The sequence below is a fragment of the Arachis stenosperma genome, chromosome 6, assembly GCF_014773155.1.
Source record: "Arachis stenosperma cultivar V10309 chromosome 6, arast.V10309.gnm1.PFL2, whole genome shotgun sequence".
NCBI classification, from domain to species: Eukaryota; Viridiplantae; Streptophyta; class Magnoliopsida; order Fabales; family Fabaceae; genus Arachis; species Arachis stenosperma.
Genome location: NC_080382.1, coordinates 60891164 through 60963252, shown reverse-complemented (window position 1 = coordinate 60963252; position 72089 = coordinate 60891164). Strand labels below are relative to the sequence as shown.

The following is a 72089-nucleotide window of genomic DNA, read 5'->3' as shown; positions in this document are numbered from 1 at the left end:
ACCGGCACGGTGCGCGCACGCGTGGATTCAAAAATTATAACCCATCCACGCAGTGAACCCTAGCGCAGTAGTGCAAAACCCCCCCTCTTCAACATTCATGATGAGTGGATAATTTATATGCTTTTCGGCATTGTTTTTAGGTAGTTTTTAGTAAGTTCAAGCTACTTTTAGGGATGTTTTCATTAGTTTTTATGTTAAATTCACATTTCTGGACTTTACTATGAGTTTGTGTGTTTTTCTGTGATTTCAGGTAATTTCTGGCTGAAATTGAGGGACTTGAGCAAAACTCTGAAAAAAGGCTGACAAAAGGACTGCTGATGCTGTTGGAATCTGACCTCCCTGCACTCGAAATGGATTTTCTGGAGCTACAAAACTCCAAATGACGCTCTCTCAACGGCGTTGGAAAGTAGACATCTAGGGCTTTCCAGCAATATATAATAGTCCATACTTTATTCGGAAATTGACGACGTAACTTGGCGTTGAATGCCAAGTACATGCTGCTGTCTGGAGTTAAACGCCAGAAAAACGTCATGATCCGGAGTTGAACGCCCAAAACACGTCATAACTTGGAGTTCAACTCCAAGAGAAGCCTCAGCTCGTGGATAGATCAAGATCAGCCCAAACATACACCAAGTGGGCCCCGGAAGTGGATTTATGCATCAATTACTTACTCATGTAAACCCTAGGAGCTAGTTTATTATAAATAGGACTTTTTACTAGTGTATTAGACATCTTGGGACGTTTAGTTCTCAGATCATGGGGGCTGGCCATTCGGCCACGCCTGAACCTTTTACTTATGTATTTTCAACAGTGGAGTTTCTGCACACCATAGATTAAGGGTGTGGAGCTCTGCTGTACCTCAAGTTTCAATACAATTACTATTACTTTATATTCAATTCTCTTTTATTCTTATTCCAAGATATACGTTGCACAACACTTTGATGAATTTGATGATCCGTGACACTCATCATCATTCTCACTTATGAACGCGCGTGATTGACAACCACTTCCGTTCTACCTTAGGCCGGGCGCATATCTCTTAGATTCTCCAACAGAATCTTCGTGGTATAAGCTAGATAGATGGCGGCATTCATGGGGATCCCAAAAGTCTAACCTTGTCTGTGGTATTCCGAGTAGGATCCTGGGAATCCGGAAAGTCTAACCTTGTCTGTGGTATTCCGAGTAGGATTCCGGTATTGAATTACTGTGACGAGCTTCAAACTCCTGAAGGCTGGGCATTAGTGGCAGACGCAAAAGAATCAATGGATTCTACTCCAACCTGATTGAGAACCGACAGATGATTAGCCGTGCTGTGACAGAGCATTTGGACCATTTTCACTGAGAGGATGGGATGTAGCTATCAACCAAGGGTGATGCCTCCAGACGATTAGCCGTGCAATGACAGCGCATAGGACCATTTTCCCGAGAGGATTAAAAGTAGCCATTGATGATAGTGATGCCCTACATACAGCTTGCCATGGAAAGGAGTAAGAAGGATTGGAAGAGCGAATAGTGAAGCAGAGTTTCAAGAGGAGCACAGCATCTCCATACGCTTATCTGAAATTCCCACTCTTGATTTACATAAGTATTTCTATCCCTTTTATTTTCTTTTTACTATTAATTTTCGAAAACCAAAACTATTTAATCTGCCTAACTGAGATTTACAAGGTGACCATTGATTGCTTCATACCAACAATCTCTGTGGGATCGACCCTTACTCGCGTAAGGTTTATTACTTGGACGACCCAGTACACTTGCTGGTTAGTTGAACGGAGTTGTGATTTCAAATAGAGCCGATTATTAAATTTCATACAAGTACAAAGACAATAGATCACAATTTCGTCCACCAAGTTTTTGGCGCCGTTGCCGGGGATTGTTGAGTTTGGACAACTAACGGTTCGTCTTGTTGCTCAGATTAGGTAATTTTCTTTTCAAAAATCTTTTTCAAAATTTTTCTTTTATTTTTCGTTTTTCCAAAAATATTTTCGAAAAAAAAATTAATAAAAATCCAAAAAAAAAATTAGAAAATCATAAAAACCAAAAAATATTTTGTGTTTCTTGTTTGAGTCTTGAGTCAATTTTTAAGTTTGGTGTCAATTGCATGCTTTAAAAATCTTTTCTTGCATTTTTCGAAAAATCCATGCATTCATAGTGTTCTTCATGATCTTCAAGTTGTTCTTGATAAGTCCTCTTGTTTGATCTTGATGATTTCTTTTTTTGTGTCTTATGTTGTTTTTCATATGCATTTTTTGTTTGTTAGAGTCCATGCATTAAAGATTTCTAAGTTTGGTGTCTTGCATGTTTTCTTTGCATCAAAACTTTTTCAAAATTATGTTCTTGATGTTCATCATGATCTTCAAAGTGTTCTTGGTGTTCATCTTGACATTCATAGCATTCTTGCATGCATTCATTGTTTTGATCTAAAAATTTCATGCATTGAGTATTTTTGTTGTTTTTGTCTCTCATAATTAAAAATTCAAAAATCAAAAAAATATCTTTTCCTTATTTCCCTCCAAATTTTCGAAATTTTGGGTTGACTTGGTCAAAAATTTTAAAAAAAAAATTAAATTAGTTGTTTCTTACAAGTCAAGTCAAAATTTCAAATTTTAAAAATCTTATCTTTTTAAAATCTTTTTCAAAAATCATATCTTTTTCATTTTTTCTATTTTTCGAAAATTTCAAAAATCTTTTTCAAAATATTTTCAAAATCTTTTTCTTATCTTTATATCAAATTTTCGAAAATATGCTAACAATTAATGTGATTGGTTCAAAAATTTGAAGTTTGTTACTTTCTTGTTAAGAAAGGTTCAATCTTTAAGTTCTAGAATCTTATCTTGTAGTTTCTTGTTAGTAAAGTAAATAATTTCAAAATTTTTGAATTAAATCTTTTTATCTCTTATTTTATCTTGTTGAAATTGATCCAGAACCTGAAAGGACTCTGAAGAGAAAATTAAGAGAAACTAAATTACAACAATCCAGAAACAACCTTTCAGAAATTTTCGAACAAGAAAAGGAGATGGCAGCCGAAAATAATAATAATGCAAGGAGAATGCTTGGTGACTTCACAAAGCCAACGTCCAAGTTTGATGGAAGAAGCATCTCCATTTCTACCATTGGAGCCAACAACTTTGAGCTTAAGCCTCAGCTAGTTGCCTTAATGCAACAAAACTGTAAGTTTTATGGACTTCCATCTGAAGATCCTTATCTGTTTTTAACTGAGTTCTTGCAGATCTGTGAGACTGTAAAGACGAATGGAGTTGATCCTGAAGTCTACAGACTCATGCTTTTCCCTTTTGCTGTAAGAGACAGAGCTAGAATATGGTTGGATTCACAACCTAAAGATAGCCTGGACTCTTGGGATAAGCTGGTCACAGCCTTCTTGGATAAATTCTTTCCTCCTCAAAAGCTGAGCAAGCTGAGAGTGGATGTTCAAACCTTCAAACAAAAAGATGGTGAATCCCTCTATGAAGCTTGGGAAAGATACAAGCAGCTGACCAAAAGATGTCCATCTGACATGTTTTCAGAATGGACCATATTAGATATATTCTATTATGGTCTCTTTGAATTTTCGAAAATGTCATCGGACCATTCTGCAGGTGGATCTATTCACCTAAAGAAAACGCCTGAAGAGGCTCAAGAACTCATTGACATGGTTGCAAATAACCAGTTCATGTACACTTCTGAGAGGAATTCCGTGAATAATGGGATACCTCAGAAGAAAGGAGTTCTTGAAATTGATGCTCTGAATGCCATATTGGCTCAGAACAAAGTGTTGACTCAACAGGTCAACATGATCTCTCAAAATCTGAATGGATGGCAACATGCATCCAACAGTACTAGAGAGGCAGCTTCTGAAGAAGCTTATGATCCTGAGAACCCTGCCATGGCAGAGGTTAATTACATGGGTGAACCTTATGGAAACACCTATAACTCATCATGGAGAAATCATCCAAATTTCTCATGGAAGGATCAACAAAAACCTCAACAAGGCTTTAACAATGGTGGACGCAATAGGCTGGGCAATAGCAAGCCATATCCATCATCTTCTCAGCAACAGACAGAGAATTCTGAACAAAACACTTCTAATTTAGCCAATATAGTCTCTGATCTGTCAAAGGCCACTTTCAGTTTCATGAATGAAACAAGATCCTCCATTAGAAATTTGGAGGCACAAGTGGGCCAGCTGAGTAAGAAAGTCATTGAAACTCCTCCCAGTATTCTCCCAAGTAATACAGAAGAGAATCCAAAAGGAGAGTGCAAGGCCATTGATGTGATCAATGTGGCCGAATGCACAAGGGAGGAAGAGGACGAAAAGCCTAGTGAGGAAGACCTCCTGGGACGTCCCTCAAGCAAGAAGGAGTTTCCTATTAAGGATCCAAAGGAATCTGAGGCTCATATAGAGACCATAGAGATTCCATTAAATCTCCTTCTGCCATTCATGAGCTCTGAAGACTATTCTTCCTCTGAAGAGGACGAAGATGTGACTGGAGAGCAAGTTGCTCAATATTTAGGAGCTATCATGAAGCTGAATGCCAAGTTGTTTGGTAATGAGACTTGGGAAAGTGAACCTCCCTTGCTCATTAGTGAACTGGATACCTGGATTCAGAAAACTCTACCTCAAAAGAAACAAGATCCTGGCAAGTTCCTAATACCTTGTACCATAGGCACCATGACCTTTGAAAAAGCTCTATGTGATCTGGGGTCAGGGATAAATCTTATGCCACTCTCTGTAATGGAGAAGCTGGGGATCATTGAGGTACAGCCTGCCTTGTTCTCATTACAATTGGCAGACAAGTCATTGAGACAAGCTTATGGAATAGTAGAGGATGTGTTAGTAAAGGTTGAAGGCCTTTACATCCCTGCTGATTTCATAATCTTAGATACTAGGAAGGAAGAGGATGATTGCATCATCCTTGGAAGACCTTTCCTAGCCACAGCAGAAGCTGTGATAGATGTCAACAGAGGTGAATTAGTCATTCAATTGAATGGGGACTACCTTGTGTTTAAGGCACATGGCCATCCCTCTGTGACAAAAGAGAGTAAGCATGAAGAGCTTCTCTCAGTTCAGAGTCAAGAAGAGCCCCCACAGTCAAACTCTAAGTTTGGTGTTGTGAGGCCACAACCAAACTCTAAGTTTGGTGTTAAGATCCCATATCCAAACTCTAAGTTTGGTGTTAGGACTATACAACATTGACCTGATCACCTTGTGGCTCCATGAGAGCCACTGTCAAGCTATTGACATTAAAGAAGCGCTTGTTGGGAGGCAACCCAATTTTATTTATCTAATTTTTATTTTATTGTTATTTTGTGTTTTATTAGGTACATGATCATGAGGAGTCACGAAAAAATCATAAAAATTAAAAACAGAATCAAAAACAGCAGAAGAAAAAAAATCACACCCTGGAGGACGCACAGGCCGGCGTTCAACGCCAGTAAGATGCATCTGGCCGGCGTTCAACGCCAGAACAGAGCACCATTCTGGCGCTGAACGCCAGAAACAAGCAACATTCTGGCGCTGAACGCCAGGAATGTGCCTGGAGAAGAAAAGCTGGCGCTGAACGCCAGTAACAAGCATGAAACTGGCGTTCAACGCCAGAAACATGCTTTACATGGGCGTTGAACGCCCAGAATGTGCACCAATGGGCGTTTAAACGCCAAAATGGTGTGTAAAGGCATTTTACATGCCTATTTGGTGCAGGGATGGAATTCCTTGACACCTCAGGATCTGTGGACCTCACAGGATCCACCTACCTCGCCCTCTCTCTCTCAATTCATGGTCATCCCTTCTGTTTTTCATTCACCACTCACCTCTATCCACTCTTCCCCATAAACCCCACCCACCCTCAAAATTCAAAACTCTTTCCCACCCAAACCCACCCATATAGCCGACTACACACGTGCCTCCATCTCCTCCATATCTTCTTCTTCTTCTTCATCTCTTCTTTCTTCTCTTGCTCGAGGGCGAGCAATTTTCTAAGTTTGGTGTGGTAAAAGCATAGCTTTTTGCTTTTCCATAACCATTAATGGCACCTAAGGCCAGAGACATCCAAAAAAAAGGGAAGACAAAAGCTTCCACCTCTGAGTCATGGGAGATGGAAAGACTCATGTAAAGGGTTTATAGCTCAGTGGTAGAACATGTGGCTGCAAATCAAGAGATCCCTGAGATACCTCAGGGGATAAATTGTCCTCCATACAAATATTGGAAGCAACTAAGGGTAGGAACACCAAAATTACTGGGAATCATTCAACAGAAGCAAGGAAGAGACATAGAGGAGCTCAAAGAGCACCATTGGACCTTCAAGAAGGCGCCACCCTCACTCAGGTGGATTCATTCCTTGTTCTTATTTCTTTCTGCTTTTCGGTTTTTAATGTTGTGCTTATTTATGTTGTGTCTTTATTTCATGATCATTAGTATGTAGTAAACCATGTCTTAAAGCTATGAATAAATTCCATTAATCCTTCACCTCTCTTAAAAGAAAAATGTTTTAATTCAAAAGAACAAGAAGTACATGAATTTCGAATTTATCCTTGAATTTAGTTTAATTATATTGATGTGGTGACAATACTTTTATTTTCTGAATGAATGCTTGAACAGTGCATATTTTTTTATCTTGTTGTTTATGAATGTTAAAATTGTTGGCTCTTGAAAGAATGATGAACAAAGAGAAATGTTATTGATGATCTGAAAAATCATGAAATTGATTCTTGAAGCAAGAAAAAGCAGTGAACAAGAAGAAGCTTGCGAAAAAAAAATATATGGCGAAAAAAATAGAAAGAAAAAGAAAAAGCAAGCAGAAAAAGCCAATAGCCCTTAAAACCAAAAGGCAAGGGTAAAAAGGATCCAAGGCTTTGAGCATCAATGGATAGGAGGGCCCAAGGAAATAAAATCCAGGCCTAAGCGGCTAAATCAAGCTGTCCCTAACCATGTGCTTGTGTCATGAAGGTCCAAGTGAAAAGCTTGAGACTAAGTGGTTAAAGTCGTGATCCAAAGCAAAAAGAGTGTGCTTAAGAGCTCTGGACACCTCTAACTGGGGACTCTAGCAAAGCTAAGTCACAATCTGAAAAGGTTCACCCAGTTATGTGTCTGTGGCATTTATGTATCCGGTGGTAATACTGGAAAACAAAGTGCTTAGGGCCACGGCCAAGACTCATAAGTAGCTGTGTTCAAGAATCAACATACTTAATTAGGAAAGTCAATAACACTATCCGAAATTCTAGGTTCCTAGAGAAGCCAATCATTCTAAATTTCAAAGGAAAAAGTGAGATGCCAAAACTGTTCAGAAGCAAAAAGCTACAAGTCCCGCTCATCTAATTATAATTAATATTCATTGATATTCTGGAATTTATAGTATATTCTCTTCTTTTTGTCCTAATTGATTTTCAGTTGCTTGGGGACAAGCAACAATTTAAGTTTGGTGTTGTGATGAGCGGATAATTTATACGCTTTTTGGCATTGTTTTTAGGTGGTTTTTAGTAAGTTCAAGCTACTTTTAGGGATGTTTTCATTAGTTTTTATGTTAAATTCACATTTCTGGACTTTAATATGAGTTTGTGTGTTTTTTTGTTATTTCAGGTAATTTTTGGCTGAAATTGAGGGACTTGAGCAAAACTCTAAAAAAGGCTGACAAAAGGACTGCTGATGCTGTTGGAATCTGACCTCCCTGCACTCGAAATGGATTTTCTGGAGCTACAGAACTCCAAATGGCGCTCTCTCAACGGCGTTGGAAAGTAGACATCCAGGGCTTTCCAGCAATATATAATAGTCCATACTTTATTCGGAAATTGATGACGTAACTTGGCGTTGAACGCCAAGTACATGCTGCTGTCTGGAGTTGAACGCCAGAAAAATGTCATGATCCGGAGTTGAACGCCCAAAACACGTCATAACTTGGAGTTCAACTCCAAGAGAAGCCTCAGCTCGTGGATAGATCAAGCTCAGCCCAAACATACACCAAGTGGGCCCCGGAAGTGGATTTATGCATCAATTACTTACTCATGTAAACCCTAGGAGCTAGTTTATTATAAATAGGACTTTTTACTATAGTATTAGACATCTTGGGACGTTTAGTTCTCAGATCATGGGGCTGGCCATTCGGCCATGCCTGAACCTTTTACTTATGTATTTTCAACAGTGGAGTTTCTGCACAACATAGATTAAGGGTGTGGAGCTCTGCTGTACCTCAAGTTTCAATACAATTACTATTACTTTATATTCAATTCTCTTTTATTCTTATTCCAAGATATACGTTGCACAACACTTTGATGAATGTGATGATCCGTGACACTCATCATCATTCTCACTTATGAACGCGCGTGATTGACAACTGATGTGTGGAAAACGATCCAACACAAAACTCACCGGCAAGTGTACCGGGTCGCATCAAGTAATAATAACTCACATGAGTGAGGTCGATCCCACATGGATTGAAGGATTGAGCAATTTTAGTTTAGTGGGTGATTTAGTCAAGCAAATCAAGTTTTGGTTGAGTGATTTGTGTTTAACAAGAAGTAAATGACAATAAATGTAGAGGGAGAAGGGAGAAGTGCAGTAAATTAAAGAGCAGGAAAGTAAATTTGTAGAAACTTAAAGAACAAGGAATTAAATGACTGAAACTTAAAGTGCAAGAAACTTAAATTGCAGTAACTTAAATGGCAAGAAAGATAAATTGCTTGAATGTAAAAGGGGGTTGAGGAATGGGATTGCAGGATCTAGGCAAAGAAAAAGTAAATTGCAACAATTGATTGAACAGAAATTGAATTAGAAGCAATAAGCATTCAAACAGAAAGAATATAAAGTGCAGAAGAGGTTCACAGAGGAACCCAAAGTGAATTATGATCTCAGGACTCAAGAGCTTAGGTAGCAGAGCCTAAAACTCAATTTCCTTCCCAGATCTGAGTTATCAAAGCAATTGACAGAAAATTTAAAGAAGAAGCAATAGAAGAACAGAATTGAAATTGAATTATGCAGAAAACAATTTGAAAAGAGTTTGAATGGGAATTGGGACAGAATTTCCCCAATTTCACACACCCAAAACTCAGAAACACAAGAGTAGAATTGCCCAAGTAAGAATGAGGAAGGAGATCAGTCAATTCTCCCTTAATCCTCTTAGTGCTCGGCCAATTCTCTCAAGAACAATTGCAAGAGAGTCAAAGCTCCAAAGGAAGGTGAAAGTAAAATTCAAAAGCCAAGGTGAAAGTAAAAATTCAAAGTGAGCATAAAAGTCCTAATTACATCAAACTAACTCCTATTTATACACTTTCTATTCTCGGATTTTGGGATTTGGATGGGCTTTTGATTTTGTGAAGAAATGAATTAAAATGGGATTTTAGTTTGAATTTTCGGCCCATGAAAATTCACTCCCAGGAGGCTGCCCTGCCCTTGTGGAGGGCAGGGCAGAAAATTGAAGCTTGGAGCGTGGATTTGGTGCGGCCATGTGCGAGTTGGTGCGACCAAGGTTGCGCGCGATGCGCGTTGGTGCGTGGGACGCTGCCCTGCCCGCGCCAAGGGCAGGGCAGGAAAGGTTTGATGCGCCAGGGACGTTGGTGCGCGCGGTTGGTGCTGCCAGGAACAAAACTTGGTGCGCGCGTTTTGCTTCTTGGTGCGCCACTTCAAATGCTGCCCTGCCCGCGCCAAGGGCAGGGCAATGTTCCTTTGTTCACGTCTCGAGTTCGAACCTGGGCGGATACACACGCTTCATTAATTTTCTTGATTTCTTGGTACGGCAATGGGTCTTAGAGCTTGGCTTCCTCATGGTTCTTTGTTCGAACCTTGTGGCATGCATGGGTGATGTTTTTTTGTTGAATTTCTTCCTTGTAGAGCCCGATTCTGCCCTCCACAAGGGCAGGGCAAGGTTTTCTTTCTCTTGGTTCCAAGGCACATTTTGTGCTCTACCCTTGGAGTGGGCAGGGCAGAATTTCCTTCCTTTGCTTGGTCACCTAATGTTGCCCTCCTAGAGGGCAGTGTGCCCTTGTGGAGGGCAATGTTGCTTCCCCCATTTCAATGCGGCACGCTTCTCTCCTTTCTGGCCACGCTTTCCTTTTCTTGTGTTACACTTTTTAGGCCACGCTTTTCATTTTCTTTTCTTTTCTTCACCTACAATAAACCAAAACAACCACTCAAAGTATCACTAAATTCAAGAGGCTTATAAATCAATTAAAATGCAATTAAAATTAGCTTAAACCTAATGATTTAACATTAATTTCATGGTGGTTGCTTGATTTAGAGAAGTTATGCTTTTTCACTCCAAATCACTTACTTAGGATGCAAGAAAGTGCATAAATGCTAACAAAACAAGTGAAATTAGCTTGAAAAATGGGTATATGATGACTTGTCATCACAACACCAAACTTAAACCTTACTTGTCCCCAAGCAAGCATCAAAACTAAGAGTAAATGAAATGAATAAGAAAAGAATACACATCCTTATTATGCAGATAGCAGAACTTCAATCTATGGGGCATTTATGCAGACAATGACAACTCAATTATTGTTACTGTTACATAATGCATATCTTTCTTCAAAGGCTTGCTAAACTTGCTGTTAGATGACTCACTTTTTGATTCCACCTTTGCTAACTTTTCTTGGCTTACAATGCTTATCAAGCTTATTATTCTTTAAGAGGTTTGGTGTTAAATGTTGCAGCATAGCCTTTGGCTTTATTTTCTTTTCTTTTGCTCAACATCTTTCCACCACAGACACATGGCTCACTAATTCTTCCTAGGATCATTGATGCCCAGCATCTCTTTGGATAACTAAATGTTTTGTATCTAAGTTGCTCTTTATTGTGGATTTTCAATTGGCCATCCCAAATCAGTTGATCTAAGTGAGCGGGTTTTAAAATACCCCTTAGAATTTACTCATCCAAGCAGATCTTAGTACAAGAACACCACAGGCATATGTCCTAGGGTCCAAGCTATTGGTGTCCAACCTTTATTCTTTGTTTTTCTTGCCATTTTGGCTTTTTCTTTCTTTTTTTTTCTTTCTGTTTTTTGTTACCAAGGGTTGTTTCGTTATTGATAGGAGTTTTTATAACAGCAAGCTAACTCACAATTGAATGAGAATGATATTATGCAACAATTATTTCATGAGTTATGCATTTAATCAAACACATGTACCACCACCAACTTCCATTCATACTTATGCAACATTGGATATTTCACTTTTCAATTCAAACCAAAATCTTTTATTTAAGCATATGGGAAACAAAACAATTTTTAAGCTAAGTGATGGATACTAGCATTATGCAGACTTATCATTTTTCTAGCTATTTATTAACTAACTAAAATGAAAAGCAAAGAACAGATAATGCATAAAGTAAAAGAAATAAATGATGGAGGCATATCATGTTTCAGACATGCATCTCCTTATTAGAGACATGAAAGAAGAAGTATGAAGGAACTTTGCCACCTTCTAATGGTCATGGCTGCTGCTTGATTCTCCCTTCTTCTTCTTTCTCTTCCCTGTCTTGGAGTAATCTCGAATCTCTTCACCAGGACATCTTCTACCCCAAACAGAATCTAAGAGTCCTTTGAGCCCAAAATCTTCCAATCTTTGAAAGGTTGACTCAGTGTATTGATGAGATCTTGCTTGTTGCTTGGCTAAGAATTCAGGGCATTATTCAAATGGCTTGATCTCAGGATTGAGTTTTGGCAAATTGTGGGTCAAGTACTCCAACCTTGCTTGCATGTTTTCATCATACTCCATTCTTTGTGCGTGTCTAACTTCTCCCATGGTATGATGAACATTCTTCCATTGATATAGGTTGTGACTATATTCCTCTGCTTTAGCTTGACTAAAATACAACTTATCATATGATTCCTTGAATTCTTTGTATTGTTCTTTTTGTCCTTCAAGAATCTGTGCTTGAAATTCTTGCTGCTGAGTCATCATTTGTTGTTGCCATCTCTCTTGTTTCTCCTCCATTTGATGCTGCCAAGCTTCTCGTTCTTCTTTTTCTTTCAAGAATTGCTCCATAAATTCAGGGTGGGGCTCTAGATATTGCGCTAGGCCCCCTTGATTTTGGCCTTGTTGAGCCTGCATGAGTTGCTGAGATAGTTCTTCAATTGATCTTTGCAATTGGCTCATATCAATGGCATCATAAACTTGATTTCGTCCTTCCTCTCTTTGTGATCTCCTTTGTCTAGGAGCTACTACCCCTTCTTGGTCTTCTTCTTCATTAATTCCCTCCATGCTCTTCTTGGTAATTCCTTTTCCTACTTTCACTTTTGTTGTGTCCTCATCTTCAAAAACTACATTAGCTCTGTTACATAGCCTTTGGATGGTGCTTGGATGCCCAAGACCTTTTGATTTGCTTGTGCTATTGGCCATTTCTTGAATACTGTCAGCTATGAGTTGTGCAATGTTGATCTCACCTCCATGCAAGATGCAGTATGTCAAGAGTGCTCTTTTGATTGTGACCCAAGATGCATTTCCAGTAGGAAGGATAGATCTCCTTACTATTTCATACCATCCCTTAGCCACAGGAGTAAGATTTATCCTCCTTATGTGACTTGGAACTCCCTTTGAATCTCTTTCCCAATCAGTGTTCTCCATGCATAACCCCTGCAGAATTTCATCAGGATTATTTTTCCGTTGCAACCTAGCCTCATAACTAAGCTCTGGATAAGTTATGGTTCGCAACTTGAGAGCTCTTGTGATAGCAGCTAGGCTAAAACTCACTTCAACCCCTCTGACATAACTTGTGTAGGGAGCACTATTTTTGTTTTCTTTTGCAGCATTTGCATAGAACTCCCTAATCATTACTACACTGATGTCAGTCAGAGGAGCACACAAGAGTTCCCACCTTCTTTCTCTAGTAATTTGCCTCATAATGGGGTATTCTCCTTCCCTCAAATCAAGGCCTTTCTCATAGATGACATTCTTTGCCTCCATGAACCTATGATATCTCCCTTCATGGAATTGGGATCTAAACTTGGTTGCATTAAAGGCTGGAGGTTCGGTTACCATAGGTTCTTTTCCTGGCCTTCTTTTTGAACTTGAAGAAGCCATCAGATTTGAGGTAAGAAGAAAGAGAAAGTAAGAGTAGAAGAAATGTGTGTTGTGTTTGGGAAGAGTTTTGGTTCGGTTCTGTTGTGAGGTAAGGGAATTATGTTGGCTTTGAAAGTAGAAGAGAGTATGGTTTTCATATGAAAGTTGCTTGAATGAGAATGTGTATGCCGTGTTGGTGCCAACGGCTACTTATAGACCAAGTCTTCAAGCTTCTCAACAAAACCACAATGAATGAATGTATGAAGAATCCGTTTGTGCTCATGAAGGGCTGAGATTGACTTGGTCATCTCATGAACTCATGGAATGGACGGCCTGCATGCATGGTTGAGGCTTGACGAGGATCCTCCTCCCATTGGCTGCATGTATTTAAGTGTCCAAGGATGCATGCATGCAGATTTTGTTTCCCATGAACACGTTCTCCTAGGCACATGTGACCTTCCTCACATAACTCCTCCTAGCCGTGGCCCCTCCTTGAGTTTTGTCTTAATCTTTTTCTCCTGCAAGAATCAAGATAGCTAGCCTTAGATCATTAATATGGCCGTTGGCAATTAATTTGTATTAAATGAAAAAGAATTGTTTTGTTTTGTTTATTATTATGAAAAATATTTTCATGGTCAATTGTGTCCCTTAATTAAAGATGTTAAAGGTTGGTGAACACCAAACTTATCTTTTATTTAGGGGATGGCTTAGCAATGCAAACCATTCTTCACAATTGATGCATTTTAAAAGACTGGTGCATGATCCCTTTGTATATGGTTTTGAATCTATGATTGGGAAATGATCCTCTGAACGTTGTTACACATGCAGACACCAAACTTAGTGTTTGGTCATATGCTTCCTCAAGAAGAATTATGCATATGTTCTAAGAATAACTCCCTCTCTTTTTTTGAAAAGCAAAAATTAAGTGTGCCTTAAGGGACACCAAACTTAGAAGTTTGACATGTGCTTTAAAATGATGTATGCATTTACCAGGCATGAAAATTCACAATCATATTCAGAGGAATCCTAGCTTATTAAATGAAAGAGAAGACAGAAATCTTAAACCATGGGTTGCCTCCCATGAAGCGCTCTTTTATTGTCATTATCTTGACATTGACCTCCCTTTAAGGTGGTTGATGTTGGTGATGTCTCAACTTGTCACCTCTCACTGTCAGCTTTCTCTGTGTGCTTTGATGCTCAATTTCCATATGCTCAAGAGAAAGTATTTGGTTGACAGTGTAATAATCTTCTGCTCCTTGCTGTTGGTATACTAGTTGCACCTTATTACCTTTAGAAAATCCTTCAGTTGGGATTTTCTTGTTCTTCCACCCTTTGTGAGCCTTTTTCTTATTCTTCATCTTTTTCTTGCTTGTTGATCTTCCTTTCTTGACAGTTACTTGAGTTGTGATGCCTTCCTTCTTGCTAATCACCCCTGCTTCCTTGTGAATCCCTTTTTCTTCTTGCATCTGTTTGTTTTTCTTTTCCACTTCCTTGTCAGTTGATTGCTTTGGAAGGAGATCATCACTCATTTTGCTTGTTTCTTCATTCTTTTGTAATTCTGGGAAGACTTTCATGATGATGCTCTCCTCATGCATCCTGAGGGTTAGCTCTCCTTGCTCTATGTCCACAATGGCTCTAGCAGTGGCCAAAAATGGTCGACCAAGTATTATGGAGTCATTTCCATGTTCTGAAGAATCTAGGATTACAAAATCTGCTGGATAGATAAACCTGTCAACCTTAACCAAAAGGTTCTCAATCAGCCCCTTAGGATATACTATTGATTGGTCCACCAATTCCAAGGACATCTGTGTTGGTTTCACCTCCTCTATACCAAGCTTTTTCACTAGAGAATATGGGATTAGATTTATGCTTGCTCCTAGATCGCACATCCCTTTGTTAATGAACAGGTTTCCAATGGTGCATGGTAAGAAGAAACCTCCAGGGTCTTCAAGCTTGGGAGGGAGTCCTTTTTTAATGAGTGCACTACATTCTTCACTAAGCATCACCGTTTCCTTCTCATTCCACTGTCTCTTCTTGTTAATGAGCTCCTTTAGAAACTTGGCATACAAAGGCATTTGTTCCAATGCCTCAGCCAGAGGTATGTTGATTTCCAACTTCTTAAAGGTCTCAAGAAATTTGTGGAAATGCCGATCCTTTGTTTCCTTGTGAAATCTTTGTGGATAAGGCAATGGTGGTGTTGAGCTCTTCTCCACTTGATGTTGTTTTGGAACTGGTTCCTCCAAGATCTTCTTTCCTTTCTTCAAATCCTGTGGTTTGTTGTCTTCCTCTGTGAGTTTTTCTGGAGCATTCTTGCTTATCATGTCTTTGTTGATGGCTTCATCAGTCTTTGTTGGCTCAGTGTCATTCTCCATAAGCTTCTTTGTTGCTCCTTGGTTAACATCCACTAACACTTTTCCACTTCTTAGTTGCACGACCTTGCATTCTTCCTTTGGGTTGGGAATGGTGTCACTAGGTAGTGAACTTGATGGTTTTTCAACAGAAATCTTCTTGGAGATTTGTCCAATCTGCCTCTCTAGGTTCTTCATGGAGGCTTCTTGATTCTTGGTTGTCAATTCTTGGCTCTTCATTAGTTTCTCCATGAGCAGCTCTAGATTGGTGATTCTCTGTGAATCTTGTGAGATGGGTTGAGTTTGGGGTGTTGATGGATGAATATAAGTGTTTTGGTTGGTTGGGTGGTTATTGGGTGGGTATTGGTTAGAATTTGGGTAGTTGTTTTGTGGTTTTCTGTATGAGTTTTGGTTAGTGTTTGGCTGGGTGTTGTGGTTTGTGTTTTTCCAATTGTTCTGGCCTGTGTTTCTTTGCCATTGTTGTTGGTTTTGATTATGGTTGTCTCCCCATCTGAGGTTGGGATGGTTCTTCCAAGATGGATTGTAAGTATCACCATAAACTTCATTTGTTCCAGGATTTTGGTTGTGCATGTATTGGACCTGCTCTTGTTGTTGCTCTTCTTGAGTTTCTTCACTTTGCACCCAAGTGGTTGGAGGTTGGCTTGTGGTGCTCACTGCTGCCACTTGCAAGCCATCAATTCTCTTAGCCATTTGCTCAAATTGTTGTTGAATCTGCTGCTGCATCATCTTGTTCTGAGCTAGAATTGAATCAACTCCTTCCAACTCCATTACTCCTCTTCTTTGTGATGGTTGGCGTTGTCTTTGATGAGCAAAGAAATATTGGTTGTTGGCCACCATATCAATGAGGTTTCGAGCTTCCTCTGTGGTTTTCATGAGTTGCAAGGATCCTCCTGCAGAGTGATCAAGAGCTTCTTGGGCTTTAAGAGTGAGTCCCTCATAGAAGTTTTGCAACTTGTCCACTCAGTGAACATCTCTGGTGGACACTTCCTTAATAGAGCCTTATATCTTTCCCATGCTTCATATAAGTTCTCGGCCTCTAATTGAGTGAACGTTTGAACCTCAGTCTTCAACCTTAGGATTCTTTGAGGGGGATAAAATTTGGCAAGGAACTTGCTCACCAAGTCATCCCAGTTGTTGATGCTTTCTTTTGGAAAGGTCTCTAGCCATTGAGTGGCTTTATCTCTGAGAGAGAATGGGAAGAGCAGCAACTTATAGCTATCAGGAGGTACACCATTTGTTTTCACTGTGTCACAGATTCTCAAGAAGGTAGACAAATGTTGATTTGGATCCTCCAAAGGCCCTCCTCCAAAAGAACAATTGTTTTGAACCAGAGTGATGAGTTGTGGCTTGAGTTCAAAATTGTTTGCATTGACATTGGGAGGAAGAATGCTACTCCCACAATGCCTTGCATTTGCAAATGTGTATGAAGCCAAGACTCTTCTCTGTTGTTGATTATTGTTGGCTCCTTCTCCTGGTTGATTGGTATCTCCTTCCATGTCTTGGAATTCCTCCTCAGATTCTTCTTCTCCAACAATGTTCTTCCCTCTTTCAGCTCTTCTTATTCTCCGAAGAGTCCTTTGATCAATTTCTGAGATAATAGGGGAAGATCTTCCTATACCTGACATACAAACACACAACAATAAACACACAGACCCAGAGAATTAACAAAACTTCAATCTATTGCTAGAATGAGGTTTTAGTTAGTTTAAGCAAAAATTCAAACAGTTAGTGTGTTAGTAAGAATTAGAATAACAGAAAAGAAAAAGTGCTTAATCTAGACCTCCACTTCACTTAATCATTGTCAATCTATTTCAATCCCCGGCAACGGCGCCAAAAACTTGATGTGTGGAAAACGATCCAACACAAAACTCACCGGCAAGTGTACCGGGTCGCATCAAGTAATAATAACTCACATGAGTGAGGTCGATCCCACAGGGATTGAAGGATTGAGCAATTTTAGTTTAGTGGGTGATTTAGTCAAGCGAATCAAGTTTTGGTTGAGTGATTTGTGTTTAACAAGAAGTAAATGACAATAAATGTAGAGGGAGAAGGGAGAAGTGCAGTAAATTAAAGAGCAGGAAAGTAAATTTGCAGAAACTTAAAGAACAAGGAATTAAATGACTGAAACTTAAAGTGCAAGAAACTTAAATTGCAGTAACTTAAATGGCAAGAAAGATAAATTGCTTGAATGTAAAAGGGGGTTGAGGAATGGGATTGCAGGATCTAGGCAAAGAAAAAGTAAATTGCAACAATTGATTGAACAGAAATTGAATTAGAAGCAATAAGCATTCAAACAGAAAGAATATAAAGTGCAGAAGAGGTTCACAGAGGAACCCAAAGTGAATTATGATCTCAGGACTCAAGAGCTTAGGTAGCAGAGCCTAAAACTCAATTTCCTTCCCAGATCTGAGTTATCAAAGCAATTGACAAAAAATTTAAAGAAGAAGCAATAGAAGAACAGAATTGAAATTGAATTATGCAGAAAATAATTTGAAAAGAGTTTGAATGGGAATTGGGACAGAATTTCCCCAATTTCACACACCCAAAACTCAGAAACACAAGAGTAGAATTGCCCAAGTAAGAATGAGGAAGGAGATCAGTCAATTCTCCCTTAATCCTCTTAGTGCTCGGCCAATTCTCTCAAGAACAATTGCAAGAGAGTCAAAGCTCCAAAGGAAGGTGAAAGTAAAAATTCAAAAGCCAAGGTGAAAGTAAAAATTCAAAAGTGAGCATAAAAGTCCTAATTACATCAAACTAACTCCTATTTATACACTTTCTATTCTCGGATTTTGGGATTTGGATGGGCTTTTGATTTTGTGAAGAAATGAATTAAAATGGGATTTTAGTTTGAATTTTCGGCCCATGAAAATTCACTCCCAGGAGGCTGCCCTGCCCTTGTGGAGGGCAGGGCAGAAAATTGAAGCTTGGTGCGTGGATTTGGTGCGGCCATGTGCGAGTTGGTGCGGCCAAGGTTGCGCGCGATGCGCGTTGGTGCGTGGGACGCTGCCCTGCCCGCGCCAAGGGCAGGGCAGGAAAGGTTTGATGCGCCAGGGACGTTGGTGCGCGCGGTTGGTGCTGCCAGGAACAAAACTCGGTGCGCGCGTTTTGCTTCTTGGTGCGCCACTTCAAATGCTGCCCTGCCCGCGCCAAGGGCAGGGCAATGTTCCTTTGTTCACGTCTCGAGTTCGAACCTGGGCGGATACACACGCTTCATTAATTTTCTTGATTTCTTGGTACGGCAATGGGTCTTAGAGCTTGGCTTCCTCATGGTTCTTTGTTCGAACCTTGTGGCATGCATGGGTGATGTTTTTTTGTTGAATTTCTTCCTTGTAGAGCCCGATTCTGCCCTCCACAAGGGCAGGGCAAGGTTTTCTTTCTCTTGGTTCCAAGGCACATTTTGTGCTCTGCCCTTGGAGTGGGCAGGGCAGAATTTCCTTCCTTTGCTTGGTCACCTAATGTTGCCCTCCTAGAGGGCAGTATGCCCTTGTGGAGGGCAATGTTGCTTCCCCCATTTCAATGCGGCACGCTTCTCTCCTTTCTGGCCACGCTTTCCTTTTCTTGTGTTACACTTTTTAGGCCACGCTTTTCATTTTCTTTTCTTTTCTTCACCTACAATAAACCAAAACAACCACTCAAAGTATCACTAAATTCAAGAGGCTTATAAATCAATTAAAATGCAATTAAAATTAGCTTAAACCTAATGATTTAACATTAATTTCATGGTGGTTGCTTGATTTAGAGAAGTTATGCTTTTTCACTCCAAATCACTTACTTAGGATGCAAGAAAGTGCATAAATGCTAACAAAACAAGTGAAATTAGCTTGAAAAATGGGTATATGATGACTTGTCATCAACAATCACTTCCGTTCTACCTTAGGCCGGGCGCATATCTCTTAGATTTCCCAATAGAATCTTCATGGTATAACCTTGTCTGTGATATTCCGAGTAGGATCCTGGGAATCCGGAAAGTCTAACCTTGTCTGTGGTATTCCGAGTAGGATTCCGGTATTGAATGACTGTGAAGAGCTTCAAACTCCTGAAGGCTGGGCATTAGTGACAGACGCAAAAGAATCAATGGATTCTACTCCAACCTGATTGAGAACCGACAGATGATTAGCGGTGCTGTGACAGAGCATTTGGACCATTTTCACTGAGAGGATGGGATGTAGCTATCAACCAAGGGTGATGCCTCCAGACGATTAGCCGTGCAGTGACAGCGCATAGGACCATTTTCCTGAGAGGATTAAAAGTAGCCATTGATGATAGTGATGCCCTACATACAGCTTGCCATGGAAAGGAGTAAGAAGGATTGGAAGAGCGAATAGTGAAGCAGAGTTTCAATAGGAGCACAGCATCTCCATACGCTTATCTGAAATTCCCACTCTTGATTTACATAAGTATTTCTATCCCTTTTATTTTCTTTTTACTATTAATTTTCGAAAACCAAAACTATTTAATCTGCCTAACTGAGATTTACAAGGTGACCTTAACTTGCTTCATACCAACAATCTCTGTGGGATCGACCCTTACTCGCGTAAGGTTTATTACTTGGACGACCCAGTACACTTGCTGGTTAGTTGAACGGAGTTGTGAATTCAAATAGAGCCAATTATTAAATTTTATACAAGTACAAAGACTATAGATCACAATTTCGTCCACCAGTTCACTCTCCCCTCTCCTGCACCTCTTGCTCGCACTCTCTGCAACCACCCACCACTACGCCGGACACCAACCGCCGCCGACACCTCTCTTTCCCTCCTCTTATCTCTTCTCTTTCATTCTCCCCTCCTCTCATTCCTGTCCTCTTTCTGCCTCTACCAAGCTCCTCTGCGGCCGCCAATCACCGCCGGCGAGTACTAGTGCCAACCACAACCACCAACCCCTCTCAACTTCTCTTCTGTCTCAACCATTTCCTGCTTCACTCAAGTCGCACTTCTACTCCGTGCCTCTGCCCACTGCAAGCCACCGCGAGCACCACCAGCCGCCACCACTTCTGGGCGGCGCTGCTATCTGTTGCCTCTTCCATTTTTTTTCAATTCTCTCCCCTGTTCTGTCTCTAGTTTCCCCCATTGCTTTGTTTCCTTACTTCTCAATAATTTTTGGTTGTTAGTTCTAGTAGTTAATTGATTAATTCTGCATGATAGGTGGTGCACGAAATTGTGATCACACTTTTCACAACTCCACGCAACTAACCAGCAAGTGTACTAGGTCGTCCAAGTAATACCTTATGTGAATAAGGGTCGATCCCACGGAGATTGTCGGCATGAAGCAAGCTATGGTCATCTTGTAAATCTTAGTCAGGCGGATTCGAATGGTTATGAGGTGTTGATAATTAAAAGATAAATAAAACATAAAATAAGATAGAGATACTTATGTAATTCATTGCTGGGAATTTCAGATAAGCATTTGGAGAGGCTTTGTTGCTTCAGAACCTCTGTTTTCCTATTGTGTTCATCCAATCATGCATGCTCCCTTCCATGGCAAGCTGTAAGTTGGTGGATCACTGTTGTCAATGGCTGCCATCCGTCCTCTCAGTGAAAATGGTCCGGCTACAGTTCTCACCGCAGGGCTAATCTTTTGTCGGTTCTTACTTGTGTCGGAATAAGATATATTGATCCTTTTAAGCACTGTCCCTGCGCCCAACAGTCGCGAGTTTGAAGCTCGTCACAGTCATCCCCTTTCAGATCCTACTCAGAATTCCACAGACAAAGTTTAGACTTTTCAAATCTCAGGAATGCTGCCAATTGTTTTTAGCCTATAACACGAAGGTTCTAATCTCACTGATTTGAATGCTCTGTTGTCAGGAGACGCTAGTCAAACGCATGGATCAGAGACCCAAGAGAATATACTCCAGCTGGCATCCAATGACTATGTTGAACATCATGTAGACCGCTTGTGGTTGTCAGGCACGCGGATCTTGGCTAAGCGAGTACTGAAGATAGTGGGTGATTGTCACGGATCACCCCTTCAGTCTAACTTAACTAAATTAAGTACGAGAGTATATCTTGGAGAAGAAGTAGGCGTGAATTGAAAGAAAAATAATAGAACTTGCATTAATTTATGAGGAACAGCAGAGCTCTTCACCTTAATCTATGAGGTGTAGAAACTCCACCGTTGAAAATACATAAGAACAAAAGGTCTAGGCATGGCCGAATGGCCATCCTCCCAAATGGCATAAGAATTCAAAAATGGGGGAAGAAGACATGATCAAAGGATTGAAAAGTGGTCCAAAGATATCAATACAATAGTAAAAAGTGCTATTTATACTAAACTAGTGAACTAGGTTTACAGAAAATGAGTAGATAGTGTAGAAATCCACTTCTGGGGCCCACTTGGTGTGTGCTTAGGCTGAGCTTTGAAGCTTTCACGTGCATAGGCCATCCTTGGAGTTAAACGCCAGCTTGGGTGCCAGTTTGGACGTTTAACTCCATCTTTGGTGCCAGTTCCGGCGTTTTACGCCAGAAAAGGGTCTCTGGTGGCCGTTTGGACGCCAGTTTGGGCTATCAAATCTCGAGAAAAGTATGAACTATTACATATTGCTGGAAAGCTCAAGATGTCTAATTTCCAACATAATTGAGAGCACGCCAATTGAGCTTTTGTAGCTCCAGAAAATCCACTTTGAGTGCAGGGAGGTCAGAATCCAACAGTATCTGTAGTCCTTTCTCAGCCTCTGGATCAGATTTTTGCTCAGGTCCCTCAATTTCAGCCAGAAAATACCTTAAATCACAGAAAAACACACAAACTCATAGTAAAGTCCAGAAATGTTAATTTTGCATAAAAACTAATAAAAATATACTAAAAAGACTCTAAAACATACTAGAAACTACCTAAAAACAATGCCAAAAAGCGTATAAATTATCCGCTCATCACAACACCAAACTTAAATTGTTGCTTGTCCCCAAGTAACTAAAAACAAAATAGGATAAAAAGAAGAGAATATACAATAAATTCCAAAACATCAATGAAGCTTAGTTCCAATTAGATGAGCGGGACTAGTAGCTTTTTGCTTCTAAACAGTTTTGGCATCTCACTTTATCCTTTGAAGTTCAGAATGATTGGCTTCTATAGGAACTCAGAATTCAGATAGTGTTATTGATTCTCCTAGTTTAGTATGTTGATTCTTGAACACAGCTACTTATGAGTCTTGGCCGTGACCCTAAGCATTTTGTTTTCCAGTATTACCACCGGATACACAAATGCCACAGACACATAACTGGGTGAACCTTTTCAGGTTGTGACTCAGCTTTGCTAAAGTCCCCAATTGGAGGTGTCCAGGGTTCTTAAGCACACTCTTTTGCTTTGGATCACGACTTTAACCACTCAGTCCCATGCTTTTCACTTGGACCTTCATGACATAAGCACATGGTTAGGGACAGCTTGATTTAGCCGCTTAGGCCAGGATTTTATTCCTTTGGGCCCTCCTATCCACTGATGCTCAAAGCCTTGGATCCTTTTTACCCTTGCCTTTTGGTTTAAAGGGCTATTGCCTTTTTCTGCTTGCTTTTTCATTTTCTTTTTTTTCTTTATTTTTCGCCCTTTTTTTTCTCTTTTTTTCGCAAGCTTCGTGTTTTTCACTGCTTTTTCTTACTTCCAGAATCAATTTTATGAATTTTCAGATTATCAATAACATTTCTCTTTTTTCATCATTCTTTCAAGAGCCAACAATTTTAACATTCATAAACTTCACTATAAAAAATATGCATTGTTCAAGCATTCATTCAGAAATCAAAAAGTATTGCCACCACATCAAAATAATCAAACTAATTTCAGGATAGAATTCAAAATTCATGCACTTCTTGTTCTTTTGCAATTAGGAACATTTTTCATTTAAGAAAGGTGAAGGATTCATGGGACATTCATAGCTTCAAGGCATAGACACTAGACACTAATGATCATGTAATAAAGACAAAAACATAAACAAAACACAAAGCACAAGAAAAAAAATAGAAAAATAAATAACAAGGAAATTAAAGAACGGGTCCACCTTAGTGATGGCGGCTAGTTCTTCCTCTTGAAGATCCTATGGAGTGCTTTAGCGCCTCAATATCTCTTCCTTGCCTTTGTTGCTCCTCCCTCATGGCTCTTTGGTCCTCTCTAATTTCATGAAGGATAATAGAGTGCTCTTGGTGCTCCATCCTTAGTTGCTCCATGTTGGAACTCAAATCTCCTAAAGAGGTGTTGAGTTGCTCCTAATAGTTGTATGGAGGGAAATGCATCCGTTGAGGCATCTCAGGGATTTCTTGATGAGGGACTTCTTCATGCTCTTGTTGAGGTCCATGAGTGGGCTCTCTTGTTTGCTCTATCTTCTTTCTAGTGATGGACTTTTGAGATGAATCTCTCCATCTCCTATGACTCGGAGTTGGAAGCAACTGCCTTTCCTTTCCTCTTCCTAGAGGTTTTTCCAGCCTTAGGTGCCATTAATGGTTATGGAAAAACAAAAAGCAGAGCTTTTTCCCACACCAAACTTAAAAAGTTTGCTCGTCCTCGAGCAAAAGAAGAAAGAAAGGAGGAAAAGAAGAAGAATTGGAGGAGATGGAGGTGTATGAGTGGTTCGGCCAAGGGGGGTTAGGAGTGTTTGTGATGTGTGAAAATGAAAGGGTAAGGAGGGGTATTTATAGGGTATGGGGGAGAGAGAATCTGTGTGATAGGGGTTGGGTTTGGGAGGGAAATGATTTGAATATGAATGGCTGAGGGTAGGTGAGTTGTATGATGGGAAATAGTGGATGAATGTGAGTGGTGAAGAGATTATGGGGAGGTGTTAAGAGGAATGAGAATGAATTGGGGTAGGTAGGGATCCTGTGGGGTCCACAGATCCTGAGGTGTCAAGGATTTCTCGTCTCTGCACCTTTCTGGCGTTTAAACGCCCTCTGTGTGGCATTTCTGGCATTAAACGTCAGGCTGATGCCGCTTTCTGGCGCTAAACACCAGTCTGGCTGCCAGTTCTACCGTTTAACGCCTAGAATGCTACCAGACTGGGTGTTAAACGCCCATTCTGCTACCCTTACTGGCGTTTGACGCCAGCCAGACACCAGACACCCTTTTCTGGTGTTAAACGCTAGTCTGTGTGCCATTTCTGGCGTTTAACGCCCATAATGGTGCCAGACTGGGCGTTAAACACCTACTTTGCTAGCCTTACTGGCGTTTGAACGCCAGTAAGCTCGTCCTCCAGGGTGTGCTATTTTTGATGTTGTTTTTGATTCCTACTTTAATTCTGGAGCTATTTTTGTGACTTCACATGATCATCAACCTAAAGAAGACATAGACTAACACTAGAAAATAAAAATGAGAAAGTAATCAATATAGATAAATAAGATTGGGTTGCCTCCCAATAAGCGCTTCTTTAATGTCAATAGCTTGACAGTGAGCTCTTACAGAGCTTCACAGATGCTCAGAGCATGATTGCAGCCTCCCAACACCAAACTTAGAGTTTGAGTGTGGGGGCTCTGCTTGACTCTGTATTCAGATAAGCTTTTCATGCTTCCTCTCCATGGTTACAGAGGAAGATCATTGAGCCTTGAACATAAGGTAGTCCTCATTCAGTTGCAGGACTAACTCTCCTCTATCCATATCAATCATAGCTTTTTCTGTGGCTAGGAAGGGTCTTCTAAGGATGATGGATTCATCCTTATCCTTCCCAGTGTCTAGGATTATGAAGTCATCAGGGATGTAAAAGCCTTCAACTTTTACCAAGACATCCTCTACAAGTCCATAAGCCTGTTTCATTGATTTTTCTGCCATCTCTAATGAGATTCTTGCAGCTTATACCTCAAAGATCCCTAGTTTCTCCATTAAAAAAAGTGGCATGAGGTTGATACCTAACCCCAGGTCACACAAAGCCTTTTCAAAGGTCATGGTGCCTATGGTGCAAGGTATTAAGAACTTTTTGGGATCCGGTTTCTTTTGAGGCAATGTCTGCTGAATCCATGTATTCAATTCATTGATGAGCAATGGAGGTTCATCCTCCCAAGTCTCATTATCGAATAACTTGGCATTCAGCTTCATGATTGCTCCTAGATACTGAGTAACTTGCTCTTCAACAGTGTCCTCGTCCTCTTCAGAGGAAGAATATTCATCAGAGCTCATGAATGACAATAGTAAGTTCAGTGGAATCTCTATGGTCTTTGTATAAGCTTCAGATTCCTTTGGTTCCTCAATAGTGAACTCCTTATTGGTCAGTGGACGTCCCTTAAGGTCTTCCTCACTGGGAATCACTTTCTTTTCACTCTCTCCAGGTTCGGCCATTTTGGTTATAGTTATGGCCTTGCACTCTCTTTTGGGATTCTCTTCTGTATTGCTTGGGAGAGTACTAGGAGGAGTTTCAGTAACTCTTTTACTCAGCTGACCCACTTGTGCCTCAAAATTTCTGATGGAGGACCTTATTTCATTCATGAAACTGAGAGTAGCCTTAGATAGATCAGAGACTATAGTAGCTAAGCCAGAGAGGCTCTGCTCAAAATTCTCTGTCTGTTGCTAAAAAGATGATGGAAAAGGCTTGCTATTGCCAAACCTATTTCTCCTACCATTATTGTTGTTGAAGCCTTGTTGAGGCTTCTGTTGATCCTTTCATGAGAAATTTGGATGATTCCTCCATGAAGGATTATAGGTGTTTCCATAGGATTCTCCCATGTAATTCACTTCTTCCATTACAGGATTCTCAGGGTCATAAGCTTCTCCTTCAGATGAGGCTTCTTTAGCACTGTCGGATGCAGCTTACAATCCAGTCAGATTCTGAGAAATCATATTGACTTGCTGAGTCAATATCTCGTTCTGAGCCAATATGGCATTTAGAGTATCAATCTCAAGAACTCCTTTCTTTTGAGTCATCCCATTATTCACATGATTTCTTTCAAAAGTGTACATGAACTGGTTATTTGCAACCATCTCAATGAGTTCCTGGGCTTCTGCAGGGGTTTTCAGATGAAGAGATCCACCAGCAGAATGGTCCAATGACATCTTAGATAATTCAGACAGACCATCATATAATATGCATATGATGCTCCATTCTAGAAGCATGTCAGGAGGACACCTTTTGGTTAATTGCTTGTATCTTTTCCAAGCTTCATAGAGGGATTCGCCTTCCTTCTATTTGAAGGTTTAAACTTCCACTCTAAGCTTGCTCACATTCTGAGGTGAAAAGAATTTGGTCAAGAAAGCATTGACCAACTTGTCCCAAGAGTTCAGGCTTTCTCTAGGTTGTGAGTCCAACCATATTCTAGCTCTGTCTCTTACAGCAAAGGGAAAAAGCATAACTCTATAGACCTCGGGATCAATCCCATTGGTCTTGCCAAAAATCCTTCTTTACTGGGCATTTTTCTAAACGCCCAGAATGCTGCCTATTCTGGCGTTAAACGCCTAGAACGCTGCTCATTCTAGAGTTTAACACCCAGAATGATACCATTACTGGTGTTAAACGCCCAGAATGATACCCATTCTAGCATTTAACGCCCAAATTGCCTCTTTACTGGCGTTTCAACGCCAGTGAGCTCTTTTTCTATGTGATTCTTCTACTTTATGTTCTGAACCTTCATTTCTCTGTATTATTCACTTGAAAAGATATATATATATATATATATATATATATATTGAATTTTTAATGAAGAGAGAGAAAAACAACAAAATAAAATAAAACATAAAAATGCAAGATCAAAACAAGTAATGCATGCAAGGACACTTTGAATGTCAAGATGAACACCAAGAACACTTTGAAGATCATGATGAACATCAAGGACATATTTTTGAAAATTTTTAAGAAAAGAAAGACATGCAAGACTTTTTTCCCCAAACTTAGAAATTTTGAATGTTCAAACACTGTGATTTTGAAAATGCATATGAAAAACAACATAAAACACAAATCAAGAAAATCATGAGATTGAACAAAGGAAGTCATCAAGAACAACTTGAAGATCACAGAAGAACACAATGAACATTTTTTCTAAAACTTAGGAAAATTAAAAACATGCAATTGACACCAAACTTAGGATTTGACACTAGACTCAAACAAGAAACACAAAAAAAAATTTTATGATTTTATTAAATTTTTTTGGATCTTTTTCGAAATTATTTTTGAAAAACAAAAAACAGAAAAATTTTTTTTGAAAAAGAAAATAAAGGTTGAAACAAGAAGAAAATTACCTAATCTAAGTAACAAGATTAACCGTCAGTTGTCCAAACTCGAACAATCCTTGGCAACGGCGCCAAAAACTTGGTGCACGAAATTGTGATCACACTTTTCACAACTCTGCACAACTAACCAGCAAGTGCACTGGGTCGTCCAAGTAATACCTTACGTGAGTAAGGGTCGATCCCACGGAGATTGTCGGCTTGAAGCAAGCTATGGTTATCTTGTAAATCACAGTCAGGCGGATTCAATTAAAAGATAGATAAAACGTAAAATAAGATAGAGATACTTATGTAATTCATTGGTGGGAATTTCATATAAGCATTTGGAGATGCTTTGTTGCTTCAGAACATCTGCTTTCTGATGAGCGGATAATTTATACGCTTTTTGGCATTGTTTTTAGTATGTTTTTAGTATGTTTTAGTTAGTTTTATTATATTTTTATTAGTTTTTAGTTAAAATTCACTTTTTTGGACTTCACTATGAGTTTGTGTGTTTTTCTGTGATTTCAGATATTTTTTGGCTTAAATTGAGGGACCTGAGCAAAAATCTGATTCAGATGCTGAAAAGGACTTCAGATGCTGTTGAATTCTGACCTCCCTGCACTCGAAGTGGATTTTCTGGAGCTACCAAAACCCAATTGGCGCGCTCTCAACTGAGTTGGAAAGTAGATATACTGGGCTTTCCTGCAATGTATAATAGTCCATACTTTGTCCGAGATTTGATGGCCCAAACCGGCGTTCCAAATCAGCTCAAAACTGCCCGGCGTTAAACGCCGGAACTGGCACAAGAATGGGAGTTAAACGCCCAAACTGGCATAAAAGCTAGCGTTTAACTCCAAGAAAAGTCTCTACACATGAAAGCTTCAATGCTCAGCCCAAGCACACACCAAGTGGGCCTGGAAGTGGATTTTTATGTCATTTACTCATTTCTGTAAACCCTAGGCTACTAGTTCTCTACATATAGGACCTTTTGCTATTGTATTTTCATCGGGGTAGCTATGTTTAGTCTTATGCTATCTTAGATCATTTGGGGGCTGGCCTTACGGCCATGCCTAGACCTTGTTCTTATGTATTTTCAACGGTGGAGTTTCTACACACCATAGATTAAGGTGTGGAGATCTGCTGTACCTCGAGTATTAATGTAATTACTATTGTTCTTCTATTCAATTCAGCTTGTTCTTGTTCTAAGATATCACTTGTTCTTCAACTTGATGAATGTGATGATCCGTGACACTCATCATCATTCTCACCTATGAACGTGTGCCTGACAACCACCTCCGTTCTACCTTAGATTGAGTGGATATCTCTTGGATCCCTTAATTGGAATCTTCGTGGTATAAGCTAGAATTGATGGCGGCATTCAAGAGAATCCGGAAGGTCTAAACCTTGTCTGTGGTATTCTGAGTAGGATTCAATGATTGAATGAATGTGACAAGCTTCAAACTCTTGAAGGCTGGGCGTTAGTGACAGACGCAAAAGAATCAATGGATTCTATTCCAACCTGATTGAGAACCGACAGATGATTAGCCATGCTGTGACAGAGCATTTGGACCATTTTCACTGAGAGGATGGGACTGTAGCCACTGACAACGGTGATGCCCAACATACAGCTTGCCATGGAAAGGAGTAAGAAGGATTGGATGAAGATAGTAGGAAAGCAGAGAGACGGAAGGGACAAAGCATCTCCATACGCTTATCTGAAATTCTCACCAATGAATTACATAAGTATCTCTATCTTTATTCTATGTTTTATTCATATATAATCCATAACCATTTGAATCCGCCTGACTGAGATTTACAAGGTGACCATAGCTTGCTTCATACCAACAATCTCCGTGGGATCGACCCTTACTCGCGTAAGGTTTATTACTTGGACGACCCAGTGCACTTGCTGGTTAGTTGTGCGAAGTTGTGATAAAGAGTTGAGATTGCGATTGAGCGTACCATGTTGATGGCGCCATTGATGATCACAATTTCATGCACCAAGTTTTTGGCGCTGTTGCCGGGGATTGTTTGAGTTTGGACAACTGACGGTTCATCTTGTTGCTTAGATTAGGCATTTTTCTTCAGAGTTCTTAAGAATGAATTCTAGTGTTTCAAGGTGATGTTCCTATCATCACCAAAGCTGATTAATTCTCATCAATTTAGCTCCTGAATGTAATGTCCTGCTGAAGCTTGGCTAGCCATGTCTAATTTCTTTAGACTGAAGCTTTAGACTAACATTGCATGATTCCTGGAATTCTCATTAAGAATTTTGATATCTTTATTTTCTTTTCCACTTAATTTTTGAAAAATCCAAAAAAATTACAAAATCATAAAAACCAAAAATATTGTATGTTTCTCATTGAGTCTAGTGTCTCATGTTAAGTTTGGTGTCAATTGCATGTTTCTGTTCTTCTTACATTCATTCATGTGTCTTAAGTGATCTTCAAGATGTTCTTGATGATTTCCTTGCTCTGATCTTTAAATTATCTTGTCTTGAGTGTTTTGTTGTTTCTCATGTGCATTCTCAATTTGTTAGTGTCAATAGTATACAAACTTCTAAGTTTGGTGTCTTGCATGCATCGTTATTTGATTTTAGTTGCATCTTGATTATTCTTCATTATTGAAAATCCAAAAATATTTTAATTTGTGTCTTTTCAAGTCAATAATATAGAGAATTGAAGATTCAAAACATACAGTAGAGGAATTATACAGAAACAGCTGAACGTTCAAAACGCCCAGTGAAGAAGGAAAACTGGCGTTTAAACGCCAGGCAGGGTGCCTAGTTGGGCATTTAACGCCCAAAAGGGTAGTGCTTTTGGCGTTAAATGCCAGAATGGATACCATTCTGGGCGTTTAACGCCAGGATGGCACAAGAGGGAAGATTTTGTTTTTAATGCAAATTTTTTTTCAAGTTTTCAAAATTTTTCAAAATCAAATCTTTTTCAAATCATATCTTTTCAATCATATGTTTTCAAAATAAATTTCTTTCCATTTTCAAAAATACTTACTATCAATTAATGATTTGATTCAACATCTCAGAGTATGTTGCCTTTTCTGTTAAGAAAGGTTTAATGTCTGAATCATATCTTTCTTGTTAGCCAAGTCATTAGTTTTTAAAATCAAATCTTTTTAAATTGTTTTTCAATCATATATTCTCAATCATATCTTTTAAAACTATATCTTTTCAATCATATATTTTTAATCACATCTTTTTCAAAATAGTTTTCAATCATATCTTTTTGATTTATAATTTCAAAATCTTTTTCAAAAATCACTTGATTTCTCTTCCACTGCTAGTTTTCGAAAATCAATTAAGTTTTTTTTTTCAAAATGTTTTTAAAATCTTTTACTTAATTTTTGAAAATTTCTTCCCCTCTTCTCACATCCTTCTATTTATGGACTAACAGTCCTCCTTAATGCATAATTCGAACTCCATCTTTCTTGATAAGTTCGAATTCTTCTACCTCTTCCTTCTATTTTTCTATTCCTCTGACACCTCAAGGAATCTCTATACTGTGACATAGAGGATTCCGTATTTTCTTGTTCTCTTCTCTTTCATATGAGCAGGAGCAAAGACAAAAGCATTCTTGTTGAGGCTGACCCTGAACCTGAAAGGACCTTGAAGCGAAAGCTAAGAGAAGCTAAGGCACAATCTCTATAGAGGACCTAACAGAAATCTTCAAAGAAGAAGAACCCATGGCAGCCAAAAACAGCAACAATGCCAACAATGCAAGGAAGGTGCTGGGTGACTTTACTGTACCTACTCCCGACTTCTATGGGAGAAGCATCTCTATCCCTGCCATTGGAGCAAACAACTTTGAGCTTAAGCCTCAATTAGTTTCTCTAATGCAACAGAATTGCAAGTTCCATGGACTTCCATTGGAAGATCCTCATCAGTTTTTAGCTGAATTCTTGCAAATCTGTGACACTGTCAAGACTAATGGGGTTGACCCTAAGGTCTACAGACTAATGCTATTCCCTTTTGCTATAAGAGACAGAGCTAGGATATGGTTGGACTCACAACCTAAAGAAAGCCTGAACTCTTGGGAAAAGCTAGTCAATGCCTTCTTGGCAAAGTTCTTTCCACCTCAAAAATTGAGTAAGCTTAGAGTGGAAGTCCAAACCTTCAGACAAAAGGAAGGTGAATCCCTCTATGAAGCTTGGGAAAGATACAAACAATTAATCAAAAGGTGTCCTTCTGACATGCTTTCTGAATAGAGCATCATAGGTATCTTTTATGATGGTCTGTCTGAACTGTCCAAGATGTCATTGGATAGCTCTGCTGGAGGATCTCTTCATCTGAAGAAGACGCCTGCAGAAGCTCAAGAGCTCATTGAAATGGTTGCAAATAACCAATTCATGTACACTTCTGAAAGGAATCCTGTGAACAATGGGACGAATCAGAAGAAAGGAGTTCTAAGATTGATACTCTGAATGCCATATTGGCTCAGAACAAAATATTGACTCAGCAAGTAAATTTGATTTCTCAAAGTCTGTCTGGAATGCAAGCTGCACCAGGCAGTACTAAGGATGCTTCATCTGAAGAAGAAGCTTATGATCCTGAGAACCCTTCAATGGAAGAGGTGAATTACATGGAAGAACCCTATGGAAACACCTATAATTCTTCATGGAGAAATCATCTAAATCTCTCATGGAAGGATCAACAGAGACCTCAACAAGGTTTCAACAACAATAATGATGGAAGAAACAGGTTTAGCAATGGCAAGCCTTTTCCATCATCTTCTCAACAACAGACAGAGAATTCTAAGCAGAGCCATTATGACTTAGCAACCATGGTCTCTGATCTAATCAAAATCACTCAAAGTTTCATGACTGAAACAAGGTCCTCCATTAGAAACTTGGAGGCAAAAGTGGGACAGCTGAGCAAGAAAATTACTGAACTCCCTCCTAGTACTCTTCCAAGCAATACAGAAGAGAATCAAAAAGGAGAATGCAAGGCCATTAACGTGACCCACATGGCCGAATTTGGAGAGGAGGAAGAGGTAGTGAACGCCACTGAGGAAGACCTCAATGGACGTCCACTGGCCTCCAATGAGTTCCCTAATGAGGAACCATGGGAATCTGAGGCTCACACTGAGACCATAGAGTTTCCATTGGATTTACTTCTGCCATTCATGAGCTCTGATGAGTATTCTTCCTCTGAAGAGGATGAGTATGTCACTGAAGAGCAAGTTACTAAATACCTCGGAGCTATCATGAAGCTAAATAACAAGTTATTTGGTAATGAGACTTGGGAGGATGAACCCCCTTTGCTCACCCAAGAACTGGATGACTTGTCTAGGCAGAGATTACCTCAAAAGAGACAGGATCCTGGGAAGTTCTCAATACCTTGTACCATAGCCACCATGACCTTTAAGAAGGCTCTGTGTGACTTAGGGTCAAGTGTAAACGTCATGCCTCTCTCTGTAATGGAGAAGCTAGGGATCTTTGAGGTACAAGCTGCAAGAATCTCACTAGAGATGGCAGACAATTCAAGAAAAAAAGCTTATGGGCTTATAGAGGATGTTCTGGTAAAGATTGAAGACCATTATATCCCTGCTGATTTTATAGTCCTAGAGACTGGGAAGTGCATGGATGAGTCCATCATCCTTGGCAGACCCTTCCTAGCCACAGCAAAGGCTGTGATTGATGTGGATAGAGGAGAATTGATCATTCAAGTGAATGAAGAATCCTATGTGTTTAAGGCTCATGGATATCCCTCTATCACCAAGGAGAGGAAGCATGAAGAGCTTCTCTCAAAACAGAGTCAAACAGAGCCCCCACAGTCAAACTCTAAGTTTGGTGTTGGGAGGCCACAACCAACTTCTAAGTTTAGTGTTGAACCCCCACATTCAAACTCTAAGTTTGGTGTTGGGAGGTTCCAACATTGCTCTGAGTATCTGTGAGGCTCTATGAGAGCCCTCTGTCAAGCTACTGACATTAAAGAAGCGCTTGTTGGGAGGCAACCCAATGTTATATTTATCTATTTTCCTTTGTTATTTTATGTTTTCTGTAGGTTGATGATCATGGGAAGTCACAAAATCAATTGAAAAAGCAAAAATAGGATAAAAAATAAAAAAAAACAACACACCCTGGAGGAAGATCTTGCTGGCGTTTAAACGCCAGTAAGGGCAGCAAATGGGCGTTTAACGCCCAGTCTGGCACCATTCTGGGCGTTTAACGCCAGAAAGGGGCACCAGACTGGCGTTAAACGCCAGAAAAGGGCAAGAAGCTGGTGTTAAACACTAGAAATGGGCACCAGCCTGGCGTTTAACGCCAGAATTGGTATAAAGAGCATTTTTGCTCGCCACTTGGTGTAGGGATGAATTTTCCTTGACACCTCAGGATCTATGGACCCCACAGGATCCCCACCTACCCCACCACCCTCTCTCTTCTTCTTCTTCTACTCTCTTCTTTCTTCTTTTGCTCGAGGACGAGCAAACTTTTAAGTTTGGTGTGGTAAAAGCATTGCTTTTTGTTTTTCCATAACCATTTATGGCATCTAAGGCCGGAGAAACCTCTAGAAAGAGGAAAGGGAAGGCAAAAGCTTCCACCTCCGAGTCATGAGAGATGGAGAGATTCATCTCAAGGGTGCATCAAGACCACTTCTATGAAGTTGTGGCCATGAAGAAGGTGATCCCCGAGGTCCCTTTCAAACTCAAAAAGAGTGAATATTCGGAGATCCGACATGAGATTCGAAGAAGAGGTTGGAAAGTTATTACCAACCCCATTCAACAAGTTAGAATCTTAATGGTTCAAGAGTTCTATGCTAATGCATGGATCACCAAGAGCCATAATCAAAGTGTGAACCCAAACCCAAAGAATTGGCTTACAATGGTTCGGGGGAAATGCTTGGATTTTAGTCCGGAAAATGTAAGGTTGGCATTCAACTTGCCCATGATGCAAGGAGATGAACACCCCTACACTAGAAGGGTCAACTTTGATCAATGGTTGGACCAAGTCCTCATAGACATTTGTGAAGGGGGCGCTCAATGGAAAAGAGATTCAAGAGGGAAACCGGTTCAATTAAGAAGGCATGACCTCAAGCCCGTGGCTAGGGGGCGGTTGGAGTTTATCCAACGCTCAATCATTCCCACTAGCAACCGGTCTGAAGTTACTATAGACTGGGCCATCATGATTCATAGCATCATGATTGGAGATGAAGTAGAAGTTCATGAGGTTATAGACCAAGAACTTTATAAGGTGGCGGACAAGTCCTCTACCTTGGCAAGGTTAGTCTTTCCTCATCTCATTTGTCACCTCTGTTATTCAGTTGGAATTGACATAGAGGGAGACATCCTCATTGATGAGGACAAGCCCATCACTAAGAAAAGGATGGAGCAAACAAGAGATCCTACTCATCATGAAATCCCTGAAATGCCTCAAGGGATGCACTTTCCTCCACAAAATTATTGGGAGCAAATCAACACCTCCCTAGGAGAATTGAGTTCCAACATGGGACAACTAAGGGTGGAGCACCAAGAACAGTCCATCCTCCTCCATGAAATTAGAGAAGATCAAAGAATCATGAGAGAGGAGCAACAAAGGCAAGGAAGAGACATTGAGGAGCTCAAGCACTCTATAAGATCTTCAAGAGGAAGAACAAGCCGCCATCACTAAGGTGGACCCATTCTTTAATTTCCTTGTTCTTTATTTTCTTGTATCTCGAATTTTCATGCTTATGTTTATCTATGTTTGTGTCTTATGATCATTAGTGTCTTAGTGTCTATGCCTTAAAGTTATGAATGTCCTATGAATCCATCACCTTTCTTGAATGAAAAATGTTCTTAATTGAAAAAGAGAAGAATTGCATGAATTTTGAATTTTATAACAGATTAATTATTTTGATGTGGTGGCAATATTTTGGTTTCTGAATGTATGCCTGAACAGTGCATATGTCATTTGAATTTGTTGTTCCTGAATGTTGGCTCTTGAAAGAATGATGAAAAAGGAGACATGTTACTAAGGATCTGAAAAATCATAAAAATGATTCTTGAAGCAAGAAAAAGTAGTGAATACAAAAAAAATGAAAAAAAAAAGAAAAAGAAAAAAATTAATGAAGTTGTGATCCAAGGCAAAAAGAGTGTGCTTAAGAACCCTGGACACCTCTAATTGGGGACTCTAGCAAAGCTGAGTCACAATCTGAAAAGGTTCACCCAATTATGTGTCTGTGGCATGTATGTATCCGGTGGTAATACTTGAAGACAGAGTGCTTTGGGCCACGGCCAAGACTCATAAAGTAGTTGTGTTCAAGAATCAACATACTTAACTAGGAGAATCAATAACACTATCTGGATTCTGAGTTCCTATAGAAGCCAATCATTCTGAATTTCAAAGGATAGAGTGAGATGCCAAAACTGTTCAGAGGCAAAAAGCTAAAAGCCCCGCTTATCTAATTAATACTGATCTTCATAGATGTTTTTGGAATTCATTGCATATTCTCTTCTTTTTAATCTTATTTGATTTTCAGTTGCTTGGGGACAAGCAACAATTTAAGTTTGGTGTTGTGATGAGCGGATAATTTATACGCTTTTTGGCATTGTTTTTAGTATGTTTTTAGTATATTTTAGTTAGTTTTTATTATATTTTTATTAGTTTTTAGTTAAAATTCACTTTTCTGGATTTTACTATGAGTTTGTGTGTTTTTCTGTGATTTCAGGTATTTTCTGGCTGAAATTGAGGGACCTGAGCAAAAATCTGATTCAGAGGCTGAAAAGGACTGCAGATACTGTTGGATTCTGACCTCCCTAAACTCGAAGTGGCTTTGCCGGAGCTACAGAAGCCCAATTGGCGCGCTCTCAACTGCGTTGGAAAGTCGACATCCTGGGCTTTCCAGCAATGTATAATAGTCTATACTTTTCTCGAGATTTGATGGCCCAAACCCGCGTTTCAAATCAGCTCAAAACTGCCCGGCGTTGAACGCCGGAACTGGCACAAGAATGGGAGTTAAACGCCCAAACTGGCATAAAAGCTGGCGTTTAACTCCAAGAAAAGTCTCTACACATGAAAGCTTCAATGCTCAGCCCAAGCACACACCAAGTGGGCCCGGAAGTGGATTTTTATGTCATTTACTCATTTCTGTAAACCCTAGGCTACTAGTTCTCTACATATAGGACCTTTTGCTATTGTATTTTCATCGGGGTAGCTATCTTTAGTCTTATGCTATCTTAGATCATTTGGGGGCTGGCCTCACGGCCATGCCTAGACCTTGTTCTTATGTATTTTCAACGGTGGAGTTTCTACACACCATAGATTAAGGTGTGGAGCTCTGCTGTACCTCGAGTATTAATGCAATTACTATTGTTCTTCTATTCAATTCAGCTTGTTCTTGTTCTAAGATATCACTTGTTCTTCAACTTGATGAATGTGATGATCCGTGACACTCATCATCATTCTCACCTATGAACGTGTGCCTGACAACCACCTCCGTTCTACCTTAGATTGAGTGGATATCTCTTGGATCCCTTAATTGGAATCTTCGTGGTATAAGCTAGAATTGATGGCGGCATTCAAGAGAATCCGGAAGGTCTAAACCTTGTCTGTGGTATTCTGAGTAGGATTCAATGATTAAATGACTGTGACGAGCTTCAAACTCCTGAAGGTTGGGCGTTAGTAACAGACGCAAAAGAATCAATGGATTCTATTCCAACCTAATTGAGAACCGACAGATGATTAGTCATGCTATGACAGAGCATTTGGACCATTTTCACTGAGAGGATGGGACTGTAGCCACTGACAACGGTGATGCCCAACATACAGCTTGCCATGGAAAGGAGTAAGAAGGATTGGATTAATACAGTAGGAAAGCAGAGAGACGGAAGGGACAAAGCATCTCCATACGCTTATCTGAAATTCTCACCAATGAATTACATAAGTATCTCTATCTTTATTCTATGTTTTATTCATATATCATCCATAACCATTTGAATTCGCCTGACTGAGATTTACAAGGTGACCATAGCTTGCTTCATACCAACAATTTCCGTGGGATCGACCCTTACTCGCGTAAGGTTTATTACTTGGACGACCCAGTGCACTTGCTGGTTAGTTGTGCGAAGTTGTGATAAAGAGTTGAGATTGCAATTGAGCGTACCATGTTGATGGCGCCATTGATGATCACAATTTCGTGCACCACTTTCCTATTGTCTTCATCCAATCATGCATACTCCCTTCCATGGCAAGCTGTAAGTTGGTGGATCACCGTTGTCAATGGCTACCATCTGTCCTCTTAGTGAAAATGGTCCGGCTATGGTTCTCACCGCAGGGCTAATCTTCTATCAGTTCTCACTTGTGTCGGAATAAGATCCACTGATCCTTTTGCGCACTGTCACTGCACCCAACAGTCACGAGTTTAAAGCTCGTCATATTCATCCCCTCCCAGATCCTACTCGTCATATTCTAGCCTATACCACGAAGGTTTTAATCTCATTGATTTGAATGCTCTGTTGTTAGGAAATGCTAGTCAAACGCATGGATCAGAGACCCAAGAGAATATACTCCAGCTGGCATCCAATGACTACGTTGAACATCATGTAGACCACTTGTGGTTGTCAGGCACGTGGATCTTGGCTAAGCGAGTACTGAAGATAGTGGGTGATTGTCACGGATCACCCCTTTAGTCTGACTTAACTGAATTAAGTACGAGAGTATATCTTGGAGAAGAAGTAGGCGTGAATTTAAAGAAAAACAATAGTACTTGCATTAATTTATGAGGAACAGCAGAGCTCCTCACCTTAATCTATGAGGTGTAGAAACTCCACCGTTGAAAATACATAAGAACAAAAGGTCTAGGCATTGTCGAATGGCTAGCCTCCCAAATGGCATATGAATTCGAAAACAGGAGAAGAGGACCTGATCAAAGGATCAAAAAGTGGTCCAAAGATATCAATACAATAGTAAAAAGTGCTATTTATACTAAACTAGTGAACTAGGTTTATAGAAAATGAGTAGATAGTGCAGAAATCCACTTTTGGGGCCCACTTGGTGTGTGCTTGGGCTGAGCTTTGAAGCTTTCACATGCATAGGCTATCCTTGGAGTTAAACACCTGCTTGGATGCTAGTTTGGGCATTTAACTCCAGCTTTAGTGCCAGTTCCAGCGTTTTGCGCCAGAAAAGGGTCTCTAGTGGGCGTTTGGACGCCAGTTTGGGCCATCAAATCTCGGGCAAAGTATGGACTATTATGCTTTGCTGGAAAGCCCAAGATGTCTAATTTTCAACGCAATTAAGAGCACGCCAATTGGGTTTTTGTAGCTCCAGAAATCCATTGCAAGTGCAGAGAGGTCAGAATCCAACAGCATCTGTAGTCCTTTCTCAGCCTCTGAATCAGATTTTTGCTCAGGTCCCTCAATTTTAGCTAGAAAATACCTGAAATCACAAAAAAAAACACACAAACCCATAGTAAAGTCCAGAAATGTGAATTTTGCATAAAAACTAATAAAAATATACTAAAAAGACACTAAAACATACTAGAAACTACCTAAAAACAATGCCAAAAAGCATATAAATTATCCGCTCATCAATAGGCTAGATAGAAATAACTGCGATTAGGTAGTTAGGATGCGGTTAGATGATTCTAGGTCTGATAAGTGCTCCGTTTGTGTTTATTTGTCTGAATGTGCATGCTTGTTTGATGAGTGGTGTTAGTGTGTTCACTGCTGTGCTATTTTTAGTTCATATGCCTTGATTTCACCTGCTGTTCTGTGGCACTATATTTGTGAAATTAAGTTGTTGCTGCTTGTGTACATATGAAATCCTTGCCTTAACATGTTTGATGCAAATTCTGGATTCACCTACTTGTATTCTATTGTTTTTTTTTTTGCTATCCGGGAATATCTAATTTACTACCAGAATGCTGCCCAATTTTCTAGAAATTATTTTGGTTTTAAACATGTTACTTATAATCGAACTTGTTGCTTTTGGAATTGAGTATTCCTCTGATTACACCAAGTTCAATTCTTAGATAATTTTGGGTTTTTTTCCGTGTTTAATATGTTGCCCGTGATTTGCTTTGGACCCTCACATGCTTTCATATTTCAAGTTAATCAAATGCCCTTTTGACTTGTGCTACATTCACCATTTGATTTACCTTGACTATTTCCTTGAACATGGTTCATTCTTTTACAATAATTGGTGCATTTCAATTGTGTAACTCACTTTATTCAGATCAGTTTCCAACTTGGTTGTGGTTACACAAAGTGCATTTCAACCCTTGTAACACCAATTATTGCTATCTTTGTGACCATGACATTGTTGATGACTTGCTTTCAATTAATTGCTCTTTTCGCAATTTTATATTTCATCATCAATGACTGCATTTCCCTCATGAATGTGAGCATGCTTGTTTTCATTCCTTCGTGAACTTCTCTTGATTGAGACAATGACCATCGTACTCCTAACCTTTGAACTCGATTTTCTAACTTCTAACTTGCTTATCTTACTAACCTTTCTTTGATTTTAAGCTAACTCATTGACCATTCTTTTGGGTATGATGCTCATTGAGCTTAATAAACAAGCATGGTGTGATTATTGTTTGCATCCTTGTTTGCGACTTTGCCTTCTTTTCTACCTTGTGATTACTTGCATTCCAAGCATTGTCTTTTCTTAACTCACTTCATGAACATGCCTTACCTTGCTTGCTATTCGTCTACTTGGCTAATTTCTTATATCATATCATATATGCTTTTCAGGATGTCAGATAAAGGAAAAGCCAATGCTACTACCTCAAGAAAAAGGAAGAAACCTCAAGCTCCTACCCTTTCTCCTTATGCCAACTATGCCAAGAACCCACTAAATGAAGTGGATAAGGAGAATCAACAGCTTTCGGCCACTAACACAGATAGATTTCCCAATCTATACTGTGAAGAACGCTTCCCTACCTTTCGGAAGAAGAATTTGAATATTGAGAAGAAATTGGCCCTTCCCGATGACCTGAGGCAATCTATGGAGGCTCGCATTCAGAGATTGGGCCTAGGCTTTGTTGATAGGGATTTGGGATGGATAAACACCTCATGGGTACAGGAGTTTTACTGTAACTTCTTTCGGGCGACTCTTGATTCAGTCTACCTACAGGGCGAGCTGATCTTGATTACTGAAGTCGTTATTGAGGATGTATTGTATTGCCTACCTCGGATTGGTGACACATGTGCCTATCAGCAGGCCGAGATAGCGATCAATGCTATAACCTTTGATTATGAGGCCCTGAAGTGTGTTATTGCCACCCCGGATGCACCTTGGGTGATGGATTCCGAAAACAAGAGGCCCAAAGGGATGTTATTTGCTTATCTATCTCGAGAGGCTAGGACTTGGCAACAGATATTTTCCCACTATGTCATGCCTACAACCTATTTTTCTGAGATCCCTATGGACATGCTCCTCCTGATCAGCTGTGTCATGGAGGGGAAGGAGGTATACTTCCCCCGGTTGATCAGGAGGTACATGTCGCGGGCACACATTCGAGGCTTACTACCATTTCCTACCCTAGTCACTAGGATGATCGAGCTAGCCGGTGCCCCTTGGAGGGACGATGCCATGATGCCACCACCCCCAGACAACGACGACAAGGAGGTTACTATTCCGTGGGGTACGTGGGTACACGAGAAGCCTCATCCAGGCGCCGCTCTCGAGCTAGAGCAGCAATAGAGGCAGCTAGACCTCCTTCTTCAGCAGCAGCAGTACCTCTACTGCCACCAGCACCCGAGCCGACCTATCTTCTGGTTCAACGTCTATTTCGATTCATGGATCACAGTGAGCACCGTATTATGCAACGCTTGGACTGAGTGGATCAGGCATTCGTAGCATAGGGCATTGAGTTACCACCTCTCCCCGACTCTTCCGCATCCGATGAGGAGGAGCCAACTCAGCAGGAGGCACCCCCGAGGCTACCCAGGATACACAGCAGCCCCCCGAGGAGCCAGTGCCCCAGCCTGAGTCTCAGCCTGAGTCTCAGCCAGAGCTAGATGCGACTGTTGTCCCTCACCATGAGCCCGATCAGTACCATCGAGGATGATGCTTCATCTTAAGTGTGGGGAGGTCACCTTCGTCGCCATCGGTGAATTTGGTGAACATCTTCGGACACTATCTCCTAGTTTATGTTATTTTGCTTTATTTTGCACCTTTTGGATCAATGTATATATTAGTATTGTGGATTGTGGATACTTCTGTTTAGTTTGTCGATTTTACACTTTTGCTTTATATATGCATCTTTGCTTTATACAGTTATTTTAGCTTGCTTTAGCTTTTAGTTGTGATTAGAAAAATATTTTGGATTGATAAGACCTAGTTGACCCCTTTTTACATAAGAAACCGTTTGATTGAAAAAAAAAAGGGGGGATTGACTAAGGAATTTTTAGACTTCTCAATCACAACATTGCATTTAGGATAAGCTTAGTCAAAATGATGAAACTTTTCAAGAAATTTATATATAGGGAACTTGATGTGTGGAAAACGATCCAACACAAAACTCACCGGAAAGTGTACCGGGTCGCATCAAGTAATAAAACTCACGGGAGTGAGGTCGATCCCACAGGGATTGAAGGATTGAGCAATTTTAGTTTAGTGGTTGATTTAGTCAAGCGAATCAAGTATTGGTTGAGTAATTTTGTATCCAACAGTAAGTAAATAGCAGGAAATGTAAAGGGAGAGGGATGAATTGCAGAGATTCAAGAGAATTGAAAGTAAAGGTGCTGAATCTTAAAGAACAAGAAATTAAATGACAGAAACTTAAAGTGCAAGAAATGTAAATTGCAGTAACTTAAAGTGCAAGAAATATAAATTGCTTGAATGGAAAAGGGATTTGAGGACTGGGAATTCAGAATTTAAGCAAGGGAAATTAAATTGCAGCAATTAACAAAGCAAGAGATGATTTGAATTCAACTGGATCTCAAACAGAAAATGGAAATTAAGTTGCAACAGTGGTTCAGCAGAAGAACCAAAAGGAAAATTAGATCTCAGGACTCCAGAGACTAGATAGCAGAGTCTAGATCTCAATTACCTTCCTAGATCCAAGTTCACAAAGCAATTAAAGAGAAATTGAAGATTGAAGCAGTAAAGGAAATTAAATTAAACTTAATTATGCAGTAGGAAAATCAAAGAGATCTTAAATGGAGATTGAGACAGAAGTTCCTCAATTCTTCACACTCAAGACTCAAACAAAACCCAGTAAAGGAAACAAAAGATCAGAGGTAGAAGAAATGAATTCTCTCCTCCAATTGCAGAAAACAGAAAAATGGAAAGTGAGCTCTCCAGTTGACTAAAGATGGAAATTCAAAAATGAAAGTAAGCTCTCTCTCCCCAAAAGGAACTTGGTGGACGAAATTGTGATTCATTCTTTTCCAACTCGAAACAATCCCCGGTAATGGCTCCAAAAACTTGGTGCACAGAACCTGGTCCAAAATCAACTTCACAGTTTGTTTCACAACTCCATTCAACTAACCAGCAAGTGTACTGGGTCGTCCAAGTAATACCTTACGTGAGTAAGGGTCGATCCCACGGAGATTGTTGGTATGAAGCAAGCTATGGTCATCTTGTAGATCTCAGTTAGTGAGTGGAATCATAGGGTCAAATGGAATTAAATTGGATAAATAAAATAAATAAAACGGATAGGAGTACTTATGTAATTCAATGGTGGGAATTTCAGATAAGCGTGTGAAGATGCTGTGCTCCTCTTGAATCTCTACTTTCCTCATTGCTTTCATCCGATCCTTCTTACTCCTTTCTATGGCAAGCTGTTTGTAGGGCATCACCGTTGTCAATGGCTACATCCCATCCTCTCAGTGAAAATGGTCCTCTGCGGCTGTCACTCGCATGGCTAATCATCTGTCGGTTCTCAATCAGGTTGGAATAGAATCCATTGATTCTTTTGCGCTTGTCATCACGCCCAGCCTTCAGGAGTTTGAAGCTCGTCACAGTCATTCAATCCCAGAATCCTACTCGGAATACCATAGACAAGGTTTAGACTTTCCGGATCCTCATGAATGCCGCCATCTATCTAACTTATACCACGAAGATTCTGTTGGAGAATCTAAGAGATATGCGCCCGGCCTAAGGTAGAACGGAAGTGGTTGTCAATCACGCGCGTTCATAGGTGAGAATGATGATGAGTGTCACGGATCATCACATTCATCATGTTGAAGTGCAACGTATATCTTGAAATAGGAATAAATAGAATTGAATAGGATATCATCTTAATGGCATTGAAACTTGAGGTACAGCAGAGCTCCACACTCTTAATCTATGGTGTGTAGAAACTCCACCGTTGAAAATACATAAGTGAGAGAGGTTCAGGCATGGCCGAGAGGCCAGCCCCCAAGGTCTAAGGACTAGGCGTCCAGAGATGTGAATTACATTAGCTAAATGTTCTATTTATAATAAACTAGCTCCTAGGGTTTACATGAGTAAGTAATTGATGCATAAATCCACTTCCGGGGCCCACTTGGTGTATGTTTGGGCTGAGCTTGATCAATCCACGAGCTGAGGCTTCTCTTGGAGTTGAACTCTGAGTTATGACGTGTTTTGGGCGTTCAACTCCGGATCATGACGTTTTTCTGGCGTTTAACTCCAGACAGCAGCATGAACTTGGCGTTCAACGCCAAGTTACGTCGTCAATTTCCGAATAAAGTATGGACTATTATATATTGCTGGAAAGCCCTGGATGTCTACTTTCCAACGCCGTTGAGAGCGCGCCAATTGGAGTTTTGTAGCTCTAGAAAATCCATTTCGAGTGCAGGGAGGTCAGAATCCAACAGCATCAGCAGTCCTTTTGTCAGCCTTTTTCAGAGTTTTGCTCAAGTCCCTCAATTTCAGTCAAAATTTACCTGAAATCACAGAAAAACACACAAACTCATAGTAAAGTCCAGAAATGTGAATTTAACGTAAAAACTAATGAAAACATCCCTAAAAGTAGCTTGAACTTGCTAAAAACTACCTAAAAACAATGCCAAAAAGCGTATAAATTATCCGCTCATCACAACACCAAACTTAAATTGTTGCTTGTCCCCAAGCAACTGAAAATCAAACAGGATAAAAAGAAGAGAATATACTATAAATTCCAGAATATCAATGAATATTAATTATAATTAGATGAGCGGGACTTGTAGCTTTTTGCTTCTGAATAGTTTTGGCATCTCACTTTTTCCTTTGAAGTTCAGAATGATTGGCTTCTCTAGGAACTTAGAATTTCGGATAGTGTTATTGACTTTCCTAGTTAAGCATGTTGATTCTTGAACACAGCTACTTATGAGTCTTGGCTGTGGCCCTAAGCACTTTGTTTTCCAGTATTACCACCGGATACATAAATGCCACAGACACATAACTGGGTGAACCTTTTCAGATTGTGAGTTAGCTTTGCTAAAGTCCCCAGTTAGTGGTGTCCAGAGCTCTTAAGCACACTCTTTTGCCTTGGATCACGACTTTAACCACTTAGTCTCAAGCTTTTTGCTTGGACCTTCATGACACAAGCACATGGTTAGGGACAGCTTGATTTAGCCGCTTAGGCCTGGATTTTATTTCCTTGGGCCCTCCTATCCATTGATGCTCAAAGCCTTGGATCCTTTTTACCCTTGCCTTTTGGTTTTAAGGGCTATTGGCTTTTTCTACTGCTCCTTCTTTTTCTATATACTCTTTGTTTTTTTTTGAATGCTTATTCTTTTTCACTGCTTTTTCTTGCTTCAAGAATCAATTTCATGATTTTTCAGATCCTCAATAACATTTCTCTTTTTTCATCATTCTTTCAAGAGCCAACAATTTTAACATTCATAAACAACAAGATCAAAAGACATATGCACTGTTCAAGCATTCATTCAGAAAACAAAAAGTATTGTCACCACATCAATATAATTAAACTAAATTCAAGAGCTATTTTCGAAATTTATGTACTTCTTGTTCTTTTGAATTAAAACATTTTTCAGAGAAGTGAAGGATTAATGGAATTTATTCATAGCTTTAAGGCATGGTTACATACTAATGATCATGAAATAAAGACACAAAACATAGATAAACACAGCATTAAAAACCGAAAAGCAGAAAGAAATAAGAACAAGGAATGAATCCACCTGAGTGAGGGTGGCGCCTTCTTGAAGAACCAATGGTGCTCTTTGAGCTCCTCTATGTCTCTTCCTTGCTTCTTTTGAATGATTCCTAGTAATTTTGGTGTTCCTCCCCTTAGTTGTTTCCAATATTTGTGTGGAGGACAACTTATTCCCTGAGGTATCTCAGGAATCTCTTGATTTGCAGCCACATGTTCTACCACTGAGCTATGACGGCTTATATTAGTCTTTCCATCTCCCATGACTTGGAGGTGGAAGCTTTTTGTCTTTCCTTTTCTCTCTCTTTTTTTTTTTTTTTGAGGTTTCTCTGAATTGTTGATTTTTAGTTTCTCTTGACTTCCTCTTCAGAGTCCTTTCAGGTTCAGGATCTATTCCAATAAGAATGTTCTTGTCCTTGCTCCTGCTCATATAGGGAAGAAGAGAACAAGAAAAGAAAGAGGAATCCTCTATGTCACAGTAAAGAGGTTCCTTATTGTTAGTAGAAGAAGAAAGGAATAAAAGTGGAGAATCCAATCACAATGGTGAGGATAGAGGCAGTGATTGGAGATGAAGAGAGGTGAAGAGAAGTGTTAGTAAATAAATAAAATAAATAGAAAGAGATGAGGGGGAGAGAAATTCGAAAATAATTTTGAAAAATGGGTTAGTGATTTTCGAAAATTAAAGATAAGATATAATTAAAATTAAAATTTAAAATAATTAATTAATTAAAAAGAATTTTTGAAAAAGAGGGAGGTATTTTCGAAAATTAGAGAGGGAAAAGTAGTTAGGTGGTTTTGAAAAAGATAAGAAACAAACAAAAAATTAATTAGTTAGTTGAAAAAGATATTAAAATCAAATTTGAAAAGATAAGAGGATAAGAAGTTAGAAAAGATATTTTAAAATCAAATTTTTGAAAAAGATAAAATTTTGAAAAAAATATGATATAAAAGATATGATTTAAAAAGATATGGTTTTGAAAAGTTAAGATTGAAATTAGTTTTGAAAAAGATTTGAATTTTAAAATCACAATTAATGACTTGACTCACAAAAAATCACAAGATATGATTCTAGAACTTAAAATTTGAATCTTTCTTAACAAAAAAGTAACAAACTTGAAATTTTTGAATCAAAACATTAATTTTTGATGCAATTTTTGAAAATATGATGTAAAGATAAGAAAAAGATTTTGAAAATATTTTGAAAAAGATTTTTGAAATTTTCGAAAATGATGAAAAAATGGAAAAGATATGATTTTTGAAAAAGATTTTAAAAAGATAAGATTTAAAAAGATAAGATATTTTTTTGATTTTTGAAATTTTTTTTTTTGATGAGAGAGAAAAACACTAAAAATACTCAATGCATGAAAATTTTGGATCAAAACACATGTTGCATGCAAGAACACTATGAATGTCAAGATGAACACCAAGAACACTTTGAAGATCATGATGAACATCAAGAACATATTTTTGAAAAATTTTCAAGAAAAGAAAACATGCAAGACACCAAACTTAGAAATTTTTCATGTTTAGACTCTATGAATGCAAGAATGCATATGAAAAACACCATACAACACAAAACAAGAAAATATGAAGATCAAAACAAGAAAGTTCATCAAGAACAACTTGAAGATCATGATGAATGCTATGAATGCATGAATTTTTCGAAAATTTTATGCAAGAAAAAGATGAACATGCAATTGACACCAAACTTATGACTTGACACAAGACTCAAACAAGAAACACAAAATATTTTTGATTTTTATGATTTTTCTAATTTTTTTTTTGTATTTTATTTGATTTTTTCGAAAAACATATAAGAAAAGGAAAATAAGAAATTCAAAATTTTTTTTTTAAATATGAATTCCAGGAATCATACAATGTTAGTCTAAAGCTCCGGTCCAGGAATTAGACATGGCTTAATAGCCAGCCAAGCTTTCAATGAAAGCTCCAGTCCAAAACACTAGACATGGCCAATGGCCAGCCAAGCTTTAGCATACAGCTAATAATCAAATTAACTTGCCTCTATAAAGATGGTTTTGAAGCCTCAGTCCAAAAGAATTTAGACATGGCTTTACAGCCAGCCAGGCTTCAACATGCTTCATGAAACTCTAGAATGCATATTAAAAAATTTTTTGAATAATTTTCGAAAATAGGGAGAAGATTTTAAAAAGATTTTCGAAATTTTTTTTTTAATAAAATAAAAATTACCTAATCTGAGCAACAAGATGAACCGTCAGTTGTCCATACTCGAACAATCCCCGGCAACGGCGCCAAAAACTTGGTGGACGAAATTGTGATTCATTCTTTTCCAACTCGAAACAATCCCCGGTAATGGCTCCAAAAACTTGGTGCACAGAACCTGGTCCAAAATCAACTTCACAGTTTGTTTCACAACTCCGTTCAACTAACCAGCAAGTGTACTGGGTCGTCCAAGTAATACCTTACGTGAGTAAGGGTCGATCCCACGGAGATTGTTGGTATGAAGCAAGCTATGGTCATCTTGTAGATCTCAGTTAGTGAGTGGAATCATAGGGTCAAATGGAATTAAATTGGATAAATAAAATAAATAAAACGGATAGGAGTACTTATGTAATTCAATGGTGGGAATTTCAGATAAGCGTGTGAAGATGCTGTGCTCCTCTTGAATCTCTACTTTCCTCATTGCTTTCATCCGATCCTTCTTACTCCTTTCCATGGCAAGCTGTTTGTAGGGCATCACCGTTGTCAATGGCTACATCCCATCCTCTCAGTGAAAATGGTCCTCTGCGGCTGTCACTCGCATGGCTAATCATCTGTCGGTTCTCAATCAGGTTGGAATAGAATCCATTGATTCTTTTGCGCTTGTCATCACGCCCAGCCTTCAGGAGTTTGAAGCTCGTCACAGTCATTCAATCCCAGAATCCTACTCGGAATACCATAGACAAGGTTTAGACTTTCCGGATCCTCATGAATGCCGCCATCTATCTAACTTATACCACGAAGATTCTGTTGGAGAATCTAAGAGATATGCGCCCGGCCTAAGGTAGAACGGAAGTGGTTGTCAATCACGCGCGTTCATAGGTGAGAATGATGATGAGTGTCACGGATCATCACATTCATCAAGTTGAAGTGCAACGTATATCTTGAAATAGGAATAAATAGAATTAAATAGGATATCATCTTAATGGCATTGAAACTTGAGGTACAGCAGAGCTCCACACCCTTAATCTATGGTGTGTAGAAACTCCACCGTTGAAAATACATAAGTGAGAGAGGTTCAGGCATGGCCGAGAGGCCAGCCCCCAAGGTCTAAGGACTAGGCGTCCAGAGATGTGAATTACATTAGCTAAATGTTCTATTTATAATAAACTAGCTCCTAGGGTTTACATGAGTAAGTAATTGATGCATAAATCCACTTCCGGGGCCCACTTGGTGTATGTTTGGGCTGAGCTTGATCAATCCACGAGCTGAGGCTTCTCTTGGAGTTGAACTCTGAGTTATGACGTGTTTTGGGCGTTCAACTCCGGATCATGACGTTTTTCTGGCGTTTAACTCCAGACAGCAGCATGAACTTGGCGTTCAACGCCAAGTTACGTCGTCAATTTCCGAATAAAGTATGGACTATTATATATTGCTGGAAAGCCCTGGATGTCTACTTTCCAACGCCGTTGAGAGCGCGCCAATTGGAGTTTTGTAGCTCTAGAAAATCCATTTCGAGTGCAGGGAGGTCAGAATCCAACAGCATCAGCAGTCCTTTTGTCAGCCTTTTTCAGAGTTTTGCTCAAGTCCCTCAATTTCAGTCAAAATTTACCTGAAATCACAGAAAAACACACAAACTCATAGTAAAGTCCAGAAATGTGAATTTAACGTAAAAACTAATGAAAACATCCCTAAAAACAATGCCAAAAAGCGTATAAATTATCCGCTCATCAGAACTCCTCATTATAATCCTAACTAACACCTATTTATACACTTTCTATTTTGGATCTAAGAATTTTGAGTAGGCTTTTTGATTTGGTGAAGAAATGAGTTAAGTTGGATTTTTGAGTCAAATTTAGCCCATCTTGCTCCCAGGAGGCTGCCCTGCTCTTGTGGAGGGCAGAGCAGGGAAGTTGTGTGAGGAAGCATGTCGCGTGCCAAGTGTGGGAGAGACATTCAGGATGCTGCCCTGCCCTTGTGGAGGGCAGGGCAATGTTGCCTTGGTGCGCCTTGCCTCCCTGCCCGTGCGTCAATGTGCGCGCGCCCAAGCTCCTGGCCGTGCCAAAATGCTGCGCCATGCACCAAGAAATGCTGCCCTGCCCTCCACAAGGGCAGGGCAGCGCAGGCTTTCCTTGTTCTTGGGTGAGGTCCCAAGTTCAAAACTTGCTGGATGGCTTTTGTTGCATTTCTTCCTTAGGTTTCTTGGCACCAAAGTAGCGCCTAGTTCTTTGCTTCCTCAAGGTGCTATGTTCGATCCTTAGAGGTTGAAAACAAACCAATTTTTGCTTGTTTTCCTTGTATTTGAGCGCTACTTCTTTCCTTCTTTTCTTGGGTTCGAAACCCATGGGTGGCACTTGGAGACAATTTCCTTTGATTTATTTTGGTGAGAGCCCGATATTGCTCTTGAGGAGGGCAGGGCAGAATTTTTCCTTCCTTTGTTCCTTAGCATAGAGTTGTGCTCCGCTCTTATGGAGGGCAGGGCAGTGAGGCCTTGAGTGCTTGGTTCATTGTTGTGCTCCCTTGGAGGGCAGTGTGCTCTTGAGGAGGGCAATGTGGCTTCCTTCCTTCCATGTGCTACACTCTTTTCTTCCTTGGGACACGCTTTCTTAAGCCACGCTTCACTCTTTTCTTCTTTTCTTCACCTTCAAATAATCAAAACAACCAATCAAAGTATCACTAAATTCACAAGGTTTATAAATCAATTAAAATTCAATTAAATTTAGCTTAAACCTCATGATTTAGCATCAATTAAGTGGTGGTTGATTGATTCAAATAAAATATGAAATTTCACTCTAAATTGCTTACTTATGGTGCAAGAAAGTGCATAAAAACTAGTGAAACAAGTGAAATTAGCTTGAGAAATGGGTATATGATGACTTGTCATCAGGAACCACCCCAATTGATTGGAAAATTTTATGGGACTTGCTTGAATTCTATATTCTTGTAGATCATGCTTTGAGCTAAGAACACAAGCTTGTGAGAGTTGAGCCTATTGATGTGGTTACATCTTATAACCAATTATTTTTCTTCTTGTGTGTAATTGTTCTCTTCCTATGATTGTGATCCTTGATTTGTTTAATTCCATATGTCCATTAGTCCTTGCATTCATGCATTTATATGATTGAGGTCATTGTTTCATTAGCTCACTTGCCCAAATAGCTTACCTTTTACTCTCCATTGTTAACTAATTTTGAGCCTACGCTTAACCAAATTGTTCTTTATTTTAGCACATTACAAGCCGAAAGCGAAAAACAATAAAAGTCCCTTGTTTGGATCTTTGATTGGCTTAGGCTAGTGAGAGTGTTTATTATTTAAGTTTGGGGAGATTTGGGAACATTGGTTGGGATAAAGGGTGTTTTGTATTTTTATATTTACGAATTAGGTGCATACTCATGTATTGATTAAATGTATAGACCTTATGCGTTGATGTTCCTGTATATAGTTTGAAAGAAAAAAAATGAGAAAAACAAAAGAAAAAGAAAAAGAAAAAAATATATATGGAAAAAGAAAGAAAAAAAAAGAAAAACAATAAAAAGGAGACAAAATGCCCCAAAGTGAAGCTCAATAAAAGATCAATGCAATGGTGTTGTGAAATGAAAAGAGAATGCATGAGTATGTGAATAAGTGAAAATGGGTAGTTAGGTTAGCTTTGAATTTGTATAGGTCATTGTATAGGCTAGGTGGGAAAGTCTAGGTTAATCAAAGATTCAAATCTCTAGTCCACTTAACCATATATGATCCTACCTTGACCCTAGGCCCATTACAACTTTTGAGAAAGACCTCATGATATTTGTATGCATGCATTGAATTATTGTTGATTGTTAGATGAAGAACAAATTTTGGAAAGCATGATTAGGGGAGAATTGAGTGAATCAACCCCTAAACACCGAGCGACTAGAGTGTAAACACATCCGATGAGGGTTCGATTGCTCAATTACATGTATTCACCACTATCATCTATATTCATGCAAGTTTATAAATCCTTGTGATAATTCAATGCAATTGTGGGTTGGAACTAATTTCCATTGTTTTAGCTCTTATGCTTACATATATTCTCTTGGAAGTTGATTTGTTTTGACCAAGTGATTGCACTCATATAGATAGTTGCATTTAGATAGGTTGCATTTAGTTTAGTTCCATTGAATAAATGCCATACCCTTTACTTCTTTCTTGGTTTAGCATGAGGACATGCTAAGGTTTAGGTATGGGGAGGTTGATAAACCCCATTTATAAGGTTTATCTTGTGTTGAATTTAGAGTATTTTGTTAACTTTTCCTCACATTTATTCATTGAAATAGCATGGTTTTGTGATTGTCTCTGTATTTGTGCTTAAGTGTGAAAACATGCTTTTTAGGTCCTTAATTTGATAGTTTTAATCTCCCTTTGATTCCACTAGATGCCTTGATATGTTTGCTAGTGATTTCAGATTGAATAGGGCTAGGAATGGATCAAAGAAGTGAAGAGGAAAGCATGCAAAGTGGAGAAATCATGAAAAGTCAAAGATTTGGAAAATGCCCATGGATGCGCACGCATTGTGCGCTTCCGCATGGATTGCAAAAAGCTCCAGGGGTGTGTACGCGTGCTATGCGTGTACGCGCCGATGATGGCACGTGATTTTTGAGTGAAATCATGCCCAGCGATTTTTGAGGAGCTATAGGCCCAGTCTGGAACCAACTTTGGCACCAAAATGCTTAAAGGAACCAAGGATTGAAGGGGAAAAATCATCGTTCATTCATGGAGGAATTTAGTTAGTTTTAGTTTAGGTTTTAGAGAGAGAAGCTCTCACTTCTCTCTAGAATTAGTATTAGGTTTAGGTAGAATTTCTAGATCTAGGTTTTAATCTTTGCTTTCATCTACTTTCCCTATTCAATTCCTTGTTGTTACATCTTGCTCCTCCACTCTTTTGTTGTGATCTTTTCTATTTTGTTCTTATACTTTGTTGTGGATATACTTTTGTTCTTTTATTTTTATTTTAATGCAATTTGAGGTAATTCATGTTAATTGTGATTTCCTTTATTGTTGTTGTTAATTCCTTGCATTTAATTGTTGTTAGAATTCATTCTTGTTGTGATTTTACTATGCTTTCCTTTTGTGCCTTCCAAGTGTTTGATAGAATGCATGGTTGGATTTCAGAGTAGAATTTTATGTTCTTGGCTTGGGAATGTAACTTAGGAATTCTAGAGTTACTAATGTCCAAGTGATTGATAATTGATGGCCATTGACTCTAGCTCTCATTAATTCAATTAGTGGGAAGCTAGGACTTATGGACTTGGGTTGATATAGCTCACTTGACTCTCCTTTACTATTAGTTAGAGGATGACTTAGTGGGATTGATCCTTGCAATTATTATGTTGTGGTTAGCAATAAGGATAGAGATCCTTGATTGCCAATTCTTGCCAAGACCGCTTTTATTATTAGAATTTCATTGTCATTTACTTTTCTTGTTTCTTATCCAAAACCCCAAAATATACAATCCATAACCAATAACAAGAAGACTACTTGCAATTCCTTTGAGAGACGACCCGAGGTTTAAATACTTTGGTTATTAGGATTATTAGGGGTTTGTACTTGTGACAAACAAATTTTTGTATGAAAGGATTATTGTTGGTTTGGAAACTATACTTTGCAACCAGATTTCATTAGTGAAATTCTAAACCGTCAAAAATTCGCTCATCACGCCACTGTCACCTCCATTCTTTCGGTCAGTTTCTAACTGTAGTGGCAATGGCTCCTGACGGTTTCGGCGACTGCAACGGCAGTGAGGGAAACTACCACACTTTCCCCTTTTCTCCATCACGTCCCCTCTCTCTCTCTCTCTCTCTTCAGGTTCGCCGGCAACGGCAGTGGCTTCTGATGGCGATGGGAGCTTCCACGACAGTGTCGGTCTCAAAGAGCGGCAGCGACGACGGAGCACAAATGGCGACGGTGACGGGAGGCATGGTAGTGTCTTCTTCCTTCCGGTCTTGGCTCCCGCTCGTCTCTCTCTCTCCCTTGGCTACTTCCGCAAATGCTCTCTCACAAAGGTCTAATGACGTGACGGCGGCAGCGAGACATAGCTTCGCGGTCTCCCCCCTGCTCTTCTCCCTTGGCTCTCCCTTCCTCTACATGCTCCCTCTTCTCTCTTTCCCTTTCTTTCTTCTTTTCTTTTTCGTTAGGTGTGTGTTGCGAATGCGTGGGATGGTGATTAGTGTAAAACCCTAACTATCAAAATGTCACGCTTCCGGCTGCGCCACTCTGATAGCTCAAGTATTAAAATGATTCTTATAATATTTAATACTAAAATATGAACCTGTTCAAAACTTAAAAACCGCATAACCTTTCATAAACACTTTTTTCGAGAAAACATAAACATACATGTACATACAAACCAGATACAATATCATACATATCATAATTACCTATCCCTCTTACAAACTTAATAAAGATAAAGGCGAGGGAAAAATAATAGCTAAGATAATACAAAAATACCGAATAAACAGAAAGTAAACATAACTCTTCTGAAGCTCCGTCGTCCATATCCTGAAAGGGAATAATCTGTAGGGGAGTGAGAACATCGTCCTCGCTTGTTCTCACTATAAGATTACAAAAATTGCTATAACAAGATACGTAAAATAAAAATTATTCTTAGAGTACAGTGATCATCGCTTGTCTTATGAGTCTTTCCAAAAACGTTGAGTACACATTAGAAATCCAAAAAGTCCCTTTTTGAAGACTTGGTAAATTTCTCAAATAATTTAAAACAAAACTTTTTTCCTTTCTTGTAAAATCTGAAAAGTTTTTCCTAGACAGTATGAATGACTAACATATCCTAAACATGGGTTCAATTAAGTCTATGCTGTAAGAGTTTGATTTTTCATACTTTTCTAGACCACAACCATGAAATCAGTTACCTACGCGATAAAAATGACCATCCCGTTCCAAGCATAGGTTTATTAAGTCTATGCTGAACCGGTCAGATACTTTATACAAAACTAGAACTCAACATACCAATCACAGCCTCAAGCCCATCCAATTCAACACGGCCCCCGGCCCAAACAACTCAATCATCAACCAATTCATCACAAACTAATCAATCAAACACAATCATAAATAATGTAGTTCAAACACAATCAATAGCAATTACAACAATTATAGCAGTTAGAAATTAGCAGTTAGGATTAGGATTTCTATTAGGATTAGGATTGTTTCTTCACATTAGGTTCAATAATTTATGTTTCTCTTCTACTTTTATTTACTCTGGTATTTTTATCGTGTGTTTGATTGATGTTGCCCAATTGGCTGATAATATTGTCCATGTTAAAATTGACATTTTCATTTAATATAATTTGAGGTATTTCAGATTTATATGTTATGGATGCTTTGGCTCTATCCAAATTATTTTCATTCAAGTAGATTTTATTCCCTTTTGGCTTTGGTTGATTAATTGGTGACTCTTGAGTTATCAAACTCATTGTTGATTGAAAATTGGAATTCTTCAAGAATTGATTCGAGATTCAATAACTCTAACTTTTCCCAAGGAAAGACTGGGACTTGAGGATTCGAATTAATTCATCCACTTAACTTACCTTCATAGTTAGAGGTTAAGAAAGTGGGAGAAAAATCTAATTCTCATCACAATTGATAAGGATAACTAGGATAGGACTTCCAGTTCTTATACCTTGCCAAGAGATTTTATTATTGTTAATTTATTTTACTTGTTATTTAAATATACCTATGTCGATTGCCCAAACTTCAAAACCCCGATTTACAATCTTCATAACCAATAATAAGAACATACCTCCCTGCAATTCCTTGAGAAGACGACCCGAGGTTTAAATACTCGATTATCAATTTTAAAGGGGTTTGTTACTTGTGACAACCAAAACGTTTGTAAGAAAGGATTCTTGTTGGATTAGAAGCTATACTTGCAACGGGAATTTATTCTAAATTCTAGACCACGCAAAAATCCTCTGTTCAAAATGGCGCCGTTGCCGGGGAATTGCAAACGTGTGCCTTATTATTGGTTATTGTAAATATTTTTCAAAAAAAAACAATCATATCTTTTTCAAAATCCTATCTTATCTTTTCAAAATCTTATCTTTTTCAAAATATTTTCTTTTTGTTAGTTTTTGTTTCTATTTTTTTCTACTACTATGAATTCTCACCCCTCTGGCTTCAAGTTTGATTCCAATATTATTGTTAGGAATGGACACTATAATGAGAACAGGAATATGCATCAAGGTCAAAGCAATCAAAGATGGACGGAGCCAAGAGGATCTGATCAACCCTTTAGGCAACAACACCTTCCAAGATATCATGGACGAAGACCATTCTGCAATGCATACCAAAATGATAGATATCCTCAACATGACTTTGGACCACCATACTCACAAGCCTCTCTCCACCAAACACCTCCATATGACACTACTCCTTATCCACCACACCAACCACCCTACGAGCCATACTTAGAACTACCACCTCAATATTCACCATCTCCATATCCTTATCAAGAGGAACCACCTTCCTACCATGAATCCTTTCTCCCAACAAATGAACCCTCCTATCCATCCCAAACCTCCATGGAGAAAGCATTTACCGATCTAAACTCTACTATACAAGCTCTTGTTACCCAAATCGGACCACCGAATACCTTCAACAATCAACCCTCAAGCTCTGGTGCAGTTCCTTTTCAACCATATAATGATCCACCCATTCCATCACCACCTATCCCATCACCACCATCCATGGAAGAGCACCCACCTCCATCAATCCAAGAGCAAGATGATCCCAGTTATGCTATTGAAATGGAACAAGAGTCAAGGGATCGTCTCAAGGAAATAGTAGATCAATTTCATGCAACCCTTCATCAATTAGAGCAAGCAATAACTCAATTACCTTCTAGACGTTCGGACACTCAAGGAACCCCCATGGCTTCATGTGGAGAATCTAGTGAAGAACGTGGCATGAAGGAGACACTAGAAACTCCAGTGGATAGTAAGGAGCATGACTTTGTACTGGAACAAGTGGAGGAAGGCATAATTGTTGAAGAGGAAGAAGCGATTGAAGACTTAGGAGATGCAGAACCTCCATGGGAAATTCAAGTCATAAAGCCTCCTTCCAAGGTATGTGAAATTAATGTTGAGGAGGGAGTACAACCTCCAAGGCATGTCATAATAGAAGACTTGGAAGAGGTTAATCAAGAGATGGAGATTCAAGAAGAAGAGGCACAACCTCCCATGCCCTTGGTGTGCAATAAAGAAGAGATTAAATTGGAAGAAAGCTACCAAGAGGAAGATGTTGAAATTGAAGAAGCTTGCAAAGAGGTGGAAGTTGTCAGAGGAGAGCACAAGGGAGTAGAGCTTCCACGTTCATTCCAAACACCTCCCCCTAAGTTGCCATCATCCTTCACAACATTCAAGTGGGTAAAATTCATATCCCTTAGCTTTCTAATTCCACTTGAATATGGGCTACTGGAGACGGATGGTCAACCTAGAGCTCTCTGTGGCATCAAGAGTAAGAGGAAGATGGTTAGTGGTAAGTATTGTCCTACAAGATTCATTATGGTTGGAAGCTTTAAGTTTAAACGCAAAGGTTGGTGTAAAGCTCAACTGAATGGGTCTAGGAAGCTGTTTGGTTGCTGCAGTGAGAATTCAGATCACCTTTCACCCGGCTGGAAAAATGCAGATCGAGACAAAAACGGGTGTAAAAGTAAGGTTTGGGATCCTGGAATCTGTTCTGACATTTGTCACCCTGGGAGCCTAAGAATCTGTTTGAAACTTCTTAAGGGCTTTACATGCTTAGTTTGGGACCCCGGAGGCTAATGGAAGTATAAACATTGGTGGGGATTCCTGGATCAGTACAAGCATAAACCACCATAACAGGGATCTCACCAAAGGTCCAACTTAAGGACTTTAACTAAAAGTGCTAGGTGGGAGACAACCCACCATGGTATGATCGTTCTTTTTCAATTTTATTTTGTGTTGTTTATTTTTTTTATTTTATTTTCTTTTCATTGAACCTGGAAGTTTTCGTAGCATCTACATTAACACTGCATATTGCATACTGCATAATTGCATAAAAAAAAGAAAGGGAAAACACGCACGCGACGCGGCAGCGTCGCTGACGCGTCCGCGTCACTAGTGCGTTGGGAAGAAAAGAATTGAACAGAGAGTCACACGAGAGCGTGGCTGGAGGCGCGCCTTTAGCATAATTTGACCCCACGCGACCGCGTCATGTGAAACTTTGGCCTCCCACGCGACCGCGCCACCTACGCGGCCGCGTGCCATGAAAATCAACGTCAAAAAGGCGCATGGCCGAAAGTTGTGATGGAATTGGGCTAGACTTGTGCTAGAAGCCCAAGCCCTCCCACGCGAACACGTGCCACACGCGGCCGCGTCGTCTTTCAAAAATGGCCATCCACGCGATCGCGTCACCCACGTGACCGCGTCACCCAGATTTTTGGAAAATGCAATTCAAACAGAGAGTTATGCAAATGTGAGGCTGCACTCGCGCCACTAGCACAAATCAAGTGAAGCGATCGCGTGACCCACGCGTCCGCGTCGCCTGACATTATTGCGCACGACGCGGCTACGTCACCCATGCGACCGCGTCGCCAGCGTCGCACACCTTAACCTAATATGCCAAAATATTTTATCTTTTCTTCCCTAATCCTAATTTTTCCCTCCCTCCTTTCTTACTCACTTCTTTCCCTTCTCATTCTTCTTATCTTTCATTTTATTTATTTGCATATTTCATTCATTGCATTTTAATTTAGTGCATATTTTTCTTTTCTTTTCTAAATTTATTATTTTTCCTTTGGTGTTGATTTTCTTATTTAACTATTGCATCTTTTCTGGTATAAATTTTAGTGACTTGTTTTACAATGTTAGGTGATGCTATTTTTCTGTCAATGTCAATCTTTTATGATACCTGTATTCCTTTTGCATTGACATGAACTTACATTGTCTTTCATTACCCACTCTCTTCCCCATTGTTGTACATTTTGTACCACTGGCATGCCATGGCTTCTATTGTTTTCTCACGTACATGTTGAAGCTTCCATGTAAATGAGACCCTTATCATTTGGCATTAACCCATCCATACTTCATTTTTTTTCTTATCTTTATTTCTGGGTTACTTTTCTTCCTTTTTTTTCTTTCAGGATGGCCACCCGGAGGGGAACCGGAAGACATTTACATGGGGAGACAAGACAAGTCCATCTGCACAATCTTTGGAGATAAGCATCAGTTGGAACAACCCGTCTAGCTGTACATCTTAGCATGCACCGAGGACGGTGCAATCTTTAAGTGTGGGGAGGTCGATACCGATCTCCATGGATTAGTTACTCTTCTATCTCAACACCAATGGTTTATTTTTCTTGTTAGTTGTTGCATTTGCATATTTGATTGCATATTTATTTGATTTTGTGCATTTAGCCACTACTTGGTTGAAGTAATATTTTATTTTTCAAGAAATTTTTATAATATTTCACTAATTTAAATTGAAAAATTTGTGTTAAACTTGTTCTGAAGTTGTATTTGGAACACGGTTTTTGAGCCAAAGAACACACAATCTGTGAGATTTTGAGCTTATTTACATGGTTACATTATTTAACCATAAATATTTTATTCTTGTGTGTTTTCTTCTCTATAATTGGAATCTTTACTTTGTTTCATTCTATATGTCCATTGTTTAGTATATTTACATACTTGCATATGATTGAGGCCATATTTGATTATTAACTCACTTATCCCAAATAAAGCTACCCTTTTATATCATCCTTGTTAGCCCCCTTGAGCTTTTTAATCCCCTCTTGTTCTATAAACCACATTACTAGCCGTAAGCAGAAAAACAAATTAAAAATCTCAAGTTGAATCCTTGGTTAGCTTAAGATAAATATTGTGTAAAATTTAAGTATGAATAATTTTACGGGAACATGGGATGATAAAAAAAAAAGTAGGAAATTAAACTGAATAAGATATTTCAAGGTCTGGGAAGCATGCTCATATGAAATCAAAATAAAAATAAATTACCATGTACATTGATAAAAAAAATTATTATTAAGTGATTGAATAAGGGGATACAAAAAAAAAATAATACCCAAAAGCAAAATAAAAAGAATCAATGCACATGGGATAAAATTCAAAAATAAATTTAGTGCATGAGCATGTAATACAAAAGTGGAAAAATTTGGATAGCTAGGTAAAAAACTTTGAAATTATAGAAGGTATGTATGTTAGGTGAGATCTTAGACTAATCAAGGATTCACTTTGTTAGCTCACTTAGGATGGACGGAGCCAAGAGGATCTGATCAACCCTTTAGGCAACAACACCTTCCAAGATATCATGGACGAAGACCATTCTGCAATGCATACCAAAATGATAGATATCCTCAACATGACTTTGGACCACCATACTCACAAGCCTCTCTCCACCAAACACCTCCATATGACACTACTCCTTATCCACCACACCAACCACCCTACGAGCCATACTTAGAACCACCACCTCAATATTCACCATCTCCATATCCTTATCAAGAGGAGCCACCTTCCTACCATGAATCCTTTCTCCCAACAAATGAACCCTCCTATCCACCCCAAACCTCCATGGAGAAAGCATTTACCGATCTAAACTCTACTATACAAGCTCTCGTCACCCGAATCGGACCACCGAATACCTTCAACAATCAACCCTCAAGCTCTAGTACAGTTCCTTTTCAACCATATAATGATCCACCCATTCCATCACCACCTATCCCATCATCACCATCCATGGAAGAGCACCGACCTCCATCAATCCAAGAGCGAGATGATCCCAGTTATGCTATTGAAATAGAAAAAGAGTCAAGGGATCGTCTCAAGGAAATAGTAGATCAATTTCATGCAACCCTTCATCAATTAGAGCAAGCAATAAATCAATTACCTTCTAGACGTTCGGACACTCAAGGAACCCCCATGGCTTCATGTGGAGAATATAATAAAGAGCGTAGCATGAAGGAGACACTAGAAACTCCAGTGGACAGTAAGGAGCATGTCTTTGTACTGGAACAAGTGGAGGAAGCCATAATTGTTGAAGAGGAAGAAGCGATTGAAGACTTAGGAGATGCAGAACCTCCATGGGAAATTCAAGTCATAAAGCCTCCTTCCAAGGTATTTAAAATTAATGTTGAGGAGGGAGTACAACCTCCAAGGCATGTCATAATAGAAGACTTGGAAGAGGTTAATCAAGAGATGGAGATTCAAGAAGAAGAGGCACAACCTCCCATGCCCTTGGTGCGTGGTGCACGAAATTGTGATCACTACTTTTCACAACTCAAATAATCCCCTGGTAATGAATCCAAAAACTTGGTGCTCAATACCATGGTATAAACATAATTTCACAACTTCGCACAACTAACCAGCAAGTGCACTGGGTCGTCCAAGTAATAAACCTTACGCGAGTAAGGGTCGATCCCACGGAGATTGTTGGTATGAAGCAAGCTATGGTCACCTTGTAAATCTTAGTCAGGCAGATTGAAATGGTTATGGATGATATATGAATAAAGCATAAAGATAGAGATACTTATGTAATTCATTGGTGAGAACTTCAGATAAGCGAATGGAGATGCTTTGTCCCTTCCGTCTCTCTGCTTTCCTACTGTCTTCATCCAATCCTTCTTACGCCTTTCCATGGCAAGCTGTATGTTGGGCATCACCGTTGTCAATGGCTACAATCCCATCCACTCAGTGAAAATGTTCAACGCACCCTGTCACGGCACGGCTATTCATCTGTTGGTTCTTGGTGGACGAAATTGTATCTCTTTATGGAATATGATAATAGAGCCTGGTCCAAGATCAACTTCGTTCAACTAACCAGCAAGTGCACTGGGTCGTCCAAGTAATACCTTACGTGAGTAAGGGTCGATCCCATGGAGATTATTGGTTTGAAGCAATCAATGTTATTTTATTAATCTTAGTCAGGAGGCTAATGAAGTTATTGGGATTTATTTGTAAAAGGTCAAACTGAAAACTACTTAAAATTGTAAGTTAAAATAATAGGGAATGATAGAGTTACTTGTTTATAAAGGATTGTGGAATATGTTGGGGTTTTGGAGATGCTTTGTCCTTTGACTTCAACTCTTACTTGAAATCCTCTTCTCACACGCAGGTTCCTTCCATGGCAAGCTCTCTGTAGGGTGTCACCGTTGTCAATAGCTACCTCCCATCCTCTCAGTGAAAACGTTCCTATGCTCTGTCACAGCACGGCTAATCATCTGTCGGTTCTCAATCAGGTTGGAATAGAATCCCTTGATTCTTTTGCGTCTGTCACTAACGCCCAGCCCTCAGGAGTTTGAAGCACGTCACAGTCATTCAATCCCAGAATCCTACTCGGAATACCACAGACAAGGTTTAGACTTTCCGGATTCTCATGAATGCCGCCATCAATCCGGCTTATACCACGAAGATTCTGATTAGGGAAGCTAAGAGACATTCATTCAATCTGATGTAGAACGGAGGTGGTTGTCAGGCACACGTTCATGGGTTGAGGAAGGTGATGAGTGTCACGGATCATCACCTTCTTCACAATTAAGCGCGAATAAACATCTTAGATAAGAACAAGCGTGTTTGAATGAAAAACAAAGGAATTGTATTAAATCATCGAGACGCTGCAGAGCTCCTCACCCCCAACAATGGAGTTTAGAAACTCATGCCGTCAAAAGTATGTAATTCAGATCTGAAAATGTTATGAGGTACAAGAAGTGTCTGTAAAAGTTGTTTAAATAGTAAACTAGTAACCTAGGTTTACAGAAAATGAATAAACTAAGATAATTGGTGCAGAAATCCACTTCTGGGGCCCACTTGGTGTGTGCTGGGGCTGAGACTAATGCTTTCCACGTGTGGAGGCCTTTCCTGGTGTCAAACTCCAGGTTATGACGTGTTTTGGGCGTTCAACTCCGGATCATGACGTTTTTCTGGCGTTTAACTCCAGACAGCAGCATGAACTTGGCGTTTAACGCCATGTTACGTCGTCTATTCTCGCGCAAAGTATGGACTATTATATATTGCTGGAAAGCCCTGGATGTCTACTTTCCAACGCCGTTGAGAGCGCGCCAATTGGACTCCTGTAGCTCCAGAAAATCCATTTCGAGTGCAGGGAGGTCAGGATCCAACAGCATCAGCAGTCCTTTTTCAGCCTAAGTCAGATTTTTGCTCAGCTCCCTCAATTTCAGCCAGAAAATACCTGAAATCACAGAAAAACACACAAACTCATAGTAAAGTCCAGAAATATGATTTTTGCCTAAAAACTAATATTATTTTACTAAAAACTAACTGAAACATGCTAAAATCTACATGAAATTACCCCCAAAAAGCGTATAAAATATCCGCTCATCACAACACCAAACTTAAACTGTTGCTTGTCCTCAAGCAACTAGATAAATAAAACAGGTTTTAACAGAAATAAAGAAGTAATAATATTCCCGAGTTTTAATTGAAGCTCAGATTCTTATTAGATGAGCGGGGCTTGTAGCTTTTTGCCTCTGAACAGTTTTGGCATCTCCTTGTATCTTTAAATTTTCAGAATGATTGGCATCCTTAGGAACTCAGAATTCAGATAGTATTATTGACTCTCCTAGTGTAGTATGTTGATTCTTGAACACAGTTATTTTATGAGTCTTGGCCGTGGCCCTAAGCACTTTGTCTTCCAGTATTACCACCGGATACATAAATGCCACAGACACATAACTGGGTGAACCTTTTCAGATTATGACTCAGCTTTGCTAGAGTCCCCAGTCAGTGGTGTCCAGAGCTCTTAAGCACACTCTTTTGATTTGGATCACAACTTTAACCACTCAGTCTCAAGCTTTTCACTTGGACCTTCATGACACAAGCACATGGTTAGGGACAGCTTGTTTTAGCCGCTTAGGCCTGGATTTTATTTCCTTGGGCCCTCCTATCCATTGATGCTCAAAGCCTTGGATCCTTTTTACTCTTGGCTAGTGCCCATGGCTTGTGAATATTGTGTTTTTTTTTGAACTGCTTTTTCTTGCTTCAAGAATCAATTTCATGATTTTTCAGATCATCAATAATATTTTTCGTGTTCCTCATCCTTTCAGGAGCCAATATTCATCAAATTCAAAGTACATATTATGCACTGTTCAAGCATTCATTCAGAGAACAAAAAGTATTGCCACCACATATAATTAATTATAAATTTTATTATTAAAAACTCGAAAAATATAGATTACTTCTTTATTCTAAAATAAAATCTACTACTTTATTCATGCCTGATGATGATGAGAAAAATAAACTATAGCTTAATTGGAAATAAAATCAAAATAGACATACTAATTACTACTAAATATCTCCTAAGGTGAATTTCAATAAAATAAAAACGCTATCACTAAATTAAAGCAGGAAAATTGGAACTCAGCAACCTGTTGTTTTGAGTAGTAGATGTTCTTTTAATCCATGGAGCACTTTTTAGGGATTAATTTTTGGCGCTTCAGCTCCCTTAGATCACGCCCTTGCTCCTCCTGTTCCTTGAGCAGTTTGCAAATCATGCTACTTTGATTATTCTGTTCTTCCTTTATTTGATCCATAGCTTCTTGCAATCTGGAAATAGAAGCCTCAAGATGTTCCCAATATTCGAATTGGGGCAGTTCTGGGAGGGCTTCTTGTGCTCTCCTCTTGGTTGAATCATCTTGTTGCTGTTGTCTGACCATTGATATTCCAGTAATGGGCTTTTCAATTAGGATATATTCAGTTATTCCCATCTTCACTCCAGCATCTTTGCAAAGCATAGAAATTAGGCTTGGATAAGCCAATTTGGCGTCCTTAGAATTCTTGTTTGCAATTTTATATAGCTCACATGAGATAAGCTGATGGACTTCCACTTCTTTTCCCAGCATGATGCAGTGAATCATGACAGCTCTTTTGATGGTAACTTCAGAACGGTTGCTGGTGGGTAATATGGAACGACTAATAAAATCCAACCAGCCTCTAGCTACTGGTTTTAGATCTTCTCTTTTGAGTTGAACTGGGGTGCCAGTTGTACTGGTAGTCCACTTGGCTCCAGGGACGCATATATCTTCCAAGATCTTGTCCAATCCTTTATTGACCCTCATCATTCTCCTATTAAAGGAGTCTGTGTCATCCTTCAGTTGAGGAATCTTGAATATCTCCCTGATCTTGTCAGCATTGGTATGAATGATCTTTCCTCTAACTACGGTCTTATGGTCAAAGAGAGCCGCTCCAATGATTCTTTGCCTTTCTGTCTGCCATAGATTAGCATAGAATTCCTGAACCATGTTCCTTCCCACTTTCGTTTCAGGATTGGCCAGAATTTCCCAATTCCTGTTTCGAATCTGCTCTTGGATCTCCGGATATTCATCTTCTTTCAGATTAAATCTGACTTCCGGGATCACTGATCTGTGACTCATTATCTTGTAGTAATGGTCTGAATGTTCTTTAGTCAAGAACTTCCCTTGATTCTAAAGTGGCTTTGGATTGCTTTCTTTCTTGCCTCTTGGGTTGGGTTGTTTCCCTTTAGGAGCCATGATCAAGAGACACAATAGTTTTTGTGATCACGGGTAAAACACACCAAACTTAGAGCTTTGCTTGTCCTCAAGCAAAAGAGAAGAAAGAAGAGGGATAGGAGGAGAGCAATGGGGAATGGTGATGATGAGGAGGGTGCCGAATACAATATAAAGGGAGGGGGTGGGATATTTTCGAAAAATAAGAAAGAGATAAGATAGAAGATATGATTTTAAAAGATATGATAAGAAAAAGATATAATTTTTTAAAAGAAAAGATATGAATAATAATTTAAAAGATAAAAATTTAAATTTACTTTTGAAAAAGATTTTAAAAGAAATAATTAAGTTTTGAAAACAAATTTGAAAAGATGATGGATTGGATTTGAAAGCCATTTGTTTTTTTGGGTTAAGATATACCTAAAACATTTGTAAAATTGGATTTTAGAAATTAGGATTCAAAACTTTTGGAATTGAAAATAATAATTTGGAATATGTTTATGCAAGAAATCATGAATTGAAACATAAAAAGTTTGAAAAAAATATGAAGAGAAACGAAATTGTACCTCCTCCCACCATCCTGGCGTTAAACGCCCACATGGTGCATGGTTTGGGCGTTTAACGCCCACATGTTGCTTCTCCTGGGCGTTCAACGCCCATGTGATGCTTCTTTCTGGCGTTGAACGCCAGGAAGTCCTTCTTTACTGGGCGTTTTTCTAAACGCCCAGGATGCTAGCAGATTGGCGTTAAACGCCCAGAAGGTGCATCTTTCTGGCGTTTAACGCCCAGAAGATGCTCCTTTCTGGCGTTTAACGCCCAGATAGCTACCCTTACTGGCGTTAAACGCCCAGTGGGAGCTTCTTTTGGGCGTTTAACGCCCAAAGTATTTCTTACTGGCTTTTTCATGCCAGTGAGCTTCCAAATTTCCCTGTAACTCTGTGACTTCAACCAATTGCTATTTCACCTTTTGAAAATACTTGACATATACCTGAAACAAAATTAATTAATTAATGACGACGAATAAAATTAAATTTTGTGATTGGCTGGGTTGCCTCCCAGCAAGCGCTTCTTTATTGTCTTTAGCTGGACTACTACTGAGCTCTAATCAAGTCTCAGTTTCGAGCATTCTTGCTCAAAATTTCCTTCAAGATAGTGTTTGACTCTTTGTCCATTAACAATGAACTTTTTGTTAGAGTCACTATCCTGAAGTTCTATGTATCCATATGGTGATACGCTTGTAATTACATATGGACCTCTCCACCGGGATTTTAATTTCCCAGGGAATAATTTGAGCCTTGAATTAAATAACAGAACTTTCTGTCCTGGCTCAAAGACTCTGGATGACAATTTCTTATCATGCCATCTTTTTGCTTTCTCTTTGTAAATTTTTGCATTTTCGAAAGCATTGAGTCTAAATTCCTCTAGCTCATTTAACTGGAGCAATCGTCTTTCTCCAGCTAACTTGGCATCAAGGTTCAGGAATCTGGTTGCCCAGTAGGCCTTGTGTTCCAGTTCCACTGGCAAGTGACACGCCTTTCCATACACAAGCTGGTATGGAGAGGTTCCTATAGGGGTCTTAAATGCTGTTCTGTATGCCCACAGAGCATCATCCAAGCTTCTTGCCCAATCCTTTCTACGGTTAATTACAGTCCGTTCCAGGATTCTTTTGAGTTCTCTATTTGAGACTTCAGCTTGCCCATTAGTTTGTGGATGATATGGAGTAGCTACCCTGTGGTTGACTCCATAACGTACCAGAGCAGCATAAAGCTGTTTATTACAGAAATGCGTGCCCCCATCACTGATTAGCACTCTAGGGATACCAAATCTGCTGAAGATATGTTTCTGGAGGAATTTCAACACTGTTTTAGTGTCATTAGTGGGTGTTGCAATAGCCTCCACCCATTTGGATACATAATCCACTGCCACCAGAATATAAGTGTTTGAGTATGATGGTGGGAAAGGTCCCATGAAGTCAATGCCCCATACGTCAAACAACTCAATCTCCAAGATTCCTTGTTGAGGCATGGCATAACTGTGAGGTAGGTTGCCTGATCTTTGGCAACTGTCACAGTTAAGTACAAATGCTCGGGAATCTTTATAGAGAGTAGGCCAGTAGAAGCCACTTTGGAGGACTCTTGTGGCTGTTCGCTCAATTCCAAAATGTCCTCCATACTGTGATCCATGGCAATGCCAAAGGATCTTCTGTGCTTCCTCTTTAGGCACACATCTACGGATTACTCCGTCTGCACATCTCTTGAAGAGATATGGTTCATCCCAAAGGTAGTACTTTGCATCTGTGATTAATTTCTTTGATTGCACCCTACTGTACTCTTTGGGTATGAATCTCACTGCCTTGTAGTTTGCAATGTCTGCAAACCATGGCACTTCCTGGATGGCAAACAGTTGCTCATCCGGAAAGGTTTCAGAGATTTCAGTGAGAGGGAGGGACGCCCCTTCTACTGGTTCTATTCGGGACAGGTGATCTGCTACTTGATTTTCTGTCCCTTTTCTGTCTCTTATTTCTATATCAAACTCTTGCAGAAGCAACACCCATCTTATAAGTCTGGGTTTTGAATCCTGCTTTGTGAGTAGATATTTAAGAGCAGCATGATCAGTGTACACAATCACCTTTGATCCTACTAAATAGGATCTAAATTTGTCAATGGCGTAAACCACTGCAAGCAGTTCTTTTTCTGTGGTTGTGTAATTCTTCTGTGCGTCATTTAGAACACGGCTGGCATAGTAAATGACGTGCAGAAGCTTGTCATGCCTTTGTCCCAACACTGCACCAATGGCATGGTCACTGGCATCACACATTAATTCAAATGGTAATGTCCAGTCTGGTGCAGAGATGATTGGTGCCGAGACCAATTTAGCTTTCAGAGTCTCAAATGCCTGCAAACACTCTTTATCAAAGATAAATGGCATGTCAGCAGCTAGCAGGTTGCTCAGAGGTTTGGCGATTTTTGAAAAATCCTTTAAAAACCTCCTATAGAATCCTGCATGCCCCAGAAAGCTTCTGATTGCCTTAACATTAGCAGGTGGTGGCAATTTTTCAATTACTTCTACCTTAGCTTGGTCCACCTCTATTCCCTTGTTCGAAATTTTATGCCCAAGGACAATTCCTTCAGTTACCATAAAGTGGCATTTTTCCCAGTTTAAAACCAGGTTAGTCTCTTGGCATCTTTTCAGAACAAGTGCTAAATGGTTAAGGCAGGAGCTGAATGAGTCTCCAAATACTGAAAAGTCATCCATGAAGACTTCCAGGAATTTTTCCACCATATCAGAGAAAATTGAGAGCATGCACCTTTGAAATGTTGCAGGTGCATTGCACAGGCCAAATGGCATCCTTCTGTATGCAACTACTCCAGATGGGCATGTGAATGCCGTTTTCTCCTGATCCTGGGGATCTACTGCAATTTGATTATAACCTGAATATCCATCCAGGAAGCAGTAGTATTCATGACCTGCTAGTCTTTCTAGCATCTGGTCTATGAATGGTAAAGGAAAATGATCCTTTCTGGTGGCTGTATTGAGCCTTCTATAATCAATGCACATACGCCACCCTGTAACTGTTCTTGTAGGAACCAGTTCATTTTTTTCATTATGAATCACTGTCATGCCACCTTTCTTAGGGACAACTTGGACAGGGCTCACCCAGGGGCTGTCAGAAATTGGATAGATAATCCCAGCCTCTAGTAATTTAGTGACCTCCTTCTGCACCACTTCCTTCATGGCTGGGTTCAGCCGCCTCTGTGGTTGGACTACAGGTTTGGCGTCACCTTCCAATAGGATCTTATGCATGCATCTGGCTGGGCTAATGCCCTTAAGATCACTGATGGACCACCCAAGAGCTGTCTTGTGTGTCCTTAGCACTTGAATTAGTGCTTCCTCTTCCTGTGGCTCTAAGGTAGAGCTTATAATTACAGGAAAGGTATCACCTTCTCCCAGAAATGCATATTTTAGGGATGGTGGTAATGGTTTGAGTTCGGGTTTTGGAGGTTTCTCCTCTTCTTGAGGGATTTTCAGAGGTTCTATTATCTTCTCTGACTCCTCCAAATCAGGCTGAACATCTTTAAAGATGTCCTCTAGCTCTGATTCCAAACTCTCAGCCATATTGACCTCTCTTACCAGAGAATCAATAATATCAACACTCATGCAGTCATTTGGGGTGTCTGGATGTTGCATTGCTTTGACAACATTCAACTTGAACTCCTCCTCATTGACTCTCAAGGTTACTTCCCCTTTTTGGACATCAATGAGGGTTCGGCCAGTTGCTAGGAAAGGTCTTCCTAGAATGAGAGTTGCACTCTTGTGCTCCTCCATTTCCAGCACCACAAAGTCAGTAGGAAAGGCGAATGGCCCAACCTTGACAATCATGTCTTCAATCACACCTGATGGGTACTTAATGGAGCCATCAGCAAGTTGAAGACATATCCTGGTTGGTTTAATTTCTTCAGTTAAACCAAGCTTTCTGATGGTAGATGCAGGTATTAGGTTGATACTTGCCCCAAGATCACATAAAGCTTGCTTGGTACAATTACCCTCTAATGTGCATGGTATCATAAAGCTCCCAGGATCTTTAAGCTTCTCAGGTAAGCTTTTTAGAATGACTGCACTGCATTCTTCAGTGAGGTAGACTTTTTCAGTTTCCCTCCAATCCTTCTTATGACTTAAGATTTCTTTCATGAACTTAGCATAAGAGGGTATTTGCTCAAGTGCTTCTGCAAACGGAATCTTTATTTCAAGAGTCCTGAGATAGTCTGCAAAGCGGGCAAACTGCTTATCCTGTTCCGCTTGGCGGAGTTTTTGAGGATAAGGCATTTTGGCTTTGTATTCCTCAACCTTAGTTGCTGCAGGTTTATTACCTACAGAAGTGGGTTGGGAAGCCTTTTTAGAAGGGTTATCATCAGCACTCGTAGGTGACTTATCCCCCACTGGCGATTGAGTGCCAGAGGTGGGAGATGGAGTGGCGTTAGACGCCATCTCCTTGTTGGTTACTGGCGTTTGAACGCCAGAACCATGTCCCTTTTGGGCGTTCAACGCCAGATCCATGCTTGTTTCTGGCGTTGAACGCCAGGAATTAGCATGGTCTGGGCGTTCAGCGCCAGCTTTATTCCTTTCTGGGCTCTGATTGTTCTCAGAGGGATTTTGAGTATCCTCTTGTTCATTTCTTGGTTTCCTGCTGCTTTGAAGTGAGGTATTTAATGTTTTTCTACTTCTTAATTGAACTGCTTGGCATTCTTCTGTTATTTGTTTTGACAGTTGCTTTTCTGTCTGCTTTAATTGTACTTCCATGTTCCTGTTAGCCATTCTTGTTTCCTGTAATATTTCCTTGAATTCGGCTAGTTGCTGAGTTAGAAAATCTAATTGTTGATTGAATTCATTAGCCTGATCCACTGGACTGAGTTCTGCAGTTACTGTTTTAGCTTCTTCTTCCATAGAGGATTCACTGCTTAGGTACAGATGCTGATTTCTGGCAACTGTATCAATAAGCTCTTGAGCTTCTTCAATTGTTTTTCTCATGTGTATAGATCCACCAGCTGAGTGGTCTAGAGAAATCTGAGCTTTTTCTGTAAGCCCATAGTAGAAGATGTCTAATTGCACCCATTCTGAAAACATTTCAGAGGGGCATTTTCTTAGCATCTCTCTGTATCTCTCCCAAGCATCATAAAGGGATTCATTATCTCCTTGCTTGAAGCCTTGGATGTTTAGCCTTAGCTGTGTCATCCGTTTGGGAGGGAAATAGTGATTCAGGAATTTTTCTGACAGCTGTTTCCATGTTTTTATGCTGTTCTTAGGCTGGTTATTTAACCACCTCTTAGCTTGATCTTTTACAGCAAATGGAAACAGTAATAATCTGTAGACATCCTGATCTACTTCCTTATCATGTACTGTATCAGCAATTTGCAGAAATTGTGCCAGAAACTCTGTAGGTTCTTCATGTGGAAGACCGGAATACTGGCAGTTTTGCTGCACCATGATAATGAGCTGAGGATTCAGCTCAAAGCTACTAACTCCAATAGAGGGTATACAAATACTACTCCCATATGAAGCAGTAGTGGGGTTAGCATATGACCCCAAAGTCCTCTTGGACTGTTCATTCCCACTTGCTTCCATATTGAAATACAAGTTGAGAATTTATATGTTGAGGATTATTTATTTTATAGTAATGGAATAACAAAAAATGGGATATAGATATAAAAATATTTTGAAGATATTTTGTGAAAGAAAATTATTATTTTTTTTTATTTTTTTTTATTTTTTTTTAAAAAAATAAAATAAAAACGAAATAAATAAAAGAAAGTGGAAATATTTTCAAATTGAAAATTGAATTTTTAATGTAAAATTTTCGAAAAAGTAGTTTTAAAAATAGTTAGAAAATAAAAATTTTTGAATTTTGAATTTTATGATGAAAGAGAAAAACACACAAAAGACACAAGATTTAAAATTTTTAGATCTAATGTTCCTTGTTTTCGAAAATTTTTGGAGGGAAAACACCAAGGAACACCAAACTTAAAAATTTTAAGATCAAGACACAAGAAAAACTCAAGAACACTTTGAAGATTCACAAGGACACCAAGAACACAAGAAAAAACACCAAACTTAAAATTTTTAGAAAATCAAGACAAGTTTTCGAAAATTAAAGAAAGATTAACACGAAAACACCAAACTTAAAGTTTGGCACAAGATCAAATTAAGAAAAATAGACAAGAACAACTTGAAGATTAAGGAAAAATAAAGAACACTAACACGAAAATTTAAAGAAAAATATAAAAGATGCAATTGACACCAAACTTAGAACAAGACACTAGACTCACGAAAAACTAACAGTTAATAAGGAAAAAGTAATATTTTCGAAAAATATTTTTGAAAAGGGAATAAAAGACTCAAATTTAATGACTCTGTAACATCAATACTATATTCCTAATCTAAG

The 72089-nt window shown here is 39.4% G+C and overlaps 2 non-coding genes across 2 annotated transcripts; one reads left to right on the top strand and one right to left on the bottom strand.

The window, feature by feature from the left end:
* Positions 1-26363: 26363 nt before the first annotated feature.
* LOC130937197 (small nucleolar RNA R71) lies at positions 26364-26471 on the top strand. The gene has a single exon (XR_009068426.1). It is a non-coding gene; the product is annotated as a small nucleolar RNA R71 (small nucleolar RNA).
* Positions 26472-31562: 5091 nt separating this feature from the next.
* On the bottom strand, positions 31563-31670 carry LOC130938350 (small nucleolar RNA R71). The gene has a single exon (XR_009069519.1). It is a non-coding gene; the product is annotated as a small nucleolar RNA R71 (small nucleolar RNA).
* Positions 31671-72089: the final 40419 nt, after the last annotated feature.